Source organism: Phyllobates terribilis, unplaced genomic scaffold (genome assembly GCF_046119375.1).
Source record: "Phyllobates terribilis strain yellow unplaced genomic scaffold, ASM4611937v1 Scaffold_167__1_contigs__length_4167997, whole genome shotgun sequence".
Taxonomy (NCBI): Eukaryota; Metazoa; Chordata; class Amphibia; order Anura; family Dendrobatidae; genus Phyllobates; species Phyllobates terribilis.
Window position 1 is genome coordinate 3,907,487 of NW_027362927.1, and position 72,089 is coordinate 3,979,575.

Consider the following 72,089-nt stretch of genomic DNA (forward strand, 5'->3'; position numbering starts at 1 on the left):
TGGTGAGTGCTACCATTCTTCTATTCACTTACTGCATATACATGGACTCTGGGTATTAGCACCGCTGACCCTAGGCTGATCCTGCAGCAAATCTCTCCTGAGGACGTCTGCTCTGGATGAACAAGTCCTGGTGCTAGCTTAACTTTTTCATAGACCCCCCCCTTAAGTGATCCCATTTATAAATGACACCTCTCAATGAAGACATCTATGGGTGCAGTGATCATATTGACACCAGAGGTGTGTCACAGAATTTTATGCACCATCACTGCAATGCATCACACCAGTGTTACACTGACATAAGCCTCTTAGACCATGCTACTGGCATCTTACAAAAAAATGAAGGTTCTTGGCAAATTTATGTATGCCCATCAACCACTGCAAAGTGACCTCCGCATGATGGGTAACTATCCTCCTAAACATGCTTCTTTTGGGCTATAAGCCTAAGAACCTTAATTTTTTGTAAGTATATTTTATTTAGCAATAATGCAGTTTAGCTCTTCTGTTCTCAGTGTTTGCATGTCTTGGCCCTTACAGTGTGCTGCTGTGCTTTCTTATTATATGTTATGCAGTCATTGCAGCATGCACCTGTTCATACTATATGGAGGTGCTGGTCAGGTTCTTTGTTTTCTTGCAGTTTACCATGGAGTTTTGACTTCCTCCTTTTCTGACTCTGCACTCCACCCATCAGTCCAAGGGTGCTTTTAATTAGTATTGGTTTCTACTTGCCCACTTAAAATTGTAGGCTTATAGCCCAAGAGAGGCACGTTTAGGAGGATAGTTACCCATGCTACTGGCATGATCCAAGCAGACCACTGTTGCTGGCAGACTGGATGTCATCATGACGACCTCGGGTTGATTTGATAACCATAGGGCCCTCTCGATGACATTCTGGGGGCAATGGTTGGACAGGAGAGGGAATCCCTTACCTCTCCTAGCCTACTAAATATTGCGATTGATATCGATCGCAGCATTTAGTGGGTTAAACCACTAGGTGCAGGCACTGCACCTGGCTATGAGAATTGTGGCTTGGCTATCATGTAGCCAAGACCCCGGCAGCGATCACGCTGTCACAGCTTCTGTGCCACGCATGATACCCATGTCGTACCTATACAACATCAGTCGGGAACCCCATTCGACCATGATGTATAGGTACGTCAAATGTCATGACGGGGTTAAGGATTAGGTGATAACTAATCGCAGTCTTCAAACTAGTTCTTTGTTCTCCTTTTAATGCATGGGGTGATACAGCATTCAAATATGCCAAAACAATAAAACTGTTCTCCAGGGGTTCTCCAGCAATATGATAAAGATGGCCTTTGTCACATATTTCAGAGTGCAGTCTGTCCTAGTCACGTGTCAGGATGGGTTGCAGAATGAAGAAACACAGCTTGAGAAGTGTCTCAACTTTCAGAGAAGCAGCGTCATGAACAAACAAATCTCCGACAGCCAAAGAGCAGGGCTGTGACATGAGAAAAAATAAATCCCCCCGCTGACTGAGCACAACAGGGGTTTTTCTTCTGCTTCATCCTCCTCTATGCTTAACTGTATACCCGTTCTGCTCTGTCTGCCTGACGGCGTTACAACAGGGAATGGCGACGGACTGAGCATGTAGAACTGAGTCTGGAGAGAAAAAAAAACCCTGTTGTGCTCAGTCAGCGGGGAGGTTATATTTGTTCTCATGTCACAGCCCTGCCCAGTGGCTGAGTGACGTATGGTTGTTCAACAATTACCCCACGCTGCTCCTCTGACAATTGTTGCATTTCTTGAGCTGTTTCTTAAGTCTGCAACCCTCCCTGACACATGAAAAGGATGGGTTGCAGTTTGAAATATTTGCTGAGGACCATTTGTAAGCTTTGTTTATGCGATAGTTTCCCTTAATAGTGAGATCTTAGTATTATGTATACCTATCCATGTACTATAGATTTGAGTTACTGCAAATCATGTTGGCTAAACATACTCATCAAAATTGCTAAGAGGAGTATTTTTACCCCTCTGTAAAATATGTAGCATGACCTCTTCCAGAGCCTGTCCTATGGAACAGTGGGGGTACCACCAGTCAGACCCTCAGCCAAAAGAAACTTATGTCACTTTACAATAAAACTGTAAAAAATGTTTTGTCCCTTATGATCTCTGCAATTAATCAGGCTGCATGGGGCATATGGAAGGCCGGAATACACCGAGGACTGGGAGGACCTAACACCTTGGTTGTATAAGCGAATATCATGGATGTTTTTGTTGTTGTTTTTAACAGGTACTGCTGAAGACAGAACAATTGTCTGCAAGATCTGAACAACTTAGTGCAGGTCTACTGGTGAGGACTTTGCTGCAGATAGTTTCTGCAACAAATCACACTGTGTGAACGCACCCTGATAATGATCCAACTGGCAGTTACTGTTCTTTAACCCCTTTCCAACGACGTCAGTAATAGTACGTAGCTGCGCCCTGGGACTTATGGACCAGCTACGTACTAATACGCATAATGCGATCGCGCCCGCACTCAAGCGCTGCGGGGCGATCGCCGCCGGGTGTCAGCTGATTGTCACAGCTGACACCCGGTGCTATGTGCCAGGAGCGGTCAAACACCACTGCTGGCATGTTAACCCCCGAAATGCAGCAATCAAAGTCGATCAAGAAACAAAATACTAGAGCTCCAAATCATGTCTCTATTAAAATGAGGCATAAATAAATTGTTTAAATTGTAATTTTATTAGGAATAAATATAAAACATACATAAAATAAGCAAAGGTATCAGAACATGTAGCAATCAAATAGCAAAGCATATGACGGAATAGATTTTAAGTATATAGTGTTTTATAATCATCCCTAGAGGAGTATAAATGCCAATAAATATAAAGGAGCAGGATGTAAAAAAGTATTAGAAAGTGCTAGTGCATAGATATCAGTACTCAATATATATGATAGCAGCAAAATTAAACAAAGTGCCAATGTGTGTCAGAACATAAATAAGTAATGAATAAATAAGATGCAAGCGCCTAAATTCATTTACATTTAACACATACTATCAGCTAGTCAAGATATTGCACATAGGGAAGTCTGAAAAAAAGAGCAAATTTATCAAGTCAAGCATAATGCCACTTACATATTGTAGTTGAGGAGCCTTGCTATCCAGCCACCACCCCCGAGGGTGGTGGCCGGATAGCAATCAATCAACATTGATTTGATTTCTTCCTCAGGTCATCATGTGATAAATAAATGTTCACTGTTTTTCTACACCTTCTCATCTTGGTTGTAATCATGACAGCACCCGCCACAATGCCTTATTTTCTGATTTTTTGCCTCGCAACAGCTTCTATAAAGGGAATTTTGAGGAGAAGTTGCCTAAGAAGCTCAAAGGGAGGCTATTGGAGAGCAATAAAAAAAAAAAGGTCCCAAAGTTCCACCAATTGAATGTAAGGAGGGTGCAATGAGCCACCTCCTGTAGGAAGGTCTTAACCTGTTTGTGAAATGCTAGTATATCATGAAAAAGTATGGAAAGGGCAGAAACCTGTCCCTTCAAGTAGGAAAACTTTAGTGTAATATAAGATCTTCGTATAGTGGAGGATCTGGAAGTGGAGGGCTTTGTGGCCTTAAAATGGGTGTGTGAGGACAGTCTAGGTTTGAATGAGGGCTGCCTGGAGTTAGAGGGTCGAGAGGAGTTTGTCGTCTCTGTAGGAATAGGAGTCACGAGAGGAGAAAAACCTCTGGGAGCACCTATATGGCAGTGAGCATAGAGGGAGCCGGGCTAAACACATGGGAGGTATTTGTCACAGCGCAAACAAAGACAATAAGTAACTAGAGCCACAGGAGGCTGCATGTGGGCTCCTAGGAAGAGGACATGGTGCCTGGAAAATTGAAAATAGGCCCAAAATGGCACCTATTGCTAACCAGTAAAGGTGCAGGCATGAAAGCATGCTACTGTGTCCTCAAATGGCAAAGGTGACAGATGGCACCTGGGTCTTCTGTTTGGATGCTTACTTAGGAAAGGAAGAGTGTGAGAACAGGAGAAGAGAGTCAGCAAGAGAGTCTGCAGCAGAAAACCCAGGAAAATAAGGCTCTCCCCAAGTAAACCCAGTGAAAACTGCTTGAAGGGAGAAAAATGCCAGTCTCTTATTCCACTCCCCACCCTCCCTTCGCCTCCGTCATACCACTCTACCACTGCACCCAACCCAGGTGGGGGAGGTGGGAGTGGTATCATGCCACCCTATAGGCGGGACAAGATTTCAGACCTAGCCGCAAGAAAATAAACAGCACAGCCAAAGCAATGAAAGTAACTTTAAAAATTCCCCGAATAATTCATTTAGAAACAAAGCAAAAATGCAATGGTATTGATCAGCCAAGATCGCAAGGAAAATGCACACATGGGATGCAGCAGACCCCCTTACTAGAAGAGATAACACAGGTGCAGAATACTGATGAACAACCACTCTCAGCCTCTTCATCCATTGAGGGGGGCGATCGCCTTGCATTAGAACTGCACATAGATGAACTTGCAATATTGTGCAAGTCACACACATGTAGTACAGTGCCTAGCCAGCAGCCAGGACCTGGGTGGGCCCCGTACCACCGATAACACTTCCTCGAACTTCACAAAAAAGCACATGAACCCCCGAAAAAAGTCGCAGAGAAGCATCAAGAAAGTACAGAAAGGGAGAAAAGAATGGCCCAACGGAAATAGAAAGTTGGGAGACCCTCAATGGACAGACTCAAGCAAGCCAATAGTAATAAAGAGAAGGGGATGGGGAGTTTGAAGGGATTATACTCATCTACTGTATCTGATGTCATTGGATGCTCACAGGGTCACCGCTTCCGTGACCTCACATGGACTGTGGGGACACCAGCACTCCACTGCGGTAGTAGTCATGGTGGACAATGGCCAGTGATGAAATGTAATTCGCAGGGAGATACACTACAGTGAAGTGAAAGGGATGGTGAAAAAAAGATGGAGGAAATCCGCACCACCTGGGAAAAAAATTGTGTAGAAGATTCAATGCAATTTGTGCCTAACTACTATGGACACTGGGCTAAAATTGAGCTGCACAGTGTCTGAGTAGGGAATGTAGCCCGTTATGTGGAGCCAACATTTTTTTTAAATGCAGTTTTGAGCCTCCAGGTGACACTGTGTGTACCCACAGTTCTGTGTCCCCCAATACTATTAACAAGAAAAAACATTTTATGTTCAAAACATGACTCACTCCTCACCTCTCAGCCCCTTCAGGCAGATATCCATGTAAATAACATTAATCCCTTCCTTCAGATAACCAACATCACCCTCTTTCCTGTGACGTCCCCACCCCGCCACGTAAGTAACCTCACCCCTTCCCTTCACATAAACACCACCTACCTGCAGCCTTATGCAAGTAACATCCCCTTTCCTGCGAAGCCCCCAGCATGCAGCACCATGCAAGAAACAGCCAGCAGCCGCTGCCCTGTACAGTCTCCAACATGCAGCCCTATGCAAGCAACATCACCCCTTCCTGTGCAAGCCACCCAACATGCAGCATTGTGCATGCAGTATCAGCACAATACCTGTGCATGCAGTATCAGCACAATACCTGTGCAAGACCACCGACATGTAACATCACCCCCTTCCCTGTGCAAGCTCCAAATTTGCAGCTCTTTACAGGCAGAATTGCCCCACTGCCTGTGCAAGCCCTCCCATATGCAACATTAGCCTTTCCCTGTGCAGCCCAGTCAACATGCAGCCTCGTGCTTACATCCTCCTCCTCCCTGTGCAAGCCCCCCAACATGCAGCATCAGAATATCCCTTATAAAAGTCCACTGACTTGAAGCCCCATGCAAGAAATATTAACCACTTTTCTGTGCTCTCAAAATACAGTCTCGGACGACTCACACATAGGACGCAGTCAGACAGCCGTATAAATCATGCATAGTGTAGCGTCGGCGTCCCTGCCTCCTGCTAGACAGGGACGCTGTTCCCCTCACCTCTCCGCTCCGTGCCCGGCATCTTCCTCCCGCTCTGCTGGCAGCGCGCGCTCCTCCCCGGTCACTGTGCTTAGGGCGCGCGCGCGCTCCCCCTCTCTTAAAGGGGCCGCGCGCGCCGCCCTAAGGAGTCCCCGGCCAATGGCCGGAGGACCTCTCCATATATAAGGCACCTCCTCCAAGATGGAGGTGCCCGAGTAATGTTGTTGCAAAGCCTTCACTCTGCTTCAGCCCTCAGGTCCCGTTACCAGTTATCTGCCAGTCACCTGCCAGATTCCTGCTTGTTACCTGCCAGTCACCTGCCAGATTCCTGCTTGTTACCTGCCAGTCACCTGCCAGATTCCTGCCTGTTACCTGCCAGTCACCTGCCAGATTCCTGCCTGTTACCTGCCAGTCACCTGCCAGATTCCTGCCTGTTACCTGCCAGTCACCTGCCAGATTCCTGCCTGTTACCTGCCAGTCACCTGCCAGATTCCTGCTTGATACCTGCCTGATATCCGCTTACCTGCTTGCAAGCCTGCGGTCCGACGGTCTGCCTTCCGACACCTGTCAGTCTGTCTATGGACCAGCCTGCCCGCTCACCTGGGAGCGTCCACCTGCTACCTGCCTGCTAGCCTACCTGGAGGCTCTGCCGTCACTTGCCGTGACCACCTGCCTGTCCAGAGACTCTTGCCCGCTCACCTGGGAGCGCTCACCTGCTACCTGCCTGCTAGCCTACCTGGAGGCTCTGCCGTCACTTGCTGTGACCACCTGCCAGTCCAGAGACTCTTGCCCGCTCTCCTGGGAGCGTCCACCTGCTACCTGTCTGCTAGTCTACCTGGAGGCTCTGCCGTCACTTGCCGTGACCACCTGCCTGTCCAGAGACTCTCGCCCGCTCACCTGGGAGCGCTCACCAGCCACCTGCCTGCTGTCCTTCTACCCAGAGACTGTCCCTGTCACTTGCCGTGACTACCCGTCCTTCTACCCAGAGACTGTCCCTGTCACTTGCCGTGACTACCTGCCCATCTTCCCTGGGAGCCACCTGCTTCCTTACAAGGACCGCCCCCTTGTATAGTTGCTCAGAGGTTCCGCCTCCCAGACCCGTTACAGTTTGCTTGGGCCATGGAACCCGGTGGCACCCAAGCTCCCTCGCTCTCGGACCTATGTCATGAACTGTCCCGTCAGAGGTCCCAACAGGAGTCCATCCTGAGTCACCTGCGGAATGTCAACTCTCGCCTGGACACTGACTGCTCCACCAGCAACCACCGCTAGTGTCTTGACTCGCAACCCGGCAGCGCCGCTGCCCACCAATACCATGGTATCCTGCGGACCCCGGCTTTCTGCACCTCCTCGCTTTGGAGGTGACCCCGCTCAAGCTCGTGGCTTCATAAACCACTGCACCCTGCACTTTGAACTCTTGTCCCACCAGTTTATCTCCGACCGGTCCAAAGTAGCCTTTATCATGTCCCACCTCACGGGGGAGGCTCTGGCTTGGCTAAATCCTCTATGGGAGAGAGGAGACCCCCTGGTGTCCGACCTGCCAGCCTTTCTCACGGCTTTCCGGAAAGTCTTCGACGAACCCGGACGGAGGACCTCATCCGCATCGTCTCTGCTACGCCTCCATCAAGGAAATCTCACCGTGGGCCAATATGCCATACAGTTCCGTACCCTTGCTTCGAAGCTGGCCTGGGATAACGACGCCCTGGTGTCCATCTTCTGGGAGGGTCTGTCCGGCCGTATTAAAGATGAACTCACCGGTCGGGACATTCCTACCACTCTCGACGACTTAATAACACTTGCCAATCGGATTGACATCCGGTTCCAGGAGCGCGCCAAAGAGGTCACCCGTGAGAGGAGGTTTCCACGTCTAGCCCCTACCTTCCAGAAACCCGTCACTCCCTCCGTTACTCTCCAGGCACACTCACCTGAGCCTATGCAGGTCGACCAGACCAAGATGTTCAAAAGCCGTCAAGACTTACGCCGTGCTGAGGGGAGCTGCTTCTACTGTGGCAGTAAGGAGCACCGGATCCGTTCCTGCCCAGAGAGGTCGGGAAACGCCTGTGTCTAGGATCGCTCAGAGAGGTCGCCCTAGACAAAAGTAAACCCTCTCCATCCCTGATGCTGTCAGTCTCTATCATCTGCGGAGAGAACCGCTATTTTGAACTGGCTCAACTTGACTCAGGAGCTGCTGGAAATCTCATCTCTCAATCCCTGGTAGAAAAATACCACATTCCCACCAAACCTCTGGCCGTACCTTTATCTGTCGCCGCCGTGGATGGGGGTCTCTTACCACATCCCATCCAACTCATCACCGAATCTCTAACTCTACAGGTGGGAATGCTGCATTCTGAGAGCATCTCCTTTCATGTTCTGCCTGGACTCTCTCACGCACTCTTGCTAGGCCTACCTTGGCTCCAGAAACATGCATCCGTGCTTGACTGGCAGACCGGAGAAGTCCTTCGCTGGGGACAGGACTGCCATAAGATTTGTCTAGTTCCCGTTCATCCTGCTCGTCCTTCTCCTACCCCAGTCAATCTACCCGGTCTACAGGTTCCCTATTGGTCTTATGCGGATGTCTTCAATAAAAAAGAAGCAGAGACATTACCCCCTCATAGACCATACGACTGCCCAATCGACCTGATACCCGGCTCTACTCCTCCCCGTGGGCGTATCTACCCTTTGTCCGCTGCAGAGACCCGGTCCATGTCAGAATATATTGAGGAGAATCTGGCCCGGGGATTTATCCAGAAATCTACCTCCCCGGCGGGAGCAGGCTTCTTCTTCGTCAAAAAGAAGGACGGCTCACTCCGTCCATGTATGGATTATAGAGGTCTTAACCAGATTACAGTGAAGAATAAATACCCCCTCCCGCTCATTCCTGAATTATTTGACTGTCTGAGGGGGGCTAGAATCTTCATCAAACTGGATCTCCGTGGGGCGTATAACCTGGTCCGTATCCGTCAGGGGGATGAGTGGAAGACGGCATTCAACACCCAGGACGGCCACTATGAGTACCTTGTAATGCCCTTCGGTCTCTGTAACACTCCTGCCGTCTTTCAAGAGTTGGTCAATGACATCTTCCGTGACCTTCTCTACTCCTGCGTGGTGGTGTACCTGGACGACATCTTGGTCTTCTCTCCGGACCTTCCTACTCACCGGAGGGATGTTCGTCAGGTCCTGCTCAGGCTCAGGCAGAACCACCTCTACGCTAAATATGAGAAGTGCATCTTTGAGCAGACCTCTCTTCCATTTCTGGGCTACATAATCTCACAGACCGGCCTACAAATGGATCCTGAGAAACTGTCTGCCATCCAGAAGTGGCCCCGACCAGAGGGGTTGAAGGCTATTCAGCGGTTCCTGGGCTTCGCCAACTATTACCGCCTCTTCATACCGCACTTCTCTTCCCGGACTGCCCCTATTTCTGCGCTCACCCGTAAGGGTACTAATCCCAGAGAATGGCCGCCCGAAGCTGAGGAGGCCTTTCTTTCCTTAAAACAGGCTTTCTCCTCCGCCCCGGTGCTGCATCGTCTGGACGGCAACAAACAATTCTTCCTAGAAGTTGACGCTTCCTCCTCCGGAGCCGGGGCGGTACTTACCCAAAAGTCATCTTCCGGAAGAATGGTAACCTGCGTTTTTTTCTCCAAACTCTTCTCCTCTTCTGAGCGCAATTATTCTATTGGAGACCGAGAATTATTGGCCATTAAGCTGGCACTGGAGGAGTGGCGTTACCTGCTCGAGGGGGCTCTTCACCCGGTAATAATTTACACAGACCACAAGAACTTGGCCTATCTCCAGAACGCCCAGATACTTAACCCGCGCCAAGCCCGGTGGTCCTTGTTTTTTGCTCGCTTTGATTTCGTTCTTCATTTTCGCCCGGCTGACAAAAACATCAAAGCTGACGCCTTGTCCCGATCCTTCCTGGTGTCTGATCTTGAGGAGGAGCCTAAACACATCATCGATCCCGCCAGAGTAATGCAGGTGGCCCCCATGAGTCTAAATCGTCTCCCTTCCGGTAAGACGTTCGTAACGGTACCTGATCGGGAGAAGATCCTACACTGGGGTCACTTTTCTAAGCTAGCTGGCCACGCCGGTCAGAAAAAGACCCTCCAGCTTATTATCCGGCACTACTGGTGGCCTACCCTGCACAAGGACGTTATAGACTTTGTTTCTGCCTGTGTGTCCTGCGCCCGCAACAAGGTTCCGAGACACCTGCCAGCCGGTCGCCTCCTTCCTCTTCCAGTACCTACTGCCCCCTGGCAGCATATAGCTATGCACTTCATAACTGATCTCCCTGTCTCTGCCGGTTGTACGGTCATTTGGGTGGTTGCTGACCGTTTTTCCAAAATGGCTCATTTCATTCCCCTGCCAGGCCTCCCGTCTGCACCCGAGCTGGCTAAAGACTTTATCCGCCACATCTTCCGTCTCCATGGCCTGCCCCTCCACATCGTGTCGGATCGTGGGTGTAGCGTCGGCGTCCCTGCCTCCTGCTAGGCAGGGACGCTGTTCCCCTCACCTCTCCGCTCCGAGCCCGGCGTCTTCCTCCCGCTCTGCTGGCAGCACGCGCTCCTTCCCGGCCACAGTGCTTAGGGCGCGCGCGCGCTCCCCCTCTCTTAAAGGGGCCACGCGCGCCGCCCTAAGGAGTCCCCGGCCAATGGCCGGAGGACCTCTCCATATATGAGGCACCTCCTCCAAGATGGAGGTGCCCGAGCAATGTTGTTGCAAAGCCTTCACTCTGCTTCAGCCCTCAGGTCCCGTTTCCAGTTACCTGCCAGTTACCTGCCAGTTTCCTGCCAGTTTGCTGTCTGATTCCTGCCTGTTATCCGCTTACCTGCTTGCTAGCCCGAGGTCCGACGGTCTGCCTTCCGACACCTGTCAGTCTGTCTAAGGACCAGCTTGCCCGCTCACCTGGGAGCGCTCACCTGCTACCTGTCTGCTAGCCTACCTGGAGGCTCCGCCGTCACGTGCTGTGACCACCTGCCAGTCCAGAGACTCTTGCCCGCTCACCTGGGAGCGCTCATCTGCTACCTGCCTGTTAGCCTACCTGGAGGCTCCGCCGTCACATGCTGTGACCACCTGCCAGTCCAGAGACTCTTGCCCGCTCACCTGGGAGCGCTCATCTGCTACCTGCCTGTTATCCTACCTGGAGGCTCCGCCGTCACATGCTGTGACCACCTGCTTATCCAGAGACTCTCGCCTGCTCACCTGGGAGCACACATCTGCCATCTGCCTGCTAGCCTACCTGGAGGCTCAGCCGTCACAGGTCGTACCTACCCTTTACCCAGAGACTGTCCCGGTCACTTGCCGTGACCTCCTGCCCGTTTACCCAGAGACTGTCCCGGTCACTTGCCGTGACCTCCTGCCCGTACACCCAGAGACTGCCCCGGACACTTGCTGTGACCTCCTGCCCGTTCACCCAGAGACTGTCCCGGTCACTTGCCGTGACCTCCTGCCCGTTTACCCAGAGACTGTCCCGGTCACCTGCTGTGACTACCTGCCTGGCTTCCCTGGTCGCCTCCCAGACCCGTTACAGTGGGGTTCAGTTCACCTCACGCTTCTGGAGAGCCACATGTAAGCTGCTAGACGTCACCCTGGACTTCTCCGCTTACCACGCACAGTCCAATGGTCAAGTGGAGCGGATCAATCAGATCCTGACCAGTTACCTCCGGCACTTCGTTAATGCCCACCATTCAGACTGGGTGGATCTCCTACCTTGGGCCGAATTCTCTTACAATAATCACGAGAGCGAATCTTCCTCCAAATCCCCGTTTTTTGTAGTCTTCGGTCAGCATCCTCGGATCCCATTTCCCGTCTCCACCTCGGTGGACAATCCGGCTGCGGAATCTCTCGTTAGCAAATTTTCCTCCATTTGGGAGAGTACCCGATCCGCACTCATTCAGTCGTCCGAGCGGATGAAAAAACATGCTGACAAAAGATGCCTGGATCCTCCACAATTCCGTCCTGGAGATAAAGTCTGGCTCTCGTCCAAGTATGTCTGGCTCAAGATTCCTTCCTACAAGTTAGGGCCTCGGTTCATCGGCCCACTGGAGGTTATCAAACAGATCAACCCGGTGGCCTATAAATGGAAACTCCCGGCCAACTTGTGGATCCCTAACTCCTTCCATGTATCTCTCCTCAAACCCGTGGTACTTAACTCTTTTTCCAAGCCTACAGGTACGCCTCCTGCTCCGGTTTCCGCTGAAAACGAGTTTGAGGTAGAGAACATTCTGGCCACCAAAAGGGTAAGAGGAAAGACCTTTTTTCTAGTAGATTGGAAGGGGTTTGGTCCTGAGGAGAGAACGTGGGAGCCCCGGGAGAACATCCATGCCCCTCTCATCCTTGGTAAATTTCTGTCTGGCCTAAAAAAGGGGAGCCTAAAGGGGGAGGTACTGTAGCGTCGGCGTCCCTGCCTCCTGCTAGGCAGGGACGCTGTTCCCCTCACCTCTCCGCTCCGTGCCCGGCGTCTTCCTCCCGCTCTGCTGGCAGCGCGCGCTCCTCCCCGGTCACTGTGCTTAGGGCGCGCGCGCGCTCCCCCTCTCTTAAAGGGGCCACGCGCGCCGCCCTAAGGAGTCCCCGGCCAATGGCCGGAGGACCTCTCCATATATGAGGCACCTCCTCCAAGATGGAGGTGCCCGAGCAATGTTGTTGCAAAGCCTTCACTCTGCTTCAGCCCTCAGGTCCCGTTACCAGTTACCTGCCAGTCACCTGCCAGATTCCTGCTTGTTACCTGCCAGTCACCTGCCAGATTCCTGCTTGTTACCTGCCAGATTCCTGCCTGTTACCTGCCAGTCACCTGCCAGATTCCTGCCTGTTACCTGCCAGATTCCTGCCTGTTACCTGCCAGTCACCTGCCAGATTCCTGCCTGTTACCTGCCAGTCACCTGCCAGATTCCTGCTTGATACCTGCCTGATATCCGCTTACCTGCTTGCAAGCCTGCGGTCCGACGGTCTGCCTTCCAACACCTGTCAGTCTGTCTATGGACCAGCCTGCCCGCTCACCTGGGAGCGTCCACCTGCTACCTGCCTGCTAGCCTACCTGGAGGCTCTGCCGTCACTTGCCATGACCACCTGCCTGTCCAGAGACTCTTGCCCGCTCACCTGGGAGCGCTCACCAGCCACCTGCCTGCTGTCCTTCTACCCAAAGACTGTCCCTGTCACTTGCCGTGACTACCCGTCCTTCTACCCAGAGACTGTCCCTGTCACTTGCCGTGACTACCTGCCCGTCTTCCCTGGGAGCCACCCGCTTCCTTACAAGGACCGCCCCCTTGTATAGTTGCTCAGAGCTTCCGCCTCCCAGACCCGTTACACATAGATCGAAATGCAATGATTGGACAGGCCGGCAGCTCTCCCGACACGAGCGTGACAACTTCATGTATTCCTATAGAGCTGTCACACTTGAGTAGGGAGAGTCGTCGTTTAACATTGCACTCCGATATACGTCCGATTAGTACGGCTGTCAGACTGCGTCCTTAGTCCCATATTTAAAAAACAGAAAGACATTGTTCTCATCTCCTTACAGCTCCATGATGCAACGCCTTCCTCCTCTCATTGTCAGTATAGAGAAGCCTCATCTCCAGCAGCCTCAGCACAACTGGAGGAGGCCCCGCCCCTTCCGGTGACATCATCCCCTCATAAGAGCAGTTGCACTGTATACATGACCTGGACCATGTACAGTACAGACCAAAAGTTTGGACACACCTTCTCATTTAAAGATTTTTCTGTATTTTCATGACTATGAAAATTGTACATTCACACTGAAGGCATCAAAACTATGAATTAACACATGTGGAATTATATACTTAACAAAAAAGTGTGAAACAACTGAAAATATGTCTTATATTCTAGGTTCTTCAAAGTAGCCACCTTTTGCTTTGATGACTGCTTTGCACACTCTTGGCATTCTCTTGATGAGCTTCAAGAGGTAGTCACCGGAAATGGTTTTCACTTCACAGGTGTGCCCTGTCAGGTTTAATAAGTGGGATTTCTTGCCTTATAAATGGGGTTGGGACCATCAGTTGTGTTGTGCAGAAGTCTGGTGGATACACAGCTGATAGTCCTACTGAATAGACTGTTAGAATTTGTATTATGGCAAGAAAAAAGCAGCTAAGTAAAGAAAAACGAGTGGTCATCATTACTTTAAGAAATGAAAGTCAGTCAGTGCAAAAAATTGGGAAAACTTTGAAAGTGTCCCCAAGTGCAGTTGCAAAAACCATCAAGTGCTACAAAGAAACTGGCTCACATGAGGACCGTCCCAGGAAAGGAAGACCAAGAGTCACCTCTGCTTCAGAGGATAAGTTTATCCGATTCACCAGCCTCAGAAGTCGCAGGTTAACAGCAGCTCAGATTAGAGACCAGGTCAATGCCACACAGAGTTCTAGCAGCAGACACATCTCTACAACAACTGTTAAGAGGAGACTTTGTGCAGCAGGCCTTCATGGTAAAATAGCTGCTAGAAAACCACTGCTAAAGACAGGCAACAAGCAGAAGAGACTTGTTTGGGCTAAAGAACACAAGGAATGGACATTAGACCAGTGGAAATCTGTGCTTTGGTCTGATGAGTCCAAATTTGAGATCTTAGGTTCCAACCACCGTGTCTTTGTGCAACGCAGAAAAGGTGAACGGATGGACTCTACATGCATGGTTCCCACCATGAAGCATGGAGGAGGAGGTGTGATGGTGTGGGGGTGCTTTGCTGGTGACACTGTTGGGGATTTATTCAAAATTGAAGGCATACTGAACCAGCATGGCGACCACAGCATCTTGGAGCGGTATGCTATTCCATCCGGTTTGCGTTTAGTTGGACCATCATTTCTTTTTCAACAGGACAATGACCCCAAACACACCTCCAGGCTGTGTAAGGGCTATTTGACCAAGAAGGAGAGTGATGGTGTGCTACGCCAGATGACCTGGCCTCCACAGTCACCAGACCTGAACCCAATCGAGATGGTTTGGGGTGAGCTGGACCGCAGAGTGAAGGCAAAAGGGCCAACAATTGCTAAGCATCTCTGTGAACTGCGTCAAGATTGTTGGAAGACCATTTCCGGTGACTACCTCTTGAAGCTCATCAAGAGAATGCCAAGAGTGTGCAAAGCAGTCATCAAAGCAAAAGGTGGCTACTTTGAAGAACCTAGAATATAAGACATATTTTCAGTTGTTTCACACTTTTTTGTTAAGTATATAATTCCACATGTGTTAATTCATAGTTTTGATGCCTTCAGTGTGAATGTACAATTTTCATAGTCATGAAAATACAGAAAAATCTTTAAATGAGAAGGTGTGTCCAAACTTTTGGTCTGTACTGTATGTGGTGGCGGCTCTGCAGGTGGAGGTATGTGGAGATTCCCCATTACTGGGCGCAGGGGGCATTAACCCCTTCAGCACTGAGACTCTTTTGGGGTCTTGTGTTGCCCCTTATAAGAATCATAAGGTTTTTGTTCTGTTTCCTGTAATAGATACATACGACCCAACTATGGAGACAGGAAGGGAGGAAATGTATTGTTCTCATAGTACAGGGCCCCTTTCTTGGCCCCCACACAGTGTAATGCCCCCATTATGCCCCTTATGCAGTATGTATGATGCCCCCACACAGTATAATGCCCCCATTATGCCCCTTATCTAGGATGTATGATGCCCCCACACAGTGTAATGCCCCATTATTCCCCTTATGCAGGATGTATGATGCCCCCACACAGTGTAATGCACCCATTATTCCCCTTATGCAGTATGTATGATGCCCCACACATAGTATAATGTTCCTACAATATTGTCATCCCCCCACCTTGTATAATGTTCCCACAGTACCGCCATCCCACCACACAGTATAATGTTCCCACAGTACCGCCATCCCCCCACACAGTATAATCTTCTCATAATACTACCATCCCCCCACACACAGCATAATGCTTCCACAATACCGCTATCCCCCAATGCACATTAAAATGTTTCCACAGGACTGCCATTTCCCCACATACATTATGTTCCCACAGTATTGTCATTCCCCCACACAAAGTATAGTGTTCCTACAATACTGCCATCTCCCCAGATACAGTTTAATGTTTTCACAGTACCGTCACCCCCCCACACACAGGATAATGTTCCCACAGAAATGGCATTCCCCTCATACACGTTATGATGTTCCCAGAGTACTGCCATCCCCCCATTTTCTAATGTTCCTACAGTACTTTCCCCTACACACAATATGGTACCATCCACCCACAGATAATCAATTAGCCCCATTCTTGGTGCAGATACTAATGAGCCCAGGACCTATGAGATATTTACCACATGATAGTTGAATAGGCTGGGCGATATCACCCAGAGCCGCAACCCACGCGACCGCCATGGTACCCATGAATTGTAAGGCTTGGTGCAGCCATCTCCTTCCCCAATTTCAGTGACATCCACATTCCTATGATGGTGATAGCATTGAATAGAATAAATCAGATAGGTCTCATCTAACCCGAATATAATAATTGAGTTCGGGGTTCCCATAGGCACAAAGCAAGCATATAACCCCCCAAAAAAAGGGAATGTGCCAGGAACAAAGGTGCAACAATGTCTGTAATAAGAACATGGATTTTATTAGATAAAGTTGAAAGAAAATCATAATACAATACAATTCAAAGAAATCCAGGCACAGAAAGGGACAAACAACAAAAAGCAATAATGGGTGGGTGAGCGAGCCAAAGTAAATATAAGTACAAGTGCGCATGGAGCCAACAAGTGTAGGTAACCATAACGTACAGGTCAATGTGCAAGTCTATTAATGCTCAAAAATAACTTATCTTCAGTAGTAAAAGATAAAAACGTATTTAGGCAGAGCAAACCAATTAGTGGTCCATAGTGATTAACGATGTCTTAAAGGGGTTTTCCCACAAACAAAAGTTCATTTTAAAAATTGTCTGACCGTGAACGGAGCATACCACATCTCCTGGGCGGGGGAGGAAGGAAAATACAATACAGACATTACAGCAGGGGATCGCAGAGGATTCATTGTGTGAGGTAAAACATTTCACTGCCTGTTTTTAAACAATATTTTACCTCACAAAATGAATCCCCTGCTGTAATGTCTGTATTGTCTTTTCCTTCCTCCCCCGCCCAGGAGATGTGGTATGCTCCGTACACGGTCAGATACAGACAATTTTTAAAATGAACTTTTGTTCGTGGGAAAACCCCTTTAAGTGATATAAGGGATTTCATATAGCATGCACAAACAGTAAAAGGTAAAAAACTGCAGTATCGCTGCCGCTATAGTGCGATCAGATAGGCAACGAGCCGCAATCTCAAAGCACCGTATGCCCTGGTGCAAATAATAATGATAAAAAGAAAAGAGATGCGCTGCAAACCACTCATAAAATACCAAGAGAGTGACTGTCTAAGAGAAAATGGTAGTCCAAATGAAGATATACGCCTGCTGCTTCCAGGGGTCCTGTGAAGAAGTCACAACTGCAACTAGAGGTGATAGACAAGGGCCAGAGTCTGTAGAACAAGCCGTGAGTGCTGCAGAAAATGGCTTCAAACGGCGTATTAACGCCAGAGATAGAGGGCTGCAGAGACTCTCAGAGACTCGGGCTTTCAGGTACATGCAGCCGTTGCACTAGGTGGATACAGGGATGAAGATCATGGGGGAGAAGGACTGCAGACAGCCTGATCAGTGTGCCGGCCGGTCACACCTGCAGGACCGCTGATAATCAAGGATGTGAGCGCTTGGTATCTGAGTGGCGTCACAACAGCTGGGGGATTCCACTGAGGGAAAAACAGTCCAGCGCTTATCCGACGCGTTTCCGATGTCACAGCCTCCTTCGTCAGGGATTTCACCCATGATCTTCATCCCTGTATCCACCTAGTGCAACGGCTGCATGTACCTGAAAGCCCGAGTCTCTGAGAGTCTTTGCAGCCCTCTATCTCCGGTGTTAATACGCCGTTTGAACCCATTTTCTGCAACACTCACGGCTTGTCCTACAGACTCGGTACTTGTCCATCACCTATAGTTGCAGTTGTGACTTCTTCAAAGGACCCCTGGAAGCTGCATGCGTATATCTTCATTTGGACTACCATTTTCTCTACGACAGGCAGGAATCACTCTTTTGGTATTTTGAGTGGTTTGCAGCGCATCTCTTTTCTTTTTACCATGCACAAAGTTATCTTCACATGAGTATGATCAGGTCACTTACCAAGGGACCCGACACGTGTTTCACCACCGACGGTAGTTGCAGCATTAGAGGTATGGGGTGTACTGACTAACAAAATAAGTTCTATGCTAACTGCGCTCTATAAAAGCGCCTATAGAAATTTTAGAGCAATGCAATCCAGATCTTGAACTTAAAAATTGGTAACTTTTGGGTATTACATCAATTGGAGATTTGTATAAAAAGGAGGAATCAACCTCCTTCTCTTCATGTACAATTAAATATAATCTACCATATAAAGATTTCTATACAGTGGCATGCAAAAGTTTGTGCACCCCTGGTCAAAATGACTTACTCTAATCTCTTAAAGGGCTAAAGTTAAAGATGACACATTTCCTTTGTGTTTTAGGCAAGAATATATATATATACTGAATATAGTCATTTTTTTCAATTTAACAATTACAAAAATGAAAATGGGTTGATGCAAAAGTTTGGGCACCCTTGAAAATTTGTGCGCTCAGATAACTTTGACCAAGGTTTTAGACCTTAATTAGACTGTCAGGGTTATAGCTTGTTCACTATCGTCATTAGGAAAGGCCAGGAGAAGCAAATTTCGCAGCATTATAAAAACCCAGCCTTTTCTAACCTTGTGCTAAAAAACAGCAGCCATGGGTACTTCTAAGCACCTGCCTAGTACACCAAAAATGAAAATGGTGGAGGCGCACAAAGCAGGAGGCTTTAAGAAGATAGCATAGTGTTTTCAAGTTGCCCTTTCCTCAGTTAAGAAATGACAGTTAACAGGAACAGTGGAGGTCAAGATAAAGTCTGGAAGACCAAGCAACATTACAGTAAGAACTACTAGTAGTATTGCTAGAGAGGCAAATCAGAACCCCTAATTGACTGCAAAAGACCTTCCTAAAGATTTAGCAGGCTCAGGAGTTGTGGTTCATTGTTCTACTGTTCAGAGACGCATGCACAAATATCACCTTCTTGGAAGATTCATCAGAAGAAAACCTGTCCTGCATCCTCACCATAAAATTCAGCATCAGAAGTATGCAAAAGAACATATAAAACAAGCCTGATGCATTTTGGAAACAAGTCCTGTGGAACGATGAGGTTAAAATAGAACTCAAAATCCACAATAGACTACCCCTCAAAAGGCGCAAGATAAAGGTTTCACAATTGCCCTGATATCAACACCATTGAACATATGTGGCTAGACCTCACAATCGCAGTGCATGCAAGACGACCCAGGAATCTCACAGAACTGGAAGAATTTGCCAAGGAAAAATGGATGAAAATCCCTCAAACAAGAATTGAAAGACTCTTGGCTGGCTACTAGGTAGTAACCATGCACAGTGCCCAAACTTTTGCATGGGCCTATTTTACTTTTTGTAATTTTTAAAAAGTAAAAGATGATATCACTGTCCCTAACTTCAGACAAATCGAACATTAAGAGGGAATCGGAGAGAAGTCAAACCCTGGCTTCCTGTTGATGATCAATACGTCCAAGGTGGGGACAGTGAAGCTGGCGCTGATTGGGCGCAGGGCTCGTGTGATGTAACAACCTTACGAACCCCGGAAACACGAATACCGACACCGCCGCAACGGAGCTGGCAAGGAAGGTGAGTATGAGTGTTTTTATGTTAACGAGGTCAAATATGAGGAATAACAAGAGATTGTCCTAGTAGTGGGCAACCCCTTTAAAAAGTTTTTTTTACATTTTTATATTAAAACATATCCAACATTCTGATCATGAAAAAGCCTTCTCCCCTGTGTGACTTCTCCGATGTTTATTAAGAGTTGATTTACGTGTAAACCATTTCCCACATTGGGAACATGAAAAAGGCTTCTCCCCTGTGTGAATTCTCTGGTGTTTAACAACATCTGAGTTATTGCTAAAACATTTCCCACATTCTGAACATGAAAAAGGCTTCTCTCCGGTGTGAATTCTCTGGTGTTTAACAAAATTTGATTTATGGTTAAAACATTTTCCACATTCTGAACATGAAAAAGGTTTCTCCCCTGTGTGGGTTCTCTGGTGGCAATTAAGATTTGATTTTTGGTTAAACCATTTCCCACATTCTGAACATGAAAAAGGCTTCTCCCCTGTGTGGGTTCTCTGATGGCAATTAAGACTCGATTTATGGTTAAAACATTTCCCACATTCTGAACATGAAAATGGCTTCTCCCCTGTGTGAGTTTTCTGGTGTCTTACAAGATCTGATTTCTGGTTATAACATTTCTCACACTTGGAACAAAAAAATCTATTCTCTGCTGTGTGGAATTGTTCAAGTTTAAGAAAGGACTTTTCGAAGGGAAAACTATTTCCATATTCTGAACTTGAAAATGACTTATTTGCTTTATCATCAGTTCGTTTTTTAATGCTTATTTTGTGACTTTGATTTTCCTTAGTAGTCGGTAATGAATCAGAAGACAGGACCTGTTTCAAAGGATCAGATGACAGATCTTTGCTGTGAAGGGATGATGGTATATCTGGAGTAATGGCATTCACTTCAATTGTATATTGTGGGATCTTAAGATCATCTGATTTAAAAATTGAAGATGTCGGCTGTCCCTCTGATCTCCTGGTGCAGTTATCTGCCAAGGATAAAAACAATTATTATTTTAGAATAAAATATCGTTGAATTTTATATATTATGACATTTCTACTTAAACTGTCCGTAAAAACGGCAAGTTATGCAAAAATATGGAATTATTCACTAAGACACTGACAGATCACAGTTTAATAGAAAACCTCATATAATGAACCAGTAAAGTGTAGTGTTCAACTATTTGTTCATTCTGCCTCCAAAATATGGAATAAAAAGCCACCAATATTATGTAAGCTAAAATAATACCAATAAAAACTTCTACTCATCTCATAAAAAACAAGTCCCCACTCAAGTCATTCATCTGTCGGTGGAAAAACAGGTTTCCACATTAATAGTGTCTCAAAGGCTCTTGAAAAGCAACATGGCTTCCATAAACCAATCCAGCAATATCCGCTCTACCAAAGTCAAATCTCCCCCTTGCTTCTAAGCCTTGCAGTGTACCCAAACCACATTTAGGATCCATGTATTTGGCATTACTATAGTGAGAAGAACCCACTTAATTTACGGTGTGTGTCTCCTGGAACACGATCTGGGCACTATGTGTTGGGTAATAAAATGGCAAATGTACAAGATTCATTCTCCAACATCCACTGCATGCTAATTTCCGGAAAGTGCATGTGGAGTCAAAATAGTCACTACTCCTATAGATTAATTCATTGAGGGTTATAGTTTAAAAAATGGAGTCACTTTATGGGGATTTCTACTGCTCTGGTTTTCTGCCATTTTGTCATATTAGGGATTCTGCAAATGGGGTGTCCCATCTCCTCTGGGATCTGCTCCCGTGAAGTCTGCTTCTGTCACCAGACGCCTTATTCATTCTGCAGGCGTCGCTGGTAATGGTGGAGAAGTCAGAACCAGAAGCTCTGGGCGACGCAGGCTCTATCCAGCCACTAAGAATAGGGCAGAAGATAATACTAAGAAAATGGAGTAGATAGCACCAAGCCTGTTTGTGGGGCCATCTTTTGAGCTGCCAGGTGACCATGAACAGTGCCCCCAATACAATGTGTCTGCAAACTATTCCAGCAAGATCTGCATTCAAATAGCTAAATGTCACTCCTTCCCTTCTTAACCTGCCATGTTCCCAGACAGTAGTGTACAACCGTATATAGGGGATTGTCGGATTCAAAAGAAGATGGAAAATAATTTGTAAGGTCCATTTGTTTCCTATTATCCTTTGTGAAGAATTCCAAAGTTATCACCACATAAAGTGACACACGTCAGATTCGAAAAATGGGCCCAGATAGGAACACAAAACTGGCTGCAGGAAGGGGTTAAATCAGAGTATTTTGGGCACAAAATACTGTAGTCAAAAACTGTTACTATAGACAATAACAAATCATAAAAGTTAAGTTTGGTCATAAAGACTGGACCTGGTCTTGTAGGGACCATATGAGCACATTCAGCAGCACAGAAGGGAGAGAAGGTGGATTCATCCTAGAAGATATCAGGATTCTAGGAAGCCAACAGCATCATTACTCTCCACTTTCTCTTACAGACCCATCATAATGTTTTTCTTCAAGTGATTTTTTAACTTGTCAGCACATTATACGTATGTTGTCATTTGGCTTTATAGTTCACAAACCTGGGCAGGTAACGGTCAGCATCTTCTAATCCCGGGGGAGGTGGATCCTCCAGGTTGTAAGTTCTACAGAAAAGGTCTTTCAATGCCCAAAGTTATTTGAACAGTTTTGGATGGAGGAGAATGTTGTGGTCTGGAGGCAAAATGGTGATCACACGATTGTGATATAGCCGGACTACACGACCAATAAAGCATCCACAGCCGGTGACTGAGAAGAATCTGTGACTTCTCAGCATTTAGTGGTTACTACTCACCTGGGTAGTCATATGTAGGAATCTCCTCTTTACACCGCTCATCATCCCTCACATATGTCTCTGTAGTATTAATATGGGTCAGATCTTCACCCTGAAACAAATATTGTAAAACTCACAGACAGATGGAGAAGTCCCATCTATGATCAGCTCTAATCCTGCCATCTCCACCGTTCTCATTAAACAAGTATAAAACACATAATACTGGTGGATAAAACAAGACTGAACACAAGACCATCACAGCCGTCTACACATCATAGGGGAGATCTCATGACACCTTCTCTCCATCTACCTGATGATCCGGAGGAACATTGGGATCTTCTTGTTTCCAGTCCTGTGGAAGAAGAGGACGGGGACATCTTTCTGGTGTTGTCCTCTTACCGGATAGATCTGGAGGAAACACATACAGGGACTGAATTTATTCTTTACATACAGATAATTATAGGTCGTGTGTATTTAGTCCTGTCTATTACCTGGTGATGTGAGTGGCTGGGGAACCTCCATCATGATGTCCCTGTACAAATCTTTGTGTCCTTCTAAATACTCCCACTCCTCCATGGAGAAATAGACGGCGACATCCTGACACCTTATAGGAACCTGACACATACAATGATACTGTTATCCCCCTGATCCCTCCATAGCGTTACTGTGTAATGTCCCAGCATTCCCAGCAGTGTCACCTCTCCAGTCAGCAGCTCAATCATCTTGTAGGTGAGATCTAGGATCTTCTGGTCATTGCTGTCCTGATGTATCAGGGGGTGAGGTGGAGGCCCCGTGATTGGGCTCAGGGGTCTTCTCCATCCCTCAGACGCAGGGTCCTGACAGCGCTCACTAGAGGTCTTCTTCACTACTGTGTAATCCTGGTTATGGAGAGACACATTAATAAATCTCCCTCCAGACATTTCCAGAGTCCTCACCTCTCCAGTTATGTCCATCTGTTATTCCCATAGATAAGAATGATGTAATGTGACGTCATCAGAATCTCTCACCTCTCCAGTAACCCGGAAGAGGATCTCTAGGGTGAGGTGTAATATCCTCTCCGCCATCTTGTCTCTGTCCATATCCATTCTTGATGGGTGATTCAGAAAAATTCTCTTATATAGAAGATATTCACTGAGAGGATCTGATATTGTAGAGACCTGAATGAGAAGAAAATGAGCCGATGTAACATCATAAAAAATCCAGTGTAATAATACAATTACTGAAGACAATGAGGGAAAACATATTAGGAGATAGAAGGTGTAGATGTTGTATTCTCTAGTCTTGTATAAATGGAACACAAGTTGAATTGCTGACTATGACATCTCCTTCATGCACTTTTCTGTGTTTGTCATGGCAGAACTGTTGGAGGATTATTAAAGGTGATAGTTTTCCCACCAATTAGAGGGGACACCTGTGGATATCGGTGTTTTTTTTACCTGCTACAGTTCTGGTGATTTACTCGTTAAAGTGCTCTTGTGGTAAAGTGGACGTTGGACAAACATCACGATCAATTACAATCAGACTGAAGGAACATCGTCCTCTATCCGGCTCTATGAATCTAGGATGAAATCCACTGCGGCCCCTGCAAGAAAAGAATGAAGAAGAGCAGAAGTTTGGGGAGACCACAATGGCCAGACATTTCTCGGAGATAAAAGTTCTGATGTACGATGTTCGGTGTTAGAAGAGGTTCTATAAGAAAGTGTTCCCCAACTCCAGTCCTCAAGGCCCACCAACAGGTCATGTTTTCAGGATTTCCTTAGTATTGCTCAGGTGATGTAATTATCACCTGTGAAATCCTGAAAACATGACCTGTTGGTGGGCCTTGAGGACTGGAGTTGGGGAACACTGCTGTAAGACCCAATACGACCGGCCAATCACAGTAATGCCAGTATCCAACATGGCTACCGCATTACTGTGTATGGCGCGCAATCCCGCATGTTTATTGGCTGCGTAACAGCAGCAATTATTGTGTTGGATGGAACTAGGAGATGAATAATGGCGTTGTGTGAGGACTTCTCTGGGCTTCTGTCCTTCATCCTGCAGTCGTCTGAATGGATCTAATGTGGACGGGAACCAGCTAAGCCGCATTCTGTCCACAGCTGTTACCTCACTGTTCACACCACACAGAGACCCCAAAAGAGTCCCCGTGCTGAAGGGGTTAATGCCCCCTGCGCCCAGTAATGGGGGTCTCCACATACCTCCACCTGCAGAGCCGCCACCACATATATGGCTGCTCTGTGCAGACAGGAGCTGTGATGAGGTCACAGGAGGGGAGGAGTCAGGGGTCACATGATCAGGTGCCTCAGTGGATGCAGGACTCTGCTGTGCTGGTTGTCATGGTGCTGGATGAGCTGAAGTTTATGTGTGGGGTCAGGAGGGGTTTACAGTGTGGATGTAGCAGAGCCGCGCGTGTACGAGGTGTACGGAGCAGAGCCGTGTGTGTACGAGGTGTACGGAGCAGAGCCGTGTGTGTACGAGGTGTACGGAGCGGAGCCGCGTGTGTGCGAGGTGCACGGAGCGAAGCCGTGTGTGTACGAGGTGTACGGAGCGGAGCCGCGTGTGTACGAGGTGTACGGAGCGGAGCCGCGTGTGTACGAGGTGTACGGAGCGGAGCCGCGTGTGTACGAGGTGTACGGAGCGGAGCCGCGTGTGTACGAGGTGTACGGAGCGGAGCCGCGCGTGTACGAGGCGTACGGAGCGGAGCCGCGCGTGTACGAGGCGTACGGAGCGGAGCCGCCCGTGTACGAGGCGTACGGAGCGGAGCCGCGCGTGTACGAGGCGTACGGAGCGGAGCCGCGCGTGTACGAGGCGTACGGAGCGGAGCCGCGCGTGTACGAGGCGTACGCAGCGGAGCCGCGTGTACGAGGCGTACGGAGCGGAGCCGCGCGTGTACGAGGCGTACGGAGCGGAGCCGCACGTGTACGAGGCGTACGGAGCGGAGCCGCGCGCGTACCAGGCGTACGGAGCGGAGCCGCGTGTACGAGGCGTACGGAGCGGAGCCGCGTGTGTACGAGGCGTACGGAGCGGAGCCGCGTGTGTACGAGGCGTACGGAGCGGAGCCGCGTGTGTACGAGGCGTACGGAGCGGAGCCGCGCGTGTACAAAGCGTACGGAGCGGAGCCGCGCGTGTACGAGGCGTACGGAGCGGAGCCGCGCGTGTACGAGGCGTACGGAGCGAAGCCGCGCGTGTACGAGGCGTACGGAGCGGAGCCGCGCGTGTACGAGGCGTACGGAGCGGAGCCGCGTGTGTACGAGGTCTATGGAGCGGAGCTGTGTGTGTATGATGTGTACGGAGCGGAGCCGTGTGTGTACGGAGATTAGCCGTGTGTGTACGTCGTGTATGGAGCGGAGCCGCGCGTGTACGAGGCGTACGGAGCAGAGCCGCGTGTGTACGAGGTCTATGGAGCGGAGCTGTGTGTGTATGATGTGTACGGAGCGGAGCCGTGTGTGTACGGAGATTAGCCGTGTGTGTACGTCGTGTATGGAGCGGAACCGTGTGTGTACGAGGTGTACGGAGCAGAGCCGTTTGTGTACGAGGTGTACGGAGCGGATCCGCGTGTGTATGAGGTGTACGGGGCGGAGCCGCGTGTGTATGAGGTGTACGGAGCGGAGCCGCGTGTGTACGAGGCGTACGGAGCAGAGCCGTGTGTGTACGAGGCGTACGGAGCAGAGCCGCGCGTGTACAAAGCGTACGGAGCGGAGCCGCGTGTGTACGAGGCGTACGGAGCGGAGCCGCGCGTGTACGAGGCGTACGGAGCGGAGCCGCGTGTGTACGAGGCGTACGGAGCGGAGCCGCGCGTGTACGAGGCGTACGGAGCGGAGCCGCGTGTGTACGAGGTCTATGGAGCGGAGCTGTGTGTGTATGATGTGTACGGAGCGGAGCCGTGTGTGTACGGAGATTAGCCGTGTGTGTACGTCGTGTATGGAGCGGAGCCGTGTGTGTACGAGGTGTACGGAGCAGAGCCGTGTGTGTACGAGGTGTACGGAGCGGAGCCGCGTGTGTACGAGGTGTATGGAGCGGAGCCGCGTGTGTACGAGGTGTACGGAGCAGAGCCGTGTGTGTACGAGGTGTACGGAGCAGAGCCGCGTGTGTACGAGGTGTATGGAGCGGAGCCGTGTGTGTACGAGGTGTACACAGGTTCGGTCGGAGACACCGCGGCTCTTTATCAGACTGTAGAAGAACTGACCCTGGACACTCGGTAAAACTGCGCTCGGACGTCTCTTGTTTCTCGCACAGATATTGATAACATAAGATGGAGTCAGACGAACCCTCCTACAAAACCTGATAACAAAGTCATTACTACAGGACTGGATGAGAAAGGGATTTATTCTACAAGAAACGCTGGGGCCACAAATGAGAGAATCCGGGCCCCGTGGCTGGATACTCCGGACCCCCGGCGTGTTAGGAGCAGACGGGGTCTTTGTCCCTGGAGCTTCTCTGCTCGGTATAATGAGACTCTGATCTTGTTCTTATAAAGAGGGTTGGAGTAGAATAGAAGCTGCCTGAATATGAGGACCTTGTCTGATCTCTATGTCCTTGTGTACAGAGCTATGGAGATAGCGCTATTCTCTGTATAATAGATGTGATGTCTCTGGAGCCCTAATATTCCTGTACAGGGGTCTCTGTAGAGATAATCTTACCCCAGCATTATGGATTCGGAGAAGGGAAAAGGGATTGGGGACATTTTATTGTAATTTCCCTTAAAAAAAACAACTAATAAGTAACTGATTATAGTAAGTGTTTTGTTTTCCCACCATTTTGTTTGTAGGAAGTAAAGAGCCGAGGCTGAAGAAGCTTTATCTCCAGAAGTCTACAAAAGAGGGAGGATTGGCAACTCCAAATGTCCTTGTCTGTTTTGGGATTGGGAGTTAGGAAAAGGGGCAGGAGAATATTTTAGGGTTTTTTTGGGAGCAGGAGATGCAATATTTGTTCATATAGTGTAAATTTATGAATATGGTTAGGTTCAGAAATATTTGGACAGTAACTGAATCTTTGTGATTTCAGCTCTGCAGGTCACTAATTTGGATTTAAAATAAAAAAACTGAGATGTAATTGAAGTGGAGACTTTGAGGTTTAATAATAATAATAATAATAATAATAATTAAAGGGGTTGAACAAAAATATCCTGTAAAACGTTTAGGAATTGCAACTATTTTTCTACAAAGCCTCCTCATTTCAGGGACTCAAAAGTAATTGGACAAATTAACTTTACTGTAAATAAAATTTTCATGTTTAATACTTTGTAGTGAATTGTTATCTGTATCTGACAGAAGGCAACTGAACAGGATTCATAGAATCATAGAATGGTAGAGTTGGAAGGGACCTCCTGGGTCATCTGGTCCAACCCCCTGCTCAAAGCAGGATTCACTAAATCATCTCAGACAGATGTCTGTCCAGCCTCTGTTTGAAGACATCCATTAAAGGGGAACTCACCACCTCTCGTGGCCGCCTGTTCCACTCATTAATCACCCTGTCAAAAAGTTTTCTCTAATATCTAATCTGTGTCTCCTCCCATTTAGTTTCATCCCATTGCTTCTAGTCTTTCCTTGTGCAAATGAGAATAAAGATGATCCTTCTACAATGTGACAGCCCTTGACATATTTGTAGACAGCTATTAAGTCTCCTCTCAGTCTTCTTTTTTGCAAGCTAAACATTCCCAAATCCTGCAACCGTTCCTCATAGGACATGGTTTGCAGACCAGTCACCATTCTGGTCGCTCTTCTCTGAACTTGCTCCAATTTGTCTATGTCTTTTTTAAAATGTGGTGCCCAAAACTGGACACAGTATTCCAGATGAGGTCTGACCAAAGAGGAGTAAAGTGCGATAATGACTTCACGTGATCTAGACTGTATGCTTCTGTTAATACATCCCAGAATTGGATTTGCCTTTTTTGCTGCTGCATCACACTGTTGACTCATGTTCAGTCTATGATCTATTAGTATACCTAAGTCTTTTTCACATGTACTGTTGCTTAGCTCTATTCCTCCCATTCTGTATATGCTTTTTTCATTTTTATTGCCCAGATGTAGTACTTTGCATTTTTCCCTGTTAAAAACCATTCTGTTGGTTGCTGCCCACTGCTCCAGTTTATTTAGGTCTTTTTGAATCCTCTCTCTCTCTTCTCTAGTATTAGCTATCCCTCCTAGCTTTGTGTCATCAGCAAATTTAATCAGTTTACCCTCAATTTCTTCATCTAAATCATTGATAAAGATGTTGAACAATACAGGTCCCAGGACGGAGCCCTGTGGTACCCCACTTGAGACATTCATCCAGCTGGATGTGAAGCCATTTACAACCACCCTTTGAGTCCGATCACTAAGCCAGTTGTGAATCCACCTAACAGTTGCCTGGTCCATTGCATACTTGGTAATTTTTTCAATAAGGATGGTGTGAGATGCTTTGTCAAATGCTTTGCTGAAGTCAAGATATACTATATCTACAGCATTTCCCTGATCCACCCAGTCAGTGATTCTGTCATAGAAGGAAATTAAGTTAGTCTGACATGACTTGTTAGTTACAAACCCATGCTGACTCTGGTTAATCACTTCATTCTTATCCATGTACTTACATACATGTTGTTTAATAATTTGTTGAAAGATCTTTCCTGGTATAGAAGTCAGACTCACCGGCCTATAGTTCCCTGGGTCCACCTTCTTCCCCTTTTTGAAGATAGGAACAACATTTGCTCTTCTCCAGTCTTCTGGGACTTCTCCTGCTCTCCAAGAATTTTCAAAGATTATGGAGAGTGGTTCTAAAATTTCTTCTACGATCTCCTTCAGTACTCTGGGGTGTAATTCATCTGGACCTGGAGACTTGAACTCATTTATGTTAGCTAAATATTCCCTCACAATCTTTCTCTTTACAGATAACTTGGATTCTTCTATTCCTTTAAAAGGACAGTGAAGATCAGTTGATGTTACATTTTCTTTCTGAGAGAAAACAGATGCAAAATAGGAATTAAAAAGTTTGGCCTTCTCAACATCCTCTCTTACCATTTCTCCATTTTCATCTTGTAAAAATCCTATAGCATCTTTGACTTTTCTTTTACTTTTGACATACCCCCAAAATTCTTTTTTATTGCTTTTGACATCTCTTGCAAGCCTTAATTCATTGTCAGCTTTAGCTAACCTGATACGTGCCCTGCAGGATCTGCAGACTGCATTATAATCTTCATTAGATATGCCTCCCTCTTTCCATTTAATAAACATTTCTTTCTTTCTTTTTAGCATGTGTTTAAGTTCTGTGTTCATCCATCCTGGTTTCCTTAAATGCTTCCCATTCTTCCTACTTTTCGGGATTGTTAACGATTGTGCTTTGAGAATCTCATTTTTAAAAATTTCCCATCCTTCCTGGACATTTTTGTCCTTAAGGACATCCAGCCATTGGATCCCTCCTATTCTCTTTCTGAGTCTCTTAAAATCTGCCTTTCTAAAATCTAACCTTGAAGTTTGAGTCTTCACATGTCTTCCTCCTCTAGTTATCCAAAATTCTATAATAGCATGATCGCTGCCTCCTAGGGTCCCAGCCACCTTTACCTCCTCAACCATTTCCTCCCTGTTTATAAGGATTAGATCCAAAGTAGCAGATCCCCTTGTTTTCTCCCCTACCTTTTGGAAGATAAAGTTGTCAGCAAGAGAGGATAAGAATTTGCTTGACCTGTTAGTTTTACTTGAGAGAGATTCCCAACAAATGTCTGGATAGTTGAAATCTCCCATGACCACTACGTCATATTTTTTGGAGAACTTGGTCATTTGATACATAAAGAGTTCATCCATATCTTCAGCTTGCCCAGGTGGCCTGTAATAAATGCCTACAATGGTGTCCTTTCCGTTGTTCTCTCCTTGTATTCTTACCCAAACAGTTTCCACAGAACTCCCAGTCTCTGAAGCTTCAATCTCTGTGCAGATATGCGCTTTTCTAACATACAATGCGACACCTCCTCCTCGTTTATCAAGTCTGTTTCTTGCAAATAAGTTGTATCCTTTTAGCCTTTTATTCCAATCATGTGTATCGTCCCACCAAGTTTCAGTGATTCCAATGACATCATATTTCTTTTCCTGCATTAGTAGTTCCAATTCTCCTTGTTTGTTGCCCATGCTTTGTGCATTTGTATAAAAACATTTTAGTTTGTGATTGGTTTCTCTTCCTCCCATATTTTTATTATTTAAATTGTTTTGTCTTTGTTCTTCCTTTCCACTTCCAGTAGCAGAGATCTCAATAGTATTTGTCAGTTGTATGGCTTTTTCTGGCCTTTTGCTTCCCTTCCCACATTGTTCTAGTTTAAAGCTCTTCTGATGAGTGTAGCAAGGCGACTTCCAAATACATGTTTTCCAGTCTTCGTAAGGTGCACCCCATCTCTAGCAAGTAGTCCATCGTATAGGTAATTCATTCCGTGATCCAGAAATCCAAATCCTTGTTGACGGCACCATCGACGTAGCCAGTTGTTCACCTGTAGAATCTTATTCCACCTCATTGTTACATGGCCATCCACTGGGAGGATGGATGAGAAGACCACCTGCGCTCCCAATTCTTTCACTTTCTTGCCTAAGTCTTCAAAGTCACTGCAGATGGTTTCCAGGTCCTTTCTTGCGGTGTCATTTGTCCCCACATGTATTAGCAGGAATGGGTAGTGATCTGTAGGTCTGAAGAGTCTTGATATCCTGTCAGACACAGCTTTAATTTTTGCTCCTGGAAGACAGCACATTTCTCTTGAGGTTATGTCTGGTCTGCAGATAGCGGCCTCTGTTCCTCTTAACAGGGAATCCCCCATGACCACCACTCTCCGTTTTTTCTTCACAACATTCTTCTTTCTCCATCCAGGAGGATTCTGAGGGCTTACAAGGTTATTCATTGCTGGCAAAGTCTTATCTTGCTGTATTTCTTCATGGTTCTCCTGCGAGAGAGCCTGGTACTGGTTCCTGAGCAGTATGGGTGCTGACTGCCTCTCGATCCTCCTGCTTCTGTGGGTCACATGCTTCCATTCCTCTGTTTCCTCAGGTGCAGTTCGAATTTCTTCTCTTTCTGAATCATGAAGAGATAATTCTGCTCTGTCTAAGAACTCTTCACCTTCCTTAATGATTTTCAAGGTAATTAACCTCTCTTCTAGATTTTGCAACTTTTCCTCCAACAGGGACACAAGCTTGCATTTCTGGCATGTGAAGTTTGGCTTTTCCACTGGCAAGTCTGTGAACATGTAGCAGGATATGCAGCTCACCAAATGGCTCCTAGACTCTTCCATGTTCTTACTATTAATGTTCTGAAAACAGTGAAAAAAGTTTAAAAAAAAAGCCTCAAAGCCTCCCCTGGTTTACCGATGTCCTCTTTTCAGCTCCAACAGCCAAAATCCAGTATTCTTTGAGCTCGCGGACACTCTTCACTTACCCCAAAATGCAGTGGGAATATGCAAATTATCTCCTCAGGACTCCTCCCCTGGTTTACCGATGTCCTCTTTTCAGCTCCAACAGCCAAAATCCAGTGTTGTTTGAGCTCGCGGAGACTCTTCACTTACCCCAAAATGCAGTGGGAATATGCAAATTATCTCCTCAGGACTCCTCCTCTGGTTTACCGATGTCCTCTTTTCAGCTCCAACAGCCAAAATCCAGTGTTCTTTGAGCTCGCGGACACTCTTCACTTACCCCAAAATGCAGTGGGAATATGCAAATTATCTCCTCAGGACTCCTCCCCTGGTTTACCGATGTCCTCTTTTCAGCTCCAACAGCCAAAATCCAGTGTTCTTTGAGCTCGTGGAGACTCTTCACTTACCCCAAAATGCAGTGGGAATATGCAAATTATCTCCTCAGGACTCCTCCCCTGGTTTACCGATGTCCTCTTTTCAGCTCCAACAGCCAAAATCCAGTGTTCTTTGAGCTCGCGGAGACTCTTCACTTACCCCAAAATGCAGTGGGAATATGCAAATTATCTCCTCAGGACTCCTCCCCTGGTTTACCGATGTCCTCTTTTCAGCTCCAACAGCCAAAATCCAGTGTTCTTTGAGCTCGCGGAGACTCTTCACTTACCCCAAAATGCAGTGGGAATATGCAAATTATCTCCTCAGGACTCCTCCCCTGGTTTACCGATGTCCTCTTTTCAGCTCCAACAGCCAAAATCCAGTGTTCTTTGAGCTCGCGGAGACTCTTCACTTACCCCAAAATGCAGTGGGAATATGCACATTATCTCCTCAGGACTCCTCCCCTGGTTTACCGATGTCCTCTTTTCAGCTCCAACAGCCAAAATCCAGTGTTCTTTGAGCTCGCGGAGACTCTTCACTTACCCCAAAATGCAGTGGGAATATGCAAATTATCTCCTCAGGACTCCTCCCCTGGTTTATTCTCACGGACCCTAAATCAATTACCATTTTTTTTGGAGGAACATAAATCTATATTAAATAAACCTATTTCATTGGAAGAGATTGCCACTACAATTAAAAATTTGAAACCAAACAAAGCTCCTGGACCTGATGGATACACTTCTGATTTCTTTAAATCCTTAACAGAAGAGGTGTCCCCACTATTAGTACCGATCTTCAACAGGATAATCTGTGGCAATCCCATTCTCCGATCCGCAAATATGGTTTATGTCAAGTTATTACTAAAACCAGACAAAGATCCATTATCCCCCAATTCATACAGACCGATTTCACTTACAAATATCGACATTAAGCTTTTATCCAAAATAATGGCTGATAGACTGGTCTCCATTCTACCTCACCTTATATCTCCTGCACAAGCAGGCTTTGTTAAGGGTCGCTCAGCCACACTAAATATTAGGAAAGTATTGTTGGCGCTCGATAAAGGTCTTTCTACTCCTGATCTAAAGGGATCCTCAGCAATTATCTCCCTTGACGCCGAAAAGGCCTTTGATAATATAAATTGGGATTGGTTATACATGGTTTTGACTAAAATGTCATTGTCAGGCCCCTTTTTTAATCATATTCGTAATTTATATACGTCTCCTAAAGCCCAGGTATATACCCCGCGTTTTCTATCCTCTCCCTTCCCTCTTGAAAAGGGAACGAGACAAGGATGTCCTCTATCCCCCTTACTTTTTAATCTGGCTCTAGAACCCTTAGTCCGTATTTTGTCAGACTCTAGAACTTTTCGGGCATCCAATTTAAGAAAAAATCAGTTCAGGCGGCTTTTTTTGCAGATGACATCATTCTGTTCATGTCAGATCCCTTCCTACATTTACCTCTGGTGTTGGATCTACTTAAGAATTTTGGCTCATATTCTGGTTTCAAAATAAACACAAAAAAATGTGAATTGCTACCATTAACTGAAAAGGGTATGAAACTCTACCCAAAGAAATCTTTTTGTGATATTAACATAACTACATCCCATATTACCTATCTGGGTATAAAAATAGGACGGCTACCTTCTTCTCTATATACATTAAATTATCACCCCCTCATCAAAAAAATTACTGATCAGTTGAAGTCGTGGCAGGATTTGCCCTTGTCTTTCTTGGGTAGGGCGCATGTCGTTAAGATGATAAGCACCTCGAAAATTATGTACCAGCTCCAAACTCTGCCATTACTATTGAAACACTCCGACGTAATCACACTTAATAAGGCCTTCAGTCATTTTATATGGAGAGGAAAACCTCCTAGGATTAGCCTTGACAAACTTATGTCGTCCAAGGATGATGGAGGCATCAATTTTCCAAGTATAAGAAATTATAACCTGGCTTGTCTTTTTCGCTACATAATTGACTGGCTCTACAAAAGACATACATACTCTGATTACTCTTTGGAATCAGACTATGCTTACCCCTTTAATTTAACTGCTCTTCTACACTCTCGCTACTCTTCCCTACCCCCAGCAATCAAAAAATCTGTGACTCTTAAAGACACCATTTCCACTTGGAAAGCGGTTAGAAAGAAATATGGCCTTTCTTTCAGAGTTTCTAAGCACCTGCCGCTATGGCGGAATCCGGAATTTCCACAGGGCAGTGAAAATAAATTATTTATGAAATGGCAGCAAGCAGGTATACATGGCATATCCCACCTACTCCACCCAAACGATCGAGATGGTTGACGTTCCCGGAATGTATAGATAAATATGATCTACCTCTGCAGCATGGCCTCCAATTTGAACAAATTAGATTATCCATTATGTCAAACTTAAAGGATGTCACCTTCGAGACCTTTCAAAACGAATTAGATATAATTTTACTATCTCCAACTGGTACTCCCTCAATTTCTAGTCTTTACTCGGCTATGAAATCTAATTTATTAAAGATACACCCTGATGTCTTCTTTAAATATTGGAAGCAACAATTAGATGATGTTGAAATCCCTACTAAAATCAGATCGGGTTGGAATATATTTAGAAAATACATTATAAACGAATCATGGAGAGAGACTCAGTATAAAATAATACACGGGGCCATATACGCTTTTAACATACCGAAAAAAGATCCCTTGTCAAATAGGATGATTGCTTGCCCTAAATGTCATCACCCATACTCTGATCTTATGTGCGGCCTATGGTCCTGCCCTGATTCAACAGTATACTGGAATCAAGTATCAGATACGATAAAGACTATTTGGGGCCCAGGATACAATCTCTCTCCATATGTAGCAATATTACATCATTGGGATAAACCAGAAAACCCTGACCAAAAATCAAAAGGCCCCCCAAAACTACTTCATACTCTACTCCTCCTGGCAAAAAAACAGTTACTTAAACATTGGCTGGATCCTATCATTCCCCCCATAGCAGAGCTAATAATCCAAATGAACCATTTTATGGGAGTGGAGCAATTAGATGCCCTTAATAACAAGGAACAGCGAGCTGGCAAATTTCTATCAAAATGGAAACAGTTTATTATAACTTGCCGTTCTATGTCTGAAAAGAATAAAATTGTCCAACCATTTACTTCTACAGAATGGTATATTCTGGAGGATCTAAATAATAACATAGGACTCTTACGTGTAAAGCAGGGGAGAAATTCATCACAATGTATCGTTATTTAATGAATTGCATTGATTGTAGATGACTGTAACTTGCTAATACTGAGTTTAGATGTCTATTTGTTAAGCCAGGTAACCGGAGCTTGTTGATCATTTATGGTACGTGATTTGTGCACAGGTTTATTATTCTCTACATCCTGGCTCTGTTCTATTTGTTCTTATTTGTTTTTCTATGATTTGTTATGTTTAAAAACCAAATAAAAATGATGCTTCAAAAAAAAATGGTGAGGAAGGCTTCCACGTCGTCCTCCGGTCCCATCTTCCTCAACGCTGAGCGAACCTGGTCCCGGCCTCTCAACGTTCCGGGGCTGGTGCCGTCGGCGTCTCCCGCATGGCAACAATCTGTTGGAGCAACAGTTGGTTTGTTTTCTGCTGCTGCTGGTGCAGTAACTGTTGCTGCTGATCACGCTGCTCCGGGAGAGTATCCACTGTTTGTACAGCTCCTCCATTTTGTCCACGGGGTGGAACTGAAAGGTGGCAGGTCGGATTGTGGTCATGCAGCGGCCTGTGGGGTATGCCTCAGTCACTATGCCCGCATTCTCCACCAAGCTGTAAGGCGGCGGTGCTCACACTGTGCAGTAACTGAGGCAGTGACCCAAGCAAGTCCAACATAAACAGCTTTTATTCAGCAACTCACGGGTAAACAGAAAGTCCTCCGGTTCGCAGCCGGGTTAACATGAGTCCATAAACAACGGTTGCCGGGGGCAACGGCCGCGCCGGGCCGCTCAGAGCCTGACAGGTGCAGAGGCTTCCCAGGAGTGGGTTCAGCCACCCTCAATCCTGCTGAGCTCCCCTGCTGTGCTCCTAGCAGGTTCCAACACAGAACAACACTAATCCTTAGTGCAGGGGTTTTAAAGGACCTGTGGCAAGAGCCACTGGAAAACCCGGGTTGGAGGGAGGAGGCCGCCCCACTGCCTCCTGTGACCTCCTCCAAGAAATGAAGGCCCTGCCGGGTTTTACTTAATCTGCCTTAGCCAGGTAGTCTGACCAGGTCAATGCTCACTTTCATTCCTGCATTGCAGCTGTGTCTATGACTGCAATGCACTCCAATGGTTTTAATAGGTCTCTGTACACATTCTGAGGGAGATATGACATCCCTCGTATACGATCCCGGTCACTGCCTCACATATCCCCCCCCTCTGTTCAAACTTGTGGGGTTGAACATTTGCCATCATACACGGTGCCCGGGACAGGGCATCCGCGTTTCCCTGCAACTTCCCAGGGCGATGTTCTACAGAGAAACTGAAATTTTGCAGTGATAGGAACCACCTGGTGACTCGCACATTCCTCTCCTTGGCATTTCTCACCCATACCAAAGGTGAGTGGTCCGTCACCAAGCGGTACTGACGCCCGAGTAAATAATAACGTAGCGATTCCAAGGCCCACTTAATAGCCAAACACTCCTTCTCTACCAAGCTATAGTTTTTCTCTACCCGGACAAATTTTCTACTTAAGTAGGTGACCGGGTGCTCTTCACCATTCACTTTTTGTGACAATACCGCCCCTAGGCCTACCTCCGAGGCATGAAGGTTTCCTTGAAGTTGGGGCTGATGAGGACCGGCTGTCCACACAGGGTCAACTTCAGGGACTGAAAAGCTTCTTCTGCCTGAGAGATCCACCGGACCATTACCGATTTTTTTTCCCTTCCAAGAGATCGGTCCGGGCCGCCGTCCGCCCAGCAAAATTAGGTATAAACCTAGCAGGTTCCAACACAGAACAACACTAATCCTTAGTGCAGGGGTTTTAAAGGACCCCTGCAAGAAATGAAGGCCCTGCCGGGTTTTACTTAATCTGCCTTTGCCAGGTAGTCTGACCAGGTCAATGCTCACCTTCATTCCTGCATTGCAGCTGTGTCTGTGACTGCAATGCACTCCAATGGTTTTAATAGGTCTCTGTGCACATTCTGGGGGAGATATAACGTCCCTCGTATACGATCCCGGTCACTGCCTCACAGTATCTATGGTTGCGACCACCAACAGCTGACTAACTAACAATATGTGTGTAGTTGTAACCATGGATACCTAAGCTACTGCAATGCCTGCACATGGGGTAAGTGACATAGCTAATTAGGAGAACTATACTACATTTCTAATTGGAGGTATTTGTTGCTATTATTATACCTACAACATATTGAAATAGGAACTTGGAGATTAGAATACTCCTTTAAGGACTGTGCTATCCATAATAAGTGAGTACATTATACACTAAGGGACTGCTCTATATATATAATAAGGCTACATTTCTGCATCAGTGTCCTGCTTAATTTTCTTTTTCTTTCAAACAGCACACAGACCCACTGAGTAAGTCCTATTCCTATCTTCAAAATCGGATCAGAACAGGACATGATTTGAGTCTCGCAGATCTCATTCTCGGATCTGTGACTTTCACAGATATGTGAATGGATTTATAAAACTCTGAGTCTGTGTGCCGTCTAATAAAAAAATCTGGCAGCTCATGGACATTTCACACAAAAATGAGAATGTGGCCTAAGTGATTTTACAAATAACAGTATTACTCCAAGTCATACAGTGCAGATACAGAATAAATACTTACATCCAGTGATCGCTGACGTCTCTTCTGATCAGAGCCGGTTTCTGTTGTTTCTTCTCCATCTGGTCATACCTTCATGTCGACATCTCCCAGCCATCACTCGTCTTGTCACACTGATCACCGCAGCCCTAAAAATAACAAGGTCACATATATAATATATATATATATATATATATATATATATATATATACACATAAAGTACAGACCAAAAGTTTGGACACACCTTCTCATTGTACATTCACACTGAAGGCATCAAAACTATGAATTAACACATGTGGAATTATATACTTATATACTTAACAAAAAAGTGTGAAACAACTGAAAATATGTCTTATATTCTAGGTTCTTCAAAGTAGCCACCTTTTGCTTTGATGACTGCTTTGCACACTCTTGGCATTCTCTTGATGAGCTTCAAGAGGTAGTCACCGGAAATAGTTTTCACTTCACAGGTGTGCCCTGTCAGGTTTAATAAGTGGGATTTCTTGCCTTATAAATGGGGTTGGGACCATCAGTTGTGTTGTGCAGAAGTCAGGTAGATACACAGCTGATAGTCCTACTGAATAGACTGTTAGAATTTGTATTATGGCAAGAAAAAAACAGCTAAGTAAAGGAAAACGAGTGGCCATCATTACTTTAAGAAATTAAGGTCAGTCAGTCCGAAAAATTGGGCAAACTTTGAATGTGTCCCCAAGTGCAGTTGCAAAAACCATCAAGCGCTACAAACAAACTGGCTCACATGAGGACCGCCCCAGGAAAGGAAGACCAAGAGTCACCTCTGCTTCTGAGGATAAGTTTATCCGAGTCACCAGCCTCAGAAATCGCAGGTTAACAGCAGCTCAGATTAGAGACCAGGTCAATGCCACACAGAGTTCTAGCAGCAGACACATATCTTCAACAACTGTTAAGAGGAGACTTTATGCAGCAGGCCTTCATGGTAAAATAGCTGCTAGGAAACCACTGCTAAGGACAGGCAACAAGCAGAAGAGACTTGTTTGGGCTAAAGAACACAAGGAATGGACATTAGACCAGCGGAAATCTGTGCTTTGGTCTGATGAGTCCAAATTTGAGATCTTTGGTTCCAACCACCGTGTCTTTGTGCGACGTAGAAAAGGTGAACAGATGGACTCTACATGCCTGGTTCCCACCGTGAAGCATGGAGGAGGAGGTGTGATGGTGTGGGGGTGCTTTGCTGGTGACACTGTTGGGGATTTATTCAAAATTGAAGGCATACTGAACCAGCATGGCTTCCACAGCATCTTGCAGTTGCATGCTATTCCATCCGGTTTTCGTTTAGTTGGACCATCATTTATTTTTCAACAGGACAATGACCCCAAACACACCTCCAGGCTGTGTAAGGGCTGTTTGACCAAGAAGGAGAGTGATGGGGGATGCACGGGAGAAATCTTGTATGCGATTGTGGGAAGAGGAGATAAGAGGGGAGTAGAGAAGGAGATCTTGTGAGGATCGGAGGTTGCGTGCAGGTAAGTACCGGGAGACTAGGTCATAGATGTATGGAGGAGACAGGTTGTGGATGGCTTTGTATGCCATGGTTAGGGTTTTGAACTGGATTCTCTGGGCAATGGGGAGCCAGTGAAGGGATTGACAGAAGGGAGAGGCCGGGGAATAGCGGGGGGACAGGTGGATTAGTCGAGCAGTAGAGTTTAGGATAGATTGGAGGGGCGCAAGAGTCTTGGAAGGGAGGCCACAGAGCAGGAGGTTGCAGTAGTCGAGGCGGGAGATGATGAGGGCATGCACTAGTGTTTTTGCAGAGTCTTTGCTGAGGAATGCACGGATCCGGGAGAAATTTTTGAGTTGGAGTCGGCAGGAAGTGGAAAGGGCTTGGATATGTGGTTTGAAGGAGAGATCAGAGTCCAGGGTTACCCCAAGGCAGCGAGCTTGTGGGACTGGGGAGAGTGAACAGTGTAACATACCTGGTGGCGGGCTTGCATGGTGCACCATCTCTCACTATGCAAGATCGCAAACTTGATCTTCAGTTTAGTCTGCTAGCCTGGCTTCTATTCATGCTGTCTGTTTGTCTCTGTTATGACTGCTTAGGGCAGTGGCCCGGTTACTTCCTGTTTCTTGTAGCTGCTGTGGGCGCACCCCTAATGCGTCCTCAGCCTATTGCTGTCTGTCACTGGATATTTAAACCAGCTTCACCTGGAAGCTGGTGCCTGAGCAGCGCTATCATTCAGTGTGCTCCTTTACTCTGAATGTGCGAGGTCCTGTTTTGTTCTTGTCTGTTTCCGCCACTCTGGGGACTGTATTCCCAGACTGGCTCCTGTATCGCTTTCAGTAGCAGTTCCTGTCTGAACTGTACCCTAGCCTGTCTGTCCGCCTTCCTGGAGGCTGTATTTCCAGGCCAGTCTGAACACGCTCCTAGCCTGTTCGTCCCGCCTTCTAGGGGCCACATACCTAGACCCGCTCCTGTATCTCGCTGCAGTGTCAGTTCTTGTCTGTACACTCTCCTAGCCTGTTACCTGTTTTTCTCTATGTCCGTACCTTCCCTTTTTCTGCAGAGTCTGAACCTGCACCTAACTCCTACTCGTTGTCGCTGTACTTCCGTTTGCTGCCTGCCTGCTCTGCCTTGCTCACCGCTCCGGCGGTTCATGCCTGCCCTGACTTGCTCACTGCTCCGGCGGTTCCTGCCTGCTCTGCCTTTATCACTGCTCCGGCGGTTCCTGCCTGCTCTGCCTTGCTCACCGCTCCGGCAGTTCCTGCCTGCTCTGCCTTGCTCACCGCTCCGGTGGTTCCTTTCTGCTCTGAATTTCTACCGAATCTCCGGTTCTGTTCCTGAGTCCCAGTCTGTACTGGACCCCATCCAGCCTGTGCTCCAACCTGCTAGTACCTTCCCGTCTGCATGCCAGCCGTACTTGTCAGTACCCTCCTGTCTGCATACCAGCCGTGCCTGCCAGTATCCTCCTGTCTGCACTCCAGCCGTGCCTGCCAGTGCCCACCCGTCTGCATGCCAGCCGTGCCTGCCAATACCCACCTGTCTGTGTTCCAGCCTAACCAGCCTGTTCCTGTATTCCCTGGTGAGGGTCCACAGCCGTGTCCGGGGTCTGGCCTGGAGTAGCACCTGGTCCCTCTGCTCGGTTCCTCCCTGGTGCACGGCATCGTAGCCGTCGTGCGACCTTGGTCGGATTGGCTTGATACTTAGTTACACCCCTCCAGGTGCCAGGAGGAGCAAAAGAGGAATTACTCTCTCTTGCTTCGTGGTCACTGTAAATTAGTGCCAGACAGGAGTAGGTGCCAGCGTCTTGTTGCTGTCTACTTCTGAAGGTCAGCGGTGGTATACCGTATGCTGGAGACCGTACAGTTGAGGCGGCAGTTGACAGTGCAAGCACGTACCTTCTGATAGTTCAGTCCGCTGGCGGCGTTGTGAAGGTCTGTATATTACTGACCTGTAGATGAGAGCTTTTGCGCTTGATTGTGTGAGGGTCACGCCACACCCGGAGTCCCGGCCCGAGGCTCCGGTAGTGGCGGGCGCTCAGAGGTAGCGATACCTTCTTCCTGTTCGCGAGGACCTGCGGGACGTCTAGTCACGTGGTGTACGTGACGTAGGGTCACGTGGTGTCTCGCGGTGGATTGGGTACGGGTAGCACTGAGGACCTTTCCTACGCGTTTCGGATTGCACGGAATCCTTCGTCAGGGATGGTCCTTCAGTGCTGAGTGCTTCCTTATATACGCAAGTACTCGGTCCTCCTAGTGCTACATTTAATTGGAGACAGATGATACAGGGTGGAGCTGATTGTCGTAGTTGTTTAGTTGTTGACAAAAACCAGTATTTACTTGTGGTTAATACAACACACCCTAGGAGGTTCCAATGTGTTGCTAAAGTCTCCTAGCAGATGTAGTTAATTAATTGTAGCCTGGGATCAGTGAATTATTGTAATTAGTTCCATTGTTCAGTTGAACGCAAAGAGTTCTATTTCACTGTTAAGACCTTTTGGTCTCAGTGAATTTAATTTGAAGATCCAGTTACTTTCAATTCGGGACATTTGGTTGATGTAATGACTAGAGATGAGCGGTGTTCGACTAGAACTGTTCGCCAATCTCAAATTCGAGCTGTTTTGGGCGGTGTTCGAGTTGTTCGACGAACCCGAACGATTTGCAAAAAATTCGGCTGTTCGAGGTTATGTTCGATAACTGTTCGTGCACCAAAAGCGTGTCCTGCATGTCTGGCGCTATTTAGAGCACCAATCATGCAGGGATTGTCTGCCACTCACTGTAATGCCACAGCCATGGTGGTTGTGGCATTAGAGTGATTGCCCAAATCGATGGGAACAGTGCCAACAGTGAAACATGAAAAGCCGGCAATTCAGCAGCGGCATACACCGGTACCCGACAATTTAGAACCGAAAGAATAGAGAATCACACATAGATTAGATAGATATAAACATGTCAGTCACATATATATGAAGTACAGTGACAGTGTTGCTTACTGTACTTGTCATTTAGCGTAAAGGATTTATCAAAAAAAATAATAGTGTTTTCATGCACCGTCTCTTTAAAAAAGCCGGCCGGCAATTCAGCAGCGGTACCCGACAATTTATAACAGACAGAATAGAGCTTCACACATAGATTAGATAGATAGAAACATGTCAGCCACATATATATGAAGTACAGTGACAGTGTTGATTACTGTACTTGTCATTTAGTATTAAAATAAAGGATTTATTATTAAAAAAATTGGCGTGGGGTTCCCCTTAATTTTAGGCTCTAGCGGAGGTTAAGCAGACGGCTGGGGCAGATGTTTGAAGCCTGGGAAGGGGGTAATACCCACGGAGCTTCCCAGGCTACTAATATCAGCCCCCAGCTGAATACATAGCCTTTACTAGCTATTAAAATGGGGGACCCCCCAAAAAAAATGACGTGGGGTCCCCCCTAATTTAATAGCTAGCAAAGGCTAGGCAGACAGCTGGGGGCTGATATTAATAGCCCAGGAAGGGAGCCATGAATATTGGCCCCCTCCCAGGCTAGAAACACCAGCCGTCAGCCGCCCCAGAAATAGCGCATTCATAGGATGCGCCAATTCTGGCACTTAGCCTCGCTCTTCCACGCTGCCCTGTAGCGGTGGCAGTGGGGTAATAGGGTTGGGGTTGATGTCAGCTTATAATGCCAGCTGACATCAAGCCCAGGTTAGTAATGGAGAGGCGTCTATAAGACACCCCCATTACTAACCCCATAGTCAAAGTTAAAAAAAACACAAACACCCAGAATAAAGTCCTTTAATTGAAATAAAGACACAATCCTTTATTGTTCTAAATTAAACCATACTTACCGTCACGCCCATTCCAGCTGAAGCCAACGATCTCCTGCAATAAAAGAAAAATAATAAAGCAACCTCATCCTTACCTTTCCATGGTTCCCACGACAGCTTCAGCTCTGCTACATCGAGATGACAGGCTGGACCGCAGCAGAACGCTGCCATCCAGCCTCTCATCCCGCAGACACTGAGAAGCGCAGGCTTGCTTGCGCTGCTCAGCGTCTCTCTGTGACGACATCCAGATGAGCCGAGTTCATGTCCAATGAACTCGGCTCACCTCATGCACGTCACTGACAGCGTGGGAAAATTCTCACGCTGAAGCGGTGAGTGCAGGAGAATTCTCCCACGCTGTCAGTGACGTGCATAAGGTGAGCTCATGTCCAATGAACTCAGCTCACCTCCTGCACGTCACTGACAGCGTGGGAGAATTCTCCTGCACTCAGCGCTTCAGTGTGAGAATTCTCCCATGCTGAAGAGCTGAGTGCAGGAGAATTTTCCCACGCTGTCAGTGACGTGCATGAGGTGAGCCGAGTTCATTGGACATTAACTCGGCTCATCTGGATGCCCTCACAGAGAGACACTGTGGAGCGCAAGCAAGCCTGCGCTTCTCAGTGTCTGCGGGATGACAGGCTGGATGGCAGCGTTCTGCTGCGGTCCAGCCTGTCATCTCGATGTAGCAGAGCTGAAGCTGTCATGGGAACCATGGAAAGGTAAGGATGATGTTGCTTTATTATTTTTCTTTTATTTCAGGAGATCGTTGGCTTCAGCTGGAATGGGCGTGATGGTAAGTATGGTTTAATTTAGAACAATAAAGAATTGTGTGTTTATTTCAATTAAAGGACTTTTTTCTGGGTGTTGTGTTTTTTTTAAATACTTTACTAGAAATTCATGGTGGTCATGTCTAATATTGGCGTGACCCCATGAATTTCGGGCTTAGGGCCAGCTGATAATGCCAAGCTGGCCCTAACCCCTTTATTACCCAGTGAGCCACCGTATCAGGGCCCTGGATGAGTTGGGTACAGCGCCAGAAGATGGCACTTCTATGAACGCGCCATTTTCCGGGGTGGCTGCGGACTGCAATTTGCAGCGGGGGTGGCCCAGAAAGCTTGGGCCTCCCTGCGCTGCGGATTCCAGCCCCCAGCTGCCTAGTTGTACCTGGCTGGACACAAAAACAGGGCGAAGCCCCACGTCAATTTTCTTTAAATTATTTCATGAAATAATTAAGAAAAAAAGGGCTTCCCTATATTGTTGTGTCCGGCCAGGTACAAATAGGCAGCTGGTGGTTGGGGGCAGCCCGTTCCTGCCTGCTGTACCTGGCTGGACACAAATATAGTGCGAAGCCCCACGTCAATTTTTTTTAAATTATTTCATGAATTTCCTGAAATAATTAAAAAAATTGAAGTGGGGCTTCGCACTATATTAGTGTCCAGCCAGGTACAGCAGGCAGGAACGGGCTGCCCCCATCCACCAGCTGCCTATTTGTACCTGGCCGGACACAACAATATAGGGAAGGCCTTTTTTTCTTAATTATTTCATGAATTTCATGAAATAATTAAAAAAAAAGTACGTGGGGCTTCGCCCTATTTTTGTGTCCAGCCAGGTACAACTAGGCAGCTGGGGGCTGGAATCTGCAGCGCAGGGAGGCCCAAGCTTTCTGGGCCCCCCCCCCGCTACAAATTGCAGTCCGCAGCCACCCCGGAAAATGGCGCGTTCATAGAAGCGCCATCTTCTGGCGCTGTACCCAACTCATCCAGGGCCCTGGTGCGGTGGCTCACTGGGTAATAAAGGGGTTAGGGCCAGCTTGGTATTATCAGCTGGCCCCAAGCCCAAAATTCATGGGGTCACGCCAGTATTAGACATGACCGCCATGAATTTCTAGTAAAGTATTTAAAAAAAACACAAACACCCAGAATAAAGTCCTTTAATTGAAATAAAGACACAATTCTTTATTGTTCTAAATTAAACCATACTTACCATCACGCCCATTCCAGCTGAAGCCAACGATCTCCTGCAATAAAAGAAAAATAATAAAGCAACCTCATCCTTACCTTTCCATGGTTCCCACGACAGCTTCAGCTCTGCTACATCGAGATGACTGGCTGGACCGCAGCAGAACGCTGCCATCCAGTCTGTCATCCCGCAGACACTGAGAAGCGCAGGCATGCTTGCGCTCCTCACTGTCTCGCTGTGACGGCATCCAGATGAGCCGAGGTCATGTCCAATGAACTCGGCTCACCTCATGCACGTCACTGACAGCGTGGGAGAATTCTCCTGCACTCACCGCTTCAGCGTGAGAATTTTCCCACGCTGTCAGTGACGTGCATGAGGTGAGCCGAGTTCATTGGACATGAACTCGGCTCATCTGGATGTCGTCACAGAGAGACGCTGAGCAGCGCAAGCAAGCCTGCGCTTCTCAGTGTCTGCGGGATGACAGGCTGGATGGCAGCGTTCTGCTGCGGTCCAGCCTGTCATCTCGATGTAGCAGAGCTGAAGCTGTCGTGGGAACCATGGAAAGGTAAGGATGACGTTGCTTTATTATTTTTCTTTTATTGCAGGAGATCGTTGGCTTCAGCTGGAATGGGCGTGACGGTAAGTATGGTTTAATTTAGAACAATAAAGGATTGTGTCTTTATTTCAATTAAAGGACTTTATTCTGGGTGTTTGTGTTTTTTTTAACTTTGACTATGGGGTTAGTAATGGGGGTGTCTTATAGACGCCTCTCCATTACTAACCTGGGCTTGATGTCAGCTGGCATTATAAGCTGACATCAACCCCAACCCTATTACCCCCTGCCACCGCACTAGGGCAGCGTGGAAGAGCGAGGCTAAGTGCCAGAATTGGCGCATCCTATGAATGCGCCATTTCTGGGGCGGCTGACGGCTGGTGTTTCTAGCCTGGGAGGGGGCCAATATTCATGGCTCCCTTCCTGGGCTATTAATATCAGCCCCCAGCTGTCTGCCTAGCCTTTGCTAGCTATTAAATTAGGGGGGACCCCACGTCATTTTTTTGGGGGGGTCCCCCATTTTAATAGCTAGCAAAGGCTAGGTATTCAGCTGGGGGCTGATATTAGTAGCCTGGGAAGCTCCGTGGGTATTACCCCCTTCCCAGGCTTCAAACATCTGCCCCAGCCGTCTGCTTAACCTCCGCTAGAGCCTAAAATTAAGGGGAACCCCACGCCAATTTTTTTAATAATAAATCCTTTATTTTAATACTAAATGACAAGTACAGTAACCAACACTATCACTGTACTTCATATATATGTGACTGACATGTTTCTATCTATCTAATCTATGTGTGATGCTCTATCTTTCTGTTCTAAATTGTCGGGTACCGCTGCTGAATTGCCGGCCGGCTTTTTTAAAGAGACAGTGCATGAAAACACTATTATTTTTTTAAATAAATCCTTTACACTAAATGACAAGTATAGTAAGCAACACTATCACTGTACTTATTATATATGTGACTGACATGTTTCTATCTATCTAATCTATGTGTGAAGCTCTATTCTTTCTGTTCTAAATTGTCGGGTACAGATGCTGAATTGCCGGCCGGCTTTTTTAAAGAGACGGTGCATGAAAACACTAATATTTTTTTTAATAAATCCTTTACACTAAATGACAAGTGCAGTAACCAACACTGTCACTGTGCTTCTTATATGTGTGACTGACATGTTTCTATCTATCTAATCTATGTGTGATGCTCTATTCCTTCTTGTCTAAATTGTCGGGTACCGGTGTATGCCGCTGCTGAATTTGCCGGCCGGCTTTTTTAAAGAGAGTGTCTTCTGAGCAGTTTGTCAGCTTTTGGACACCTTTGCAGGTGTTTTCTATGTGTTTCTATGTGTTTTTGTTTGCCTGCCATTGGTTTTAACGGTGTTCGACGGTGTTCTAAGGTGTTCGACGAACAGTTCGACGAACAGTTCCTCGAACATCCCGGTGTTCGACGAACCGAACCGAACCCGAACACTACGGGGGTGGCTCAACACTAGTAATGACCTTGTCTCCAGTGTTTCTGGACAATTTGGATGCCTGCGATTTTTATACCTTTGATTGAGCCTTCATGTTTGTCCGCAAAGTGTTTGGAGAGGGGGTGTTTCGGAAATTTTGTCCGTATATTCCTTAGATGTTCACCCACTCTCCTATTTAAGGGACGTATAGTACGTCCCACATATAACTTCTCGCAAGGGCATTTTAGTCCATAGATTACCCCCTTGGTGGTACAAGTGATGAAATCTTTGATCGGGAATTCAATATCACCATGGGATATTTTATTTGTTTTTTTTGTACGTAAATTCCTGCAGACTGAACATTTGTTGCATGGATAGAAGCCGGCAGGATTTGGAAATAGGCTTTTCGGTAGATTGGTGGATGGAGGGTTTTTAATAGATGGGGCTACTAGGTTGCCAAGGTTTCTGGCTTTCCTAAATATGAATCTTGGTTTTAGGGGGATCTGGTCCCCTACTAACTTATCGTCTCTAAGAATGTTCCAGTGCCGTTGAATAATTTTCCTTAGGAGGTAAGTATTAGAGTTGTATGTGGTTATTATTGGGATATCGATAGTGGAACCATTTGTGTTTTGATTAGTTGTTTCTTCTTTGTTGTCCAGGAGTTCTGCTCGGACAATTTTACGTGTCTGGACCTTGGCATTGTTCAGAAGTATTGAATCATAACCTTTATTTAGAAATGTTTCCGTCATGAGGTTTGCTTCCTCTTCAAAATCCTTTGGTTTTGAGCAGTTTCGATATAGTCTCCTGTATTGACTATTGGGTACATTTAAGAGCCAGCTTGGGAGGTGGCAGCTATTTGTGTGTATAAAACTGTTGGTGTCAGTGGGTTTGAAAAAAGTAGGGGTGCATATTTGGCTTTCATTAATATATATATTTAAATCCAGAAAGCTTACCTGATTAGTACTTATTGTTGAGGTGAAATGAAAGTAAAATTCATTATTATTTAGGTCAGCCAAAAATTGTTTAAGGGAGTCCTGGCTACCAGACCAAATAAAAAGGATATCATCAATGAAGCGGCGCCAAAAAATCAAGTCCGGGTGTAGACTACCATTGGTAAAGATATTGTGGTGTTCCCACATGCCTACATACAGATTAGGGTAACTGGGCGCGAAGCGTGTGCCCATTGCGGTGCCCCACCTCTGCCTGTAGTGTCTTTCCTCATACTTAAAAGAGTTGTGGTTTAGGATTAGAGATGAGCGGTGTTCGACTCGAACTGTTCGTCAATCTCATATTTGAGCTGTTTTGGGCGGTGTTCGAGCCGTTCGGCGAACACGAACGATTTGAAAAAAATTCGACTGTTCGAGGTTATGTTCGATAAATGTTCGTGCACCAAAATCATAACTGGATTTTTTCTCAGTAATGCTGAAAATTAATGTTAATACGCAGTTTGAGTGTACAGCGGGGCGGTGGGAGGGGCGGGGGATGGATCTCTGCAGGAATAATGAAGACCTCCATTTTTTTTTCTCTTTCCCGCATTTACAGTGGGGAGGTGCAATCTGTCAGCCTATCAGCAGCGCACACACGGAGCGAACTACTTTTTTTCACACAAGCAAGGGCATGTGTCATTGGATGTATGTCACATGTCCTTGCCTATAAGACCCAGCCATTTTCCCCATCGCCACCATTTTCTCACTGCTGCAGCTGCGTGTTAATTTCAAGCCAATTTTCGCACAAATCTACAGATAGCTTGGGAGTAGGGAAGAGTTGTGATTGCAGTCCTTTTAAGGACTAGGTTACAGCATTTCCTAAGACTTTTATCAGGCAGGTCTGTGCTCTTAAATAGATAGGTTGGGAGTAAATGTGTCACCCTGGCCTGGATACAACAAATATAATAAAGCTGTGTCTGAGAGCAAGGGGGAGGTTCTCTGGTCAGGGGAACATTAGCATGCAATACCTCCTGTCACAGGCCAGTAGGGGGAGCAGGCTGCCCCTATAAAAGCTGGAACTGGGGGCAGGGTTATGGAGAACTGGACGAGCTGTCTCTGGATTGAGAGGTGTCCCAGAGCAGTGAGGGACAGTTGTATTGCACCCTAAGAGGACGTGTGGCAGTAGGAGAGCCACAAGCCAGGGACAAGAGGTGAAGTACGCCTTTCCTGGCAGATAAAGAACCAAATTTACCAGACTTTGGTGTCTGAGGCTCTGAGGATTCCACGTCCTACAGCAGATAACCAGTCCGCAGGGGACTGTACGTTACTTGGCCTAAGAAGCCCGGAGGTTCCGCCACACCAGAAGGGACCAGCAAAGCCGTACCAAGTCGGGAGTAGAAAGGAACCCACGTTGCAAACCATACGGGCGAGAGGACACGGTGAGCTCGGGACCGTGGGCTGTTACCCTACCAGGAGGAGATAGCCAGAAGGAGCGCAGAGAGCACGGTAGGCCTACACCCTCACCCTGACCAGGGCCAATTTCCCAATTGCTCTCAGACATCCAGGTCCCCTCCTGGCCGGGACTGTTTGTGGGTCAGTTCACCTGTTCTAGTAAAGACCCTGGACTGCAACCTGTTGTCTGTGTGCTCCTTGCTCCTCCAGCACTAACGGTACTGGGACGCCCTACACCATCACCCCCATCTTGAATTATACTGCCCTGGGGCCGCACTCTTCCCGTGGGGAGTCACACTATCCCAGCTGCATACATCATCAGCCCCAGCGGTCTACCTGGCAGCGGCGGTCCGCACTGACCGCAATCCACGGGAGGCGTAGTCGGACACACCAACAGCGCATCGCAGACTACCACTGGTCTGAGCACCCTGAGCCACGGAACCGGGTAGGTACTACTACCCCCATCGTTCCCCTATTGCCCGGATCAGAGTGCCCCACGGCCCAGGGGGCGAGTCAGCTTTGGCGTAGTCGGCAGGATAGTAACCAACCCGCCACAAAAGGGTATTGCGTGCCTGAAAAAGACTATACACACACCTGAAAAGAGGTTTCCCGCCATCCGGAGCCGTTTCCCGCCATCTTCTGTCGGTTCCCGCCATCTTCAGCCGTTTTCCCGCCATCGGACGCCATCTTCAGGACGCCGCGCGGGAAGAAGAGGGGCGTGGACGTCCAAACCGCGCGAGACCCGAAGCTCTGCCCCACGCACCGACGCTGCACAAGGTCCTGGAAGGAAGAGAGAGCGACGCTGACATCACCAGGACGCGACGCAAGGTCCTCGTCCAGAGCAGCATCAGCGGAGCCGCGGCCTACAGAAGAGGATCGTCGGAAGGTAGGCCACGCTTAACTAGGGGGGAGGAAGATGTCGGACACAGAGGCGCCCACTACCACCAGCGCAGCTGCAGCAGCGGTGATGCCATTTTCCCTGCCCTACATCCCTGGAGCGGCCTGGCTGCCTAAGTACTCAGGGGAGCCCCATGCCCTGACTGATTTTAAGGAAAGGCTGTACAGTTTGTTCCAAGTTTACCCCCTGACAGAGGAACAGAAGGTCAGCATACTGACGGGGCAGTTAACTGGCGCAGCCCAGCGGGAGGTAAAGTCGTGGCCCGCTGAGGAGAAAAGGACTGTGAAGGACATTCTGGCCCGGCTGCGAGGTACCTTTAATACCCGTACCTCAGCAGAAATTAAAATGAGGTTCTATGGATGTAAGCAGCGGGCACAGGACAGCATCAGAGACTATGCCCTAAATTTGCAGGAAGCTTTGAGGGCCATCAAACAAACTGACCCTGGCAGCGTGCAGGAAACGGACAAGCTGCTAACAGAACAATTCATAGAAGGTCTGCTGTCTAGCGCCCACAGGGCCCAACTGCGCCTCATGTTCTTTCAGAACCCTGATCTGACCTTTGCCCAATTTAAGGACAGGGCCATAAGGGTGCTCCATGAACCCGCAACAAGTGGCGCTATAAACCCCCGGTGCCCTGCTTTCACCTACCACCAGGAGGCGGCGCCCTCCTCTATGGACTCTGTGGGGGCTGACGCACAGGCCCTGAACCAAGCCCCGTCGAAAGATCTGCACCACCAAGTCCAGGAGCGTCGCAGCGTTGACCAGCACCGTCCAGGCGTTACAAGTGGACCCGTCAAGACCCATCGAGTAGGCTTCAAGTCCGGAGGATGTCCCGTGGCGTCGACAGAGGAGGACCCCGTCGTTCAGAAGGAGGCCCACAGACAGCTACGCAGAGGATGGACAGCCCATTTGCCGTCGATGCAACCAGCCCGGACACATTTCCAGGTACTGTAATTTAAACGGATCCAACCTGGGGCAGAGGGCCGACCCCCAGGCATAAGATCACCAGGCCGTTATAATTGGCGTGATAAGTACGTTGGGGGGCGCCCGGTTTTACCCGTGGTGCTGGACGGTATCCCCATGAGCGCCTTGCTGGATACTGGGTCGCAAGTAACCACTATCCCTTATGTACTTTTTAAGCAGTATTGGACTGATGCTGATATCACACGGTATCCAGACAGTAACTTGAGCATCATCGCTAGTAATGGCTTGCCCGTGCCGCAGATGGGGTTCAAGGAGATGACCATTAAAATTGGTAAAGTTGAACTACCGGCACAGGGAGTGATTATTGTGGACATTGACCGTCGTGAAAGTCACCCTAAAATAACTGTGGGTACTAACGTGATTGAAAATTGTCTTTCAGAGGTAATTGTAATTCTACAACAGGTGGCGGTGAATGCTAGTTCCAGCCAACAGAGTCCTCAACAAGGAGATAAAAGCCCTGATGAGACGGCAGCAGGTAGAACTGTCTGGTGGTGAGATCGGTAGCGTAAGAATGAGTGACCCATTCCCCATTTCCATGCCTCCCAAAAGTGAAATGATGATCTGGTGTCGGACTGCAATCGGATTGAGAGGTAGAGACTACCAAGCCATTGTAGAACCCGTGTACTCAGACAGCAGGCCCACCATTTTGACAGCCCGGGGGGTGGTTGATGTCCATCATGGGAGGGTGCCCGTTCGCATTCTCAACATTGGAGAGAGGGAGGTACATTTACCCAGGTACGCTACACTTGCCAAACTGTTTGCTGTTGAGCACAAAGCTATCAGGGCCGTGGAGCCCTTGCCTCCATCTCCTCAGGCGGAGGGTAATGGCTCCCAGAAACAAAAGGAGGACTGGTGCCAGAAACTCCATGTGGGTGCTGACTCCACTCCCCTGCACCAAAAACAAGGAGTCTACCGGGTGGTCCAGGAGTACGAGAGAATTTTTAGTAAGCACCCGCTAGACTTCGGCAGAGTAAAAGGGATAGAACACCATATCCCCACGGGGAGCCACCCACCGATAAAAGAGAGACACAGGCCTGTACCCCCTGCACATTATCAGAACACCAAGGGCATGCTAAGAGAAATGAAAGAAGCTGGGGTCATTAGAGATAGCTGTAGCCCCTGGGCAGCCCCCCTGGTTCTGGTAAAAAAGAAAGACGGCACCATGAGAATGTGCGTGGACTATAGACAAATCAACCGTATCACCCACAAAGACGCATATCCGCTGCCTAGAATAGAGGAGTCTTTAGCCGCACTAAAATCAGCTAGCTTCTTTTCTACTTTAGACCTTACTTGCGGGTACTGGCAGGCTCCTGTGGCAGAGGCTGACAAGGAGAAGACCGCCTTCACCACCCCGATGGGACTGAGTGAGTTCAACTGTATGCCCTTCGGGCTCTGCAAGGCACCAGGGACCTTCCAGAGGCTGATGGAATGCTGTCTAGGGCACCGAAACTTCGAGACGGTCCTCCTTTACCTGGACGACGTGATCGTCTATTCGAAGACTTACGAGGATCATCTAAAGCACCTGGCCGAGGTGTTCGAAGCCCTGGCAGGCTATGGCCTGAAGGTGAAACCATCGTAGTGTCACCTGCTGAAACCAAAGGTCCAGTACCTAGGGCACGTGGTAAGTGCGGAAGGAGTAGCCCCCGACCCTGACAAGGTCATGGCAATCAAGAGCTGGCCCAGCCCCTCGAACATCAAAGTAGTAAGGCAGTTCCTCGGGTTGGTAGGCTACTACCGTAAGGTTCATCCCCGGGTTCACTAAGATGGCAGCTCCTATGCAGGACCTCCTGATAGGACAGTCTAAGTCCAGAAGTCAAAAGCCACCCTTCAAGTGGGATAAACCGGAAGAGGAGTCCTTCCGCCAGTTGAAGATGGCCCTCACAGGGGATGAGATCCTGGCCTACCTTGATTATGGCCATCCTTTTATTCTCCACACAGATGCCAGTAATGTGGGACTGGGAGCCGTACTGTCACAAAACCAGCAGGGCAGAGAAAGGGTGATCCCGTACGCCAGACGGCAGCTGAGGCCCACCGAGAGGAACCCGGAGAATTACAGCTCCTTTAAGCTAGAATTCTTGGCGGTGGTGTGGGCCGTAACGGAACACTTCAAGCATTACCTGGCCTCCGCAAAGTTCACCGTGTACACGGACAACAACCCGTTGACACACCTGGACAATGCAAGACTGGGTGCCCTGGAACAGCGGTGGATGGCCCGTCTCTCCAATTATGACTTCGTGATCAAGTACAGGGCAGGCAAAACCAATGCCAACGCTGATGCCCTATCAAGAATGCCTCACTTATCTGAAGGTGACGAAGACCCAGAAGAGCTGGAGGAGGTAGAACTCCCCGCGTTTCACCGGTACGGAGCCGCTCAATACTCCCACCGCATGAAGGAGGAAGATTTAACCACCGTTATGATCAATCCCCTACCTCAACACAGCTAGGCCGAGACCCAAGATAGTGACCCTGCAATCCGCCTGGTGAAAGATCTGCTGACCCAGGAAGATGACCGCATAGATCCGGATGCTCCAGAGGAAGCCAAGCAGCTATGGAAAGAGAAGAGCAAGCTGTTCCTCTACGAAGGCAAGCTGTGCAGAAGGCTTGTCAACCACCGGACGCACAAACTGACCTGGCAAGTCGTCGTCCCAAGGCAGGATGCAGCTATGGTCCTGGGGGCTTACCATGACAGAGCGGGGCATTTCGGTTGGAAGAAACTGGAGTTCCTGCTAAGAGGACGGTTCTTTTGGGTCGGCATGAGAGGGGCTGTAGAGAAGCGGTGCAGAGCCTGTGGCCCTTGTAACCTAAGGAGGAAGGATCGTGCCAGCCAGAAGACAACCTTGAGGCCCATCGTCACCACGCAGCCTCTTGAGCTGGTAGCTCTGGACCACGTCAAATTGGCTCCAAGCCAGTCAGGATACATCTATGCCCTGACAATCGTGGACCACTATTCCCGTTTTCTAGTGGTGGTCCCAGTAAAAGACTTGACAGCCCAAATGGCGGCCAGAGCCTTCCAGCAATACTTCTGCAGTCCACACGGGTATCCAGAACAAGTTCTGACAGACCAGGGTCCAGCGTTCGAGGCCGAAATCTTCCAAGAGTTCTGCAACCTCTATGGCTGTAAGAAAATTCGGACAACGCCTTACCACCCACAAACCAACAGGATGTGTGAGAAAATGAACAATATAGTCGTTGATCTCCTGAAGACGTTGCCCCTGGAGGAACGCAGCCTGTGGCCAGAAAAACTGCCGGATCTAATAGACTTATACAACCATATCCCAGTGAATGCTACAAACTGCACCCCGGCTTACCTGATGCGAGCTAGACCAGGTAAGCTGCCCGTAGACCTGTAGATGGGAGTTCTAACACCTGAGGACACCTCCCCGGATGCGGACTGGGATACGGAAAGGCAACTGCAGTACAAGAAGGTACAGGAGAGTGTGGAGAAGAGCCTGGCCCAGGTGAGAGAGAGGCAAGAAAAACTCTTCAACCAACACGCCCCTGCTGGTCCCATAGAACCTGGTGAGCAGGTCCTGAAGCGAAAGAGAAGGCTTCACAAGTTAGACGACCAGGGGGAAAGGGAACCCTACACCGTACTGCAGTCTGATCACGACAACCCGAAGGTGTGCGTGATCACCAAGGATGGAGGAGAAACCACTAGTACCATCTCCAGAGACCACCTCAAAAGATGCCCTCGAGCAACTCCGTAGTGCAGAAGAGGATCAAAGTGACCTTGAACCCGCAGAGGACAAGGAAGAAATGATCAGCACTGTTCTCGGAGAGTTCCCTCAGTCCTGGACTCGAATAAACGATGCAATAGTGGTACCCGTCCTGCATTTCCTGCAACCGGCTCAGCAACAACCTACACCAGAGCAGGAAGGTGAAGAAGAGCAAGCCGTTCCAGAGGCAGAAGAACCTGTACCAGCAGCCCAGAAGAGTCAACCCTCTGCTGACAGTGAGCCTGCCATGCCTGCGGTAAGCCAAAGGACCCGCAGACAGCTGCCTGCCCTGCTTGTAAGTCCAGCTGGTAGCTGTATCCCTAACGCTAGTGGGGAAAGCCAGGTCGGTCCACCACCAGACAGTGGGTTAAGGAGGTCAACCAGGAGCACAAAGGGGCAGATACCCGCTCGCTGGAGAATATAGGGTGCACTAAAATTGTAAATAACCCTGTTGCCAAATGTTGAAATGTTTGCCAAGTTACCTGCATGATTATTAATAGTGTATTTCAGTTTCTTGCAGTTACCGTACGGACTCGAAGGTTATGGACTTTTAATAACCGGGACTTTGTATGGACTGCGTTCGGAGCCTAACCAAGGAATGAACTAAGACTGTAAAGGACTTGGGGCTAGGACAGACCCCCACCTGGTTAAGGCTCCCCGTTGTATTGGTGATATGGACACCCAGTCACAGACCACACTGTGACCTTAAGAACTCAATCTGTGCGTCACTTTCCTGATAATGTTTTATAGTCATGTATATTATCTTTGTTTACTGTTTAGTCCCGGAGTACTAAATTTTACTAGGGGGGAATGTGTCACCCTGGCCTGGATACAACAAATATAATAAAGCTGTGTCTGAGAGCAAGGGGGAGGTTCTCTGGTCAGGGGAACATTAGCATGCAATACCTCCTGTCACAGGCCAGTAGGGGGAGCAGGCTGCCCCTATAAAAACTGGAACTGGGGGCAGGGTTAGGGAGAACTGGACGACCTGTCTCTGGATTTAGAGGTGTCCCAGAGCAGTGAGGGACAGTTGTATTGCACCCTAAGAGGACGTGTGGCAGTAGGAGAGCCACAAGCCAGGGACAAGAGGTGAAGTACGCCTGTCCTGGCAGATAAAGAACCAAATTTACCAGACTTTGATGTCTGAGGCTGTGAGGATTCCACGTCCTACAGCAGATAACCAGTCCGCAGGGGACTGTACGTTCCTTGGCCTAAGAAGCCCGGAGGTTCCGCCACACCAGAAGGGACCAGCAAAGCCGTACCAGGCCGGGAGTAGAAAGGAACCCACATTGCAAACCATATGGGCGAGAGGACACTGTGAGCTCGGGACCGTGGGCTGTTACCCTACCAGGAGGAGATAGCCAGAAGGAGCGCAGAGAGCACGGTAGGCCTACACCCTCACCCTGACCAGGGCCAATTTCCCAATTGCTCTCAGATATCCAGGTCCCCTGCTGGCCGGGACTGTTTGTGGGTCAGTACACCTGTTCTAGTAAAGACCCTGGACTGCAACCTGTTGTCTGTGTGCTCCTTGCTCCTCCAGCACTAATGGTACTGAGACGCCCTACACCATCACCCCCATCTTCAATTATACTGCCCTGGGGCCGCACTCTTCCCGTGGGGAGTCACACTATCCCAGCTGCATACATCATCAGCCCCAGCGGTCTACCTGGCAGCGGCGGTCCGCACTGACCGCAATCCACGGGTGGCGTAGTCGGACATACCAACAGCGCATCGCAGACTACCACTGGTCTGACCACCACTACTACCCCCATCGTTCCCCTATTGCCCGGATCCGAGTGCCCCACGGCCCAGGGGGAGAGTCATAAAGACTAATTATAATAGCAGTCCTTTTCAGGACTAAGTTACACCAGTTCCTATCAGTTTTTGCCAGGCAGGTCTGTGCCAGTGCTGTGCAAGTTTTTTTCACAGCATTTGGCTAAATCTAGCAAAGCAAATCCTTTTTGGCCTATTGCAGAGTGTGTTAGTCAGTGGAGTAGCCTATCTGTGTTGCAAGCTACACCACCTGTGTATAGAATACCAATTTTTTACTCCACCTAGTGAAGTAAAACCTTTTGGGCATAGCATCATTCTATTAGTCCATCTATACTAACCTCCACCAGGTTGCAAATTGAATATAATTTTTTTCTGCATCTAGCTCTGAAAAAATATTTGGGCTTCTAGCAGTGTGTGGGACTTGGTCTATTAGTCCATCTATACTGACCTCCATCAGGTTGCAAATTAAAAATATTTTTTATCTGCATCTAGCTCTGAAAAAATATTTCAGCTTGTAGCAGTGTGTGGGACTTGGTCTATTAGTCCATCTATACTGACCTCCATCAGGTTGCAAATTAAAAATAATTTTTTTCTGCATCTAACCCAGCCAATAGTTTTGGCCTAATACCACAGTTTGGCCACTCAGCTCTGCTCGGTTACCATCCATTGTTTTTTTGTGCAAACAACTCCAGAGTTGTGAATTAGTTAACCACCAAAATGAGTGGAAAAAGGCCTGCTGCTGGTGGAAAGGGGAATAGGCGTGTTGGGAAGGGGAAAAAAGGTTGTGTCCGTGGGGTAGGTGTTAAAGCAACAGTAACATCTGCAGAAGAAAGACCATCTTCCAGCCAAACTAAAATGTCTACTTCTTTTAGCGGACAATGTGATAAGATCCCTTTCTTACGGCCACGCCAATCGCTACAAATTCCAGATGAGGCACAAAAACAGCAGGTGCTTCAACGGATATCAAGTGCTCCTTTAAGTGGGCTCTCCTCCACATCAACTTCAACATCACAAATACTCCAGTCCTCAAAGGTGTCACCCCAATCGCACTTGCTTCCTCACAGCTCCCAAATCTCCAGTGGCCCGTCTGAGTATGGGGTAGAACCAGGGGCGGAACTACCGCCCGTGCAGCCGGTTCATTGAACGGGGGCCCCGAGGGAGAGGGGGCCCCTCCAGCCTCCAGCAGGGCCGCCATCAGGGCATGACTGCCCTGACTCCAGTATGGGGCCCGGCCGGTAGGGGCCCCCTCGGGGGCCCCCCTCTTGTGCGTCTCTCTCCTCATGGGGCCCCCGGCCCCATGCTATGCGCCGGGTCCGGGACTTTTCAGCGCTGAGCTGCGCTGTTGCAGCAGCGCCTTCATGATTCCCCTGACTTCCGGTCATGTGACGGTGCCGTCACATGGCCGGAAGTCAGGAGAACCTGCTGTCAGCGATTTGGACGAGCGCCAGGATTCTGCAGGGATCGCATGGGGGTAAGTATAACAAGTTTTATTTTTTTTAAAATACAATTAACTAGGAGTGGAGAGATGGGAGATGCACATGTGTGTGTGTGTGGGGGGGAGATGGGAGATGCACATGTGTGTGTGTGTGGGGGGAGATGGGAGATGCACATGTGTGTGGGGGGGTGAGATGGGAGATGCACATGTGTGTGGGGGGGATGGGAGATGCACATGTGTGTGGGGGGGGGAGATGGGAGATGCACATGTGTGGGGGGGGAGATGGGAGATGCACATGTGTGTGGGGGGGATGGGAGATGCACATGTGTGTGGGGGGGGAGATGGGAGATGCACATGTGTGGGGGGGGAGATGGGAGATGCACATGTGTGGGGGGGGGAGATGGGAGATGCACATGTGGTGGGGGGGAGATGGGAGATGCACATGTGTGGGGGGGGAGATGGGAGATGCACATGTGTGGGGGGGGATGGGAGATGCACATGTGGTGGGGGGGAGATGGGAGATGCACATGTGTGGGGGGGGGAGATGGGAGATGCACATGTGGGGGGGGTGAGAGAGGTGCACATGTGGTGGAGGGGGATGAGAGAGGGGCACATGTGGGGGAGGGGGATGAGAGAGGGGCACATGTGGGGGAGGGGGATGAGAGAGGGGCACATGTGGGGGAGGGGGTGAGAGATGTGCACATGGGGGGGGATGAGAGCTGCACATGGGGAGGTTTGAGAGCTGCACATGGGGGAATTGGGAGTAGGGGGATAATGAGCTGCACATAACGAATGTGGGGTGGGGGAGAGTAAATGATAAATGATGATGGGGTGGGGAGAGCACGGACATGATATAATGAATTGGGGCAGGGGGTGCATGTAAATATTGAATGCGGGGAGCAGGAAGTATAGAGTAGGGGGCGTTGCGGATGCAGGAGTGTGACTGGTAACAAATTGGCGGAAAGAGTAGAGGTTCTAATTAAATTATATATTAAGTGCCTATTTACAGTTAATGGGGGCACAGTGGTGGATTACAATTTATATTTGGAATGGTAGGTTGCCTAATAACTAACCATATATTGATGGTGGATGCACGTCTGTATTCAGCTGCGTAATGTAGAAGTTGGGGAATGTGCTCTAGATAACTGTGTTATTTTATGCAGAGACGAGTCCTGGCTGGAAGACGTGATGGCGGTCTGTGCTGGATGAAGGAGAAAAGCGAAGATGAAGGACTTCACCTAGAGACGTCACCGGTGAGTCAGTCTATTACATGTACACTGTGTATAATGTCACTGGTGATCACTGTATTACCTGTACACTGACACTATATACAGAGCTCCTGTGTATAATGTCACTGATGATCACTGTATTACCTGTACACTGACACTATATACAGAGCTCCTGTGTATAATTTCACTGGTGATCACTTCATTACCTGTACACTGACACTATATACAGAGCTCCTGTGTATAATGTCACTGGTGATCCCTGTATTACCTGTACACTGACACTATATACAGAGCTCCTGTGTATAATGTCACTGATGATCACTGTATTACCTGTACACTATATACAGAGCTCCTGTGTATAATGTCACTGGTGATCACTGTATTACCTGTACACTGACACTATATACAGAGCTCCTGTGTATAATTTCACTGGTGATCACTAGATTACCTGGACACTTACGTTATACATACCATGTATAGAGCTCCCGTGTATAATGACACTTATGGTAATATTAGTAATGTGGTGGTAATATTAGTAATGTAGTGGTAATATGTGGTCTGGTCATGGTGTGGCAGTTTTTCTCCCTTCTGTGTGGTATTATTCGGTCACTATGTTGTGGTAATATGTGGTCTGGTCATGGTGTGGCGGTATTCCCTGTATGTGGTATTATTGGTCATTTAAAAAAAAAATGTATATGACACATTCCCTTAAAGAAAACTAAATAAAAATATATCTAAAAAGAGTATTGGATATTTTAAGAAAATTATAATAGGTTAGAGTAGGGCCCGCCCAGAAGAGTCTACCTTATCATGGTGGCGGCTTTAAAAATCTTTTGGCCAAAACAAAAGCTGATGGCTATGTATGTGGCGCCGTCACATGGCCGAACGTCAGGAGAACCTGGTGGCAGCGACGTGGACGAGCGCCAGGATTCTGCAGGGATTGCATGGGGGTAAGTATAACAAGTTTTATTTTTTTTAAATACAATTAATTAACTATGAGTGGGGGGAATCAGAGATGCACATGGGGGGGGGTGAGAGATGCACATGGGGGGGGTGAGAGATGCACATGGGGGGTGAGAGATGCACATGGGGGGGTGAGAGATGCACATGGGGGGAATCAGAGATGCACATGGGGGGGGGTGAGAGATGCACATGGGGGGGTGAGAGATGCACATGGGGGGGTGAGAGATGCACATGGGGGGTGAGAGATGCACATGGGGGGGTGAGAGATGCACATGGGGGGGTGAGAGATGCACATGGGGGGGTGAGAGATGCACATGGGGGGGTGAGAGATGCACATGGGGGGGAGAGAGATGCACATGGGGGGGTGAGAGATGCACATGGGGGGATGAGAGATGCACATGGGGGGGATGAGAGATGCACATGGGGGGGATGAGAGATGCACATGGGGGGGATGAGAGATGCACGGGGGGTGAGAGCTGCACATGGGTGGGATGAGAGCTGCAAATGGGGGGGTGAGAGATGCACATAGGGGGTTATGTTTACATAACTTTGTTGCCTTATGAAGGGCAGGGGGGGCCCCCCAAAATTTCTTGCACAGGGGCCCACTACAGTCTGTGTCCGCCCCTGGGTAGAACAGATGGTTGAGTCTGCAGAGCTGTTTACTCATACTATAGCCTGGGAATCAGAGGTCGGCTCCATAGCTTCTGTGAATCCAGACGAGGAAATGATCTGCACTGATGCCCAGAATCTTTATGAGTCGGATCCAGGACCAGACGCAGAAGGTTCTGACCATAATGTAGACCCTCATTCCTAAACTAACTCCTGTTGGTGGAGACAATGAGGAAGACGATGATGAGACTCAAATACCTGATTGGAGCGACAACTTTAGTTTTTTGTCAGGGCAGGAACAGGTTGGCTCTGAGGACGACGGGTGTGATAACACACAGGGTGATGATGATGAGGTTGGAGATCCCACTTACTGTCAACCCACAGTCAGCCAAGAGATGAGGTCAGCAGAGGAGGTGGAGGAGGATGCTAGTGACGACGAGGTCAGGTTGCGCCTTCCTGGACAGAGACGTAGTACTGAAAGCACGTCAACAACTGCATCCTCAAACACAACTCTGCCTCTCACCACAAGTCGTGGTGGCTCTTCAGGTCGCATGGGTGCTAAGCCTTGCATAGCCTGGGCATTTTTTCAGATCGATAAAGATGACCCAACTCGTGTTATCTGTAACATTTGACAGCAAAAGCTAAGTAGAGGCCAAAAAATACATAGTTTGAGTACTTCATGCATGAACCGGCACATGGACATGAAGCATAAGTTGCAGTGGGAAGCTCACTGTGCTACAATGCGGCCTAGCCGGCCGGCCCAACCACCGTCTGCCACATCTTGTGCATCCGCGGCCTCTTCATCCTCTGTGACTGGGGGGACAGCAGTCACACCTGTTTTGGGACGCAGACCTGCCACCTCTTTACCCGCAACAGCCAGCGTGATTGGCAGGTCATCATTTTCTTTGGAGGTGGTAACACCAGCTGGTGTTGAGCGCTGTCCGACATCGATAGCACCACCTTTGGATCAAGGCAACCTAACATGTCCGCCTGCATTTTCCTCACAGACCGGCAGTTTGCCGGGGACACCCTTATCAAACTCGTCTAAGCACAACAGCCAGCCCTCGGTCCCTCAGATGTGGACAAGTAAAAGGCCATTTCCTCCTAGCCATGACAAAGCTAAGAGGTTGAATTTCACCATCTGCAAGCTCTTGGCTACAGAAATGCTGCCTTTCCGCCTGGTGGACACAGAGGATTTTCGAGACCTTATGTCCGTCGCAGTGCCCCAATACCAGATGCCCAGTCGGCACTACTTCTCAAAGAAAGGTGTGCCTGCGCTCCACCAGCATGTCGCACACAACATCACCGCTTCTTTGAGAAACTCTGTGTGTGACAGGGTGCATTTCACCACAGACACTTGGACGAGTAGGCATGGACAGGGGCGTTACATGTCGCTGACTGGGCACTGGGTAACTATGGTGACAGCAGGACAAGGGGCTGCTGTCCAAGTCTTGCCGTCCCCACGAGTTGTGCGTCAATCCTCTTTATCTCAAAGTTCCTCCACTGCTTCTGCCTCCTCAACCTCCTCTCGGTCCTTCACCTGCACCCAAAGCCTGTCTGGTCATGCCACAAGCTTTCTAACTGCGCAGAAGGGATCCTGCACACCTCCTTACTATGCTGGCAGTAGGGCTCAACGTCATCAGGCGGTTTTTACTTTGAAATGTCTGGGAAATGTGAGTCACACAGCTGAGGAGTTGTGGTCAGCTCTGGAGAACCAATTTCATGAATGGTTGTCTCCACTGGACCTGAAACCAGGGAAGGCCGTGTGCGACAATGCTGCAAACCTGGGTGCGGCCCTTCGCCGGGGCAATGTCACACACGTGCCTTGTATGGCTCACGTGTTGAACCTGGTTGTCCAGCAATTTTTAACCCACTATCCCAGACTAGATGGCCTTCTGCAGAGGGCACGGTCGCTGTGTGCTCACTTCCGCCGTTCGCATCCCGCAGCTCAGCGACTTACATCTCTACAGAAGTCGTTGGGCCTGCCACTTCACCGGCTAAAATGCGATGTGCCTACCCGGTGGAATTCAACTCTGCACATGTTGCAGCGACTGTGGCAGCACCGACAAGCCCTGGTGCAATACGTTCTGACGTATAGCCTGGGCCAACGAGATCCAGAGGTGGGGCAAATCACGCTGGAGGAGTGGTCTCAGATCAGGGACCTATGCACCCTTCTGCACAGTTTTGAAATGGCGACGAAGATGTTTAGTGCTGACGATGCCATTATCAGCATGACTATTCCGGTGATTTACATGCTGGAGCACATGTTAAACAGAATTCGGAGTCAGGTGGTGGCAAAAGAGGAGGTGGAGGAAGTAGAGGAGGAGGAGTTGTATGCGGAAGGGCTAACATCTGCAAGGTCCAGACGGTCGGCAGCACCAAGGCGGCAGGCATGTGAGGGTGGGGGAGATGGTTTTACCAGGGCGCATGGTAGCAACCAAACTAGTGAGGAAGGTGCAGGATCCCAGGAAGAAGTGGAGGACGAACTGATGGAAGACTCATCAGATGAGGGAGACCTTGATCACATTTCTGTTGTGCGAGGTTGGGGGGAGAGGGCAGAGGAAGGAAGCATGATTGTTACCTTGCCACCAACACAACAGGGACTTGGTGCTCCTGGATGCGCAACACACATGAGTGCCTTCTTGCTGCACTACCTGCAACATGACCCTCGAATTGTGAGAATTAGAAATAATCCTGACTACTGGGTTGCCACACTGTTAGATCCCTGGTACAAAAGTAAATTTGCAGAAATTATTCCTGCCATAGAAAGGGATGCATGCATGCAGGAGTATCAGCAGAGACTGTTGCAGAATCTTACATGTGCTTTTCCACAAAACACCAGTGGTGCACGTAGTGAATCTCACAGTTCCAACTTGCCAACCGTGGGACCGTTGAGTGTTCAGCACTCAAACCGTAACAGAAACACAGTATCTGCTGGTAACATCAATCATTTCACCACTTTTTTAGCCCATCCTTTGCAAGGCCACAGGAGACAAGAAGTCTGACACATAGTCAACGCCTAGAGACGATGGTACAGGAGTATCTCCAAGTAAACATTGAAGCCATGACTGTGTCACTGGACCCTTGCTCTTTTTGGGCTTCCAATCTGGATAAATGGCCGGAGCTCGCCACTTACGCCTTGGAGATCTTGTCATGCCCCGCAGCCAGCGTTCTGTCTGAACGTGTGTTCAGCGCTGAAGGTGGTGTGCTGACAGATAAGCGCACGCGGCTCTCCACTGATAATGTAGACAGACTCATGTTCATAAAGATGAACAAATCATGGATCCGAAATGACTTTTCTACCCCTGTGTCATCCTGGGGAGAGTAAAAGCTTGATGATTGGTTAAAAACACCTCACCAACCGTTTTAAGCTTTCAAATTACTAATCATGTTTATCTGCATCTTGGCTGGAAAATTATTTGGGCTTTGTAGCAGTGTGCAGTACTGATTCTATTAGGCCATCTATACTAAGCTCCACCAGATTTAAAATTACTAATCATGTTTATCTATATCTTGGCTGGAAAATAATTTGGGCTTTGTAGCAGTGTGCAGTACTGATTCTATTAGGCCATCTATACTAAGCTCCACCAGATTTAAAATTAATAATAATTTTTAGCTGCATCTAGCCCGGAAAATAATTTTGGGGCTCCTAGATGCGCAAGACACATGAGTGCCTTCTTGCTGCACTACCTGCAACATGACCCTCAGATTGTCAGAATTCAAAGTAATCCTGACTACTGGGTTGCCACACTCTTAGATCCCCCACACTCTTCGATCAACCTTTTCTTTTTAATAAAGAACAAAAAATGGTCATTTTTGAAATTATAAGCATTAGCAGGTTATTAGAAACTGAAATCAAACAGTTTTCAACTCAAAACTTTATTCTAGGTGATGTTACATTTGCACATAGGAGCCTTTGTTCGAAAGGAGCTTCTGAACTCTCTCGTCCATTGAATTTGTCAGGTTTTGGATGGTTTCTGCTTCAATTGTTTTGCATGAGGACAGAATACCCTCCCAGAGCTGTTGCTTAGATGTGAACTGCCTCCTGCCATCATAGACACTCCTTTTGATGATGCTCCAGAGGTTCTGAGTGGGGTAGAGGTCAGGGGAGCATGGGGGTCACACCATAAGTTTGTCCCCTTTTATGCCCATATCAGCCAGAGATGCAGATGTGTTATGTGCAGCATGAGACAGTGCATTTGTGGCACCCCAGGGGTCTGGTTTCCACAGTAACAGCAGTGTTATGTCTGAGAGCAGGTGGGAGGTCTCTTGGTCAGGAATCTATGCATGCCACACCTCCTGCCCAGTCCTGGGAGGGGAAGGACTTCCCCTATATAAACCTGGGGCTGAGGCAGGGTTAGAGAGAAGAGTAGAGAGAAGAAGAGAAGCAGCATAGGAAAGGAAGATCAGGAGCTCTGTGGGAGCAGTGCTAAAAGGAATCAGGGGCTGGCAGCTGAAGAGCTCGCCCTGATTGAAGAGTTACCACCGGACCCGGAGTCCGAGGCTGTGGGGATTAACCCAGACCCAGCAGCAGAAACCGCCCGGCAGGGGATTTCAGGTCCTCTGGCCAAGAAACCCGAAGGCACGGTCACACGCGTGGGACCAGCATCGCCGTCGTGGAGCGGAAGCCACTAGAAGGCCCCGAGTCACCGGCCATACGGGTGAGCACCACACGGTACACTCAGGGACGTGGGCTACTTTTACCCGCCTCTAGCAAGGTAGCCAGAAGAGTACAAGTAGTTGGGGAGGCCTACAACTCCGCCTGGCCAGGGGAGATCCCATCTGCTCAAAGACTGACCAGGCCCCGATCGCTAGCCAGTACTCCTGGAGGGTCTATCTTTATAACCAGTAAAGACCCTGAACTACACCGCATCGTCTCTGAGTGGTTCCTGCTACCCCCATCATCCACGTCGGCTGCCCTGAGGCCATACCCCTCCCGTTGGGGGTTATACCATCTACGCTGCACTATCCTACCACCGGCCTCAGCGGTCTGCCCTGCAGCGGCAGCTCCATAGCTGCATTCAACGGGTGGCGTAGTCGTCCTACATCTACTGCTAATATATACCGCCACTTAGTCTGACTCCCTGGGCACGGACTGGGTCACCGCTACGAGACTACTACCCCCAACAGGCCCGGCTCCGGGTAGTCCCCGCGTGCGCAACGCTACACCAAGTAGGCCCAGGGGTGCGTCACATTATCATGCATGAAAATGATCTTGCTGTGGAATACACGGTTCTTCTTCTTGAACCATGGCAGGAAGTGCTGTTTGAGAAACTCCACATACATTATGGAGTCCATCTTTACCCCTTCAGGGATTCTAAAGGGACCGACAATCTCTCTCCCCATGATTCCAGCCCAAAACATTACTCCATCTCGTCCTTGTTGGCGCTGTAGCCGTGTTTGCGTGGGGTGTCCATCAACCAGCCATCCTCCACTCCATCCATCTGGACCATCGAGCGTTGCACGGCACTCATCCGTGAACAAAACAGTTTTGAAGTCAGTCTTCATGTACTGTTTGGCCCACTGGAGCCGTTTCTGCTTGTGTGCAGTGGATAGAGGAGGTCGACAGGATGGCTTACGCACAGCTGCAAACCTCTGAAGGACCCTGCATCTTGTTTTTCGGGGGACGTTGGAGGCACCAGCAGCTTCAAAAACTTGTCTGCTGCTATGACAAGGCTTTTTTGCCGCTGCTCTTTTAACCTGACGTAATTGCCTGTAGGAAAGAGTCCTCAATTTGCCCTTATCAGCACGCACACGTGTGTACTGTGAATCATCTTCTTGATTGCCAAGACACTTCATCCTGATCATCGCACAATGTTGATTGTAGTCATGCCTTGACCTAAACACTCCACAATTTGTTGCTTCTCAGCAGCCGACACATCCTTTTTCTTTCTCATTTTGGCAGAAAATGTAGGCTGCTTAATAATGTGGGACAGCCTTCTTAAGTAGTCTTGCCTTTCATTGGACACACCTGCCAAACTAATTAGCACAGGTGTCTGCAATTGCTTACAGTGATATAAAGAGCCCTGACACACATCACCATCAATGAGTTTAAATGACAAACAAACAAATTCTTCCCTTATCACTCCTAAACACTTTTTGCATAATAATTTGGAACACAGTGTACATGTGCTTTTCCACAAAACACCAGTGGTTCACGTAGTGAATCTTACAGTTCTAACTTGCCAACCGTGGTCTGTATGGAGTTGTTCAATAAAGGGCCCAAAATTAAGATAACATAGATGGGAGAGGTCTCTATGAATAGGAATTCCTAAATATTTGATACCCTGTGAGGGCCAGGCAAAGGGAAAGTTGGACTGGATGGAATCCTGTACGGATTTGGGGAGGGAGACATCGAGGGCCTCAGACTTCGTGGCATTGATTTTAAAATTTGACCATGTAACAAAGTGATCTATTTCAGCCATAACAGCATGGATGGATATATGTGATTGAGTGATATATACTAGGACATCATCAGCAAATAGAGAGCACTTGTACTCGGTGCCTCCCACCTCAATCCACCTAATATTGGGGTTATGGCGAATTGATGAGAGCAGGTGCTCCGTCACTAGGATGTATAAGAGAGGGGACAGAGGACATCCCTGCCTTGTCCCATTGGTGATTGTGAAAGGTGATGAAAATGTTCTGATGCACCCCCTGGGCCTTGGGACACCCGGAGCCGGACCCTTTTTGGTGGATGCTGGTGATTGTAGTCTCTGTGGCGGCGACCCGGTTCCGTGGCTCAGGGCGGTCAAACCAGTGGCAGAACTATTTATGTGGTTTTGATGTTTAAATGTCCGACTACGCCACCCGTGGATTGCGGTCAGAGTGAACCGCCGCTGCAGGGCAGACCGCTGAGGCTGGTGTTGTGGGTGCAGCAGAGCGTAGTATAACTCCCCACGGGAGGAGTATAGCCTCAGGGCAGTGTAGGCGGAGAATGGGGGTGATGGTGCAGGGCAGCAGCAGTAACGACACGGAGTCAGTGATGCAGTCCAGGGCCTTCACTCACAGTTCTTATTATCCAGACCACTTCTGCAGGTAACGGCTGCCCACGTCGTACTGTGCTCACCAGGTGAGGGGCTCAGACAACTCCCAGATAACTTTGGAGCGCTTCACAGGACCCCCTTTGTGTGTCCTTTGTCTGGCCTTTCTTACCAACGCTTCTGTCCGGCTGCCTCGGGCCTCCTCTTGGTAAACTTGGCGCCAGTTTCCCTGACCCTACGTGGTGTCTTCCTAGCGGGTGTAGCGAGGGGCTGCGCCACATAAAATGTCACAGCCTCCGGTTTCTAGCTGAGGGTCATTTCCCGCCTCCACTAGTTTCGGGGACCGGTCTCCCCCTTTGGCCTGACCCCTCCACGCAGGTGGATTCGGGCGTGCGGTGGCGACTCGCCCGTCCGCACCCCTGGGATCCCTTCGTTCCTGGAGCCTTCTCCGCTCCTCTTCCTTCCTTCTCCCTCTTCCAGGCCTGGGCCTCTGTTACTAGGCCCGCCTCCGGAGCAGAGCTCATGCAGAGCCCCTGCTCCCTGCCACTTCTGCTCAGACTTCTCTGCACTGAACTAAGATGGTGCCCACCTTTTATACTTCCTTCTCAATGCACCCAGGAACTGCTTCCTCCCTGCTCCTGCACTACAGGGTTCCCCTTCCTCAGTGTTCCCTCCCCCCACTCCAGCCAGGGACAGGGACTGTCCTGCCCATCTCAGGGGCATATTGGTCGCCCTGCCCCACGGCAATGTGGTGTAATGCATGCAGGTGTCGGGGGTCCTGATCCGCACTCCATCCTTACCTGAGAGTGAGATATCACACCTCTGGGTGAGGTGCAATACCTCTGTAGCAACAGAGCCCTCGGGGTGCTACAGTTCCATTTATCTTCAGCCTAGGTGACGTATTGCGATACAGGGCCGTGATTTGGGCTATAAAAGGGTCCCCTAGACCCCTACCCCAAGCTTTTTAAGAGAATAATATATGGCGTGCCAGGAGACTCTATGGAATGCTTTCTCAGCATCCAACGAGAGTATCTAATTACAAATTTTTAACTGCATCTAGCCCAGGAAATACTTTGTGCCTAGTAGCAGTGTCTACTAGTCAGCGGATTATCCCAGCAGTTAAGCAAGCTACACCACCTGTAGTTTGGACACTTAATTTTTTCAAAGGAAATGCTTTGGGACCCCGGGATACTCAGTGAAGAGCATCAGGAGGCACCCCAAGGCATAGGGGCTGGGACTGGCAGTAGGATGCCTTGCGGTGGACAGCCGAGCTTTTTAACTGCAGCAGCTTTAGTGGACGCTACTGGAGCTGGAATTACGCGGCTGCTGGCATGAGACTTGCCCTCCAATAGATCCTTGTAAATGGATTTAAAGTGTATTCATTCAAATTAGAGAGACAATTTAAATTAAAAAGCTTAGACCTGCCTCCACCACAGAGGGGCTCGCTCGACCCACCAGCGGACAGGCACCAGTATTGGGAGAGGGGGGGCTGGCCGTCAGGGTCCATCGCGGCTCTGGCACAAACCCGGCGACACGGAGGTGGCACGGGCAGGAACGGACTGGCCGTGTCGGCTTCTCACTTTTTGGATTTTAGAAGGGCATGACATGCCTATATCTGTGTCTCCCCCTCCTTTTACTCCTCCACCTCTTTTCTTTTCGCATGACTATATGTACTTGTCACTTTTTCATGTGTTAGTTGTGTCTTCTGAGCAGTTTGTCAGCTTTTGGACACCTTTGAAGGTGTTTTCTATGTGTTTTTGTTTGCCTGCCATTGGTTTTAACGGTGTTCGAAGGTGTTCGACGAACCGAACCGAACTCGAACACTACGGGGGTGGCTCAACACTATTTAGGATAAAAAGCATGCAGTCCTCGATAAAATTAATCTGTTCTTCTGGCATGGTGGTGTGTTTTAGGAAGAATTTGGCTGCTTGGCAGCCTTTTTGATGTTGGATGACTGTATAGAGGGACGTGATGTCCAGTGTTCCTATTATATAGTGGTTTTCCCATCTAATTTTATTCAGTAATTGTAGAGTGTGTTTTGTATCTTTGAGATGAGCTGGCAGGAGGGGGACTAGGTTTTGTAGATGACTGTCAATAAATCTCAATAAATTGGAGGTTAGACTTTGAATCCCCGATATAATAGGTCTGCCGGGTGGGTTAATCAATGACTTATGAATTTTTGGGAGATAGTAGAATACAGCTATTCTAGGATACGGTGTAAGTATGTATTCGTACTCATTTTTAGTGAGAAGGCCTTCACTTAGGCCTTTATTTAGCAGTTGCTTCAGTTCTATAGTATATTTTGGAGTTGGGTCAAAGGACATTAATTCATAGGTTTGTGTAGGATTCTAAGGCATTTGTTATGATATTGTGCATAGTCCAAAATGACAATACCTCCGCCTTTGTCTGCCGGGCGTATAACCAGGTCCCGGTTTTGCGCTATTGTTTGAATTGCCTTACGTTCACCTCTGGTAAGGTTATGTTTGATTTTAGAGCAATTTTTATCACTTATGCGGTAAATGTCATCTATCACGTTTTTTTGAAATGCTTCCATTGACTCCGAATATTCATTCAGAGGATGGAAGTTTGATTTCTTTTTTAGTGTGGTATGATGGAGAATTTGATTAGTGATATGAGGGGAAGTTGTGGTGATGCTATTGTTATTTTTATTTTTTGTCGCATGAATTTTTTCACCCCCATAAAGGCCTCGAATTTATCAAATCGGGATGCTGGTGCGTATTTCAGGCCCTTGTTCAATAATTTACATTCATCCGGTTTTAAGGTATAGTGGCTCAGGTTGAAAATAGAGGAGTTGTCTTGATTCATTAATAGGGCCTATATTAACTCCTTCCCTCTCCTTCCCTTCTAGGTCCTCCTCACCTACCTCAAGCTATCTACCCATTAACCTCTTGAAGCACGCTCCAAGCAAGATCCCTACCCATTGTGTTTTTAGTTGCAAATGGTCAGCCAACATCATGGTTTTTTAAATTAACTAACAATTTTATCCCAAAAAATTTTTTGCCAATACCTTTTATTATCTAATAAAATATTTATCTATTTGCCTACATCACCTTTTTAGTACCTCTAACCTACCAAGACCAGCGCAGATACCCTATTCTTATTTGTATTTAACCCTTGCAGCCTTTCTGGTTCACTGCTTGTATCAGCTGCAGGTCTAGGTTATAGTCTAACAGCGCCCCCTATCAGTACCAACTTTTAATAGATAAATCTAAAAGTATCCTTATCAATATACATAAAGACACAACCCAGGCTATCCCTAGAATTCCCTATTGGACTCGTGGCCTTCTTAGCAGCGGAGGTTGACACCCTAGCGAATGGATTTGGTGTCCGCTCTCCACGTCGGCTCTCCCTTAACCCTTTTTACCCTTAAACAGACATACACATACATAAAAAAATCATCAAAGATTGAAGGATACCGGCAGTCGTGTTACTGCCCACCTCCGCCCATCAGCACCCGTACTGCCTGGCCGACCACATGCACAGAATGATGGAGGTGGATGCGTCTGCTGACGCTCCCTCCTCCAAGCAGTATATAATACATCAGTCAAGCAAAAAAGCAAAAACAAGGGAAATGCAAAAATAAATATAGTGCACTGATATGGACAACTAAGTCAAATGTACCAATGAGTGAGTACGTTGATAGGATGTAAAAGTATTAGCTCAAAAAGCCGTTCTAGACAAATAAAGTGCAGCAGTGCTGATAATTCGGGGCAAGGAGAGGACAACAATATGCCCCTACTGTAATGAGAAGCCCATATGTTCAGTCGCAAGAAATAGACAACAATTTTTCATGCTGGACATGGAGAGGCTATGTGGGGCTCATGCTGGACATGGGGAGGCTATGTGGGGCTTATACTGTATATAGAGAGGCTATGTGGGCCTCATGCTGTATA

The 72,089-nt window shown here is 48.0% G+C and overlaps 1 protein-coding gene across 1 annotated transcript; it reads right to left on the minus strand.

The window, feature by feature from the left end:
* Window positions 1–19,258: 19,258 nt before the first annotated feature.
* Window positions 19,259–47,956, minus strand: LOC141207907 (uncharacterized). The gene is made up of 4 exons (XM_073664469.1): window positions 47,468–47,956; window positions 22,782–22,901; window positions 22,493–22,583; window positions 19,259–20,645 (listed from the first exon to the last, which is right to left on the minus strand). Exons 1-4 carry the CDS (start codon window positions 47,954–47,956, stop codon window positions 19,798–19,800), a joined length of 1,548 nt encoding a protein of 515 aa, XP_073520570.1. The 3' UTR covers window positions 19,259–19,797.
* Window positions 47,957–72,089: the final 24,133 nt, after the last annotated feature.

Excerpts from the sequence above, each read along its gene's own strand:
- LOC141207907 (XM_073664469.1), bottom strand. The coding sequence starts at position 47,956 with ATGACGGAAACATTTCTAAATAAAGGTTATGATTCAATACTTCTGAAC. Across the intron at positions 22,902-47,467 it reads TCACTTGTACCACCAAGGGG|TCCCTGTATGTGTTTCCTCC; the intron begins GTAATCTATGGA and ends GAATAAATTCAG. Across the intron at positions 20,646-22,492 it reads TCCTACATATGACTACCCAG|ATAACTGCACCAGGAGATCA; the intron begins GTGAGTAGTAAC and ends TATCCTTGGCAG.